The following is a 72,089-nucleotide window of genomic DNA, read 5'->3' as shown; positions in this document are numbered from 1 at the left end:
AATAACAGTCTAGAGCTTGACTCATTTTTATTCTAAGGGAGACTCTGGTTTTTAATTTCATCTTATTTTACTTCCAGCTGTTCTTGTTTTTGTTGGTGCATTTGTTTTTAAATCTTAAATGCTCTAATTAATGTTTTTATTATCTTACTAGCGTTGTCTTAATGTTTTTATCGTTGTCTTTATCAGAATTTGTAGTTCATGTGCTGGAGTGTTATATTTTCTAGTGCAGCTGTATTGTAAATGAGGCCTCTGTACTGTATTCCACTGCTACTTCTGCCTGTACTGCACTTATGACATTTATTCTATATCAGTCCTTCTTAGAAGAGGTGTCTCTCCTTTGTAGTTCCTCCTCAGGCTTCTCCTAGTGCTTTAGAAAACTCAGTGAAATGCAGTCTACCCATTCGAGCTTCACTTCATCCAGAAACCTCAGGGTGCAGTGCCTTTAACAGCAGTAATTTACTATACTCGCTGCTAAAATGGGTCAAAAATTCCAATTGTTGTCTGAGTGAAGTTGAAGTGAAATTGATTATGAAGCCGCAGTGAAAACAAGGCCATAGCGTCCAGATATCCTGCCGTATTACTGGACAAGGGAGGAGCTGTGACCTGATTAGAAACAGTGCATTGACATTGTTGACAGTGAACCAACTTCCAGAGCTACTCAAGGTTGAAAACTACTTCACATGGCCTTCTTTTAAAAACTTCCATGCATCTCATCACGGAGAAGTAGGGCAGAAAAATCACTAAGCAACAGCCACGAAGCAGGAAAAAGAAAAAAGAAAAAAACCCACAGCCAGCTGCAATATTTGCTCACGTAATGTCAAGTTCTAATACCTCTCAGTGTTCCTCACAGGTGTTGATAAAAAGCCAAACAAACCGCTCAGTTTATTTTCTCGTTTGCTTATTGTGATCGGTGTTGAGTGAGACCTAAAGGTGAGGTAGTTGGCATTACACCTGGATCCGCTTTAAACCCTCCAGTGTGTTTCCGCCTCAGTCCTCGTGTTGTTATTTAGTTTCGCCGTTATTACTTTTCCTCCCAACAGATGGATCCAAAATGCAACAGGGAGAGCCATGGGAGAAGGGAGGAGAGAAGACATAGAGAGGAGTGTACAAAGGATTAAAGAAGGAAAAGCTGAGGAGACAGAGGAGGAGAGTAGAGGACAGCAGGGCCGCCTGGAGGACACAGAGGCAGGAAGGCGAGAAAAGGGCTCAGCTTTGTTTATAACAGCCTCCAACTATTGTTAGCGGGGCGCTTTGGCTGCCTCAGGTACGATTTAGCATGCACTGGTGAGCCACAGAGCAACCTCAGGGGGTGTGTGTGCTTATGCGCAAATGACTCCGGGTTGAAAAGGGTTAAAAGACCTTACGAGTATTGTGTAATGTTCGTGTTCACATCCAACCACGACGTCCCCAGGAGGTCCGTTCTCAGCATGTGTTCATGCATACTGTATATCTGTGAGCATGTTAGTCTATTTTTGAGAACGGAGTGGCTGTTTGTGAGCACTGAAAACATGCAAAATGAAAGTGTTTACTAGGAAATTTGGTATGAAATCATATCAAAACGAATCAAGTTTTTGTCAGAAATATATAAAAGTAATATTTCTGTTAGGCCGTAGAATGCACAGGTAAAAATATTTTAGTGTTTTAGAGGAGAGACAAAATAAGGCTCTGTAAAAATCACCACAGACAGCAATAATTTTGGACTTTTTAACTCAACAATGTGACTAGTAGAGCAGAAGTGGCATGTTTTTCTAATTTAAAGACCTAATATGCCAAGTGATTTTACCATTTAATATCTAAACTGGATATGCATTAGAGAGTCCTGTAATTGAATTCCTGTTAGTCCGAAAAAAATACATTTTAGATTTTCACATCTTCATTTTCCCACGACAACAATCACTTTTACCATCAGTGTGTATGGGGTTTGCTATTAAAGATATTTACAGTACAGACTATTCTGAATACCTAGTAATATTATGCCCGCTATAGGTTTATTCCATCTCAAATCCCCAAGTTTCAGCAGTTTTATACCTCCAACATGGGGACCGAAAATAAAAACATGAATAAAAATATGTCCATATTTTATAAAGTGATTCTGAAACTACAGAAAACTGCTCTGTTTGTATAAGTTTATCTAGCAGTATTTATGTTTTTGTGCAACAACTTGTCCTATCCACACATTCAGTTATTAAAGTTCAAGAAAAATAGCTTTTTTTTCCAATTTTGTCAGCAAGTATTTCATAATTAAAAATGTTCTATGTGTTGTTTTGTATTAATGTGACGTGCTACTACATGTGGCTAAGAAAATATCCGTATTTGATTTCTGTATTATCAAGCTTTTGCATATTTTACATAGTTCAGCTCACCATTAATCAGAGATTATTTGATCTACTTGTCCAATAATGCAGATTCCACATCAGTGCATGATAAAATATAGTTGTCCAAACAAACTGAAAGTGGCTCAATGGGGCTTATTTTTATGATTTAGCTCTGAAAGTATTTGATGCATCAAACTAAAGACTAAAAAGTTTAGAAGGAGGAATTTTTAATGTAAGGTTAGTATCAATTTATATACAGATAAATTTATCATTCAACAAGACAATGTGTAAAAACAAGTGTATTTATCGATCTTTATATTAGAGCCTTGTTAAAGCAAAACAAATCATCAACCCATCATGGACATACTGTCTGATCACCTTACAGAACTGATGTTGCATTTGTTGAAATGTAAACAGATTTTTTTTGCATAGACTGTATATATGCAAATCATTTTAGATTTTCTACATTTCTGCACACTGCATATTTTCTATGCTGCATATGTTGCACATCACATGCTCGCTCTAAGTCTTCAGTACTTTTTAGTGCTTCTGTTTTTACGTTCACTGTCAGATTTGAGATCTTGGCTGTGATTGGAACCTTGGTGACAGTAATTTCCTGCCAAGGGTCAATAAATTATCTATCTTTCTCAGATAGATATAATTTGCTCTTCTTTCAACTCTACTACCTGCCTCTTTAACGGTAAAAAACTCCACTTTGTTCACCGTTTAGTTGCTAACTTTGATGTCAGATAATGAGCTGAAAAATGCTAAAATGTGTCACAGAGCTGAGGAGAACTTCAGAGTCATGTCATAGTTTACTGTAGGATTGTGTCTTTGAGTGACTTCTTCCACATTAGTCAGTTGATCCACCATTAGTATAAACACTGATTGTGGCAGCATTTTTTTGTACTTGGTGAATATCAGTTTTTTCGCTAATAATATGAGTGTTGGGGTTGTTGTTTTAATATATTACATTAGCTGTTTGTGTCGCAGGTTTTCAGTGAAACTGCCCTTCAATCAGCACATCTGGTTCCACGCATCAGCCAGCCATGCTTTGTAGCTGCCACAAACAGATTTTAATTATGAACGCAGGTGCCAGAAAACACGAGCAACAGGGAAAGCTAAGGGACGGCTTTCGCTATTGCAGGCGATTTAACATAAATAAAAGATTAAATTTAGCTGACTGTCCCCGTGCTTTTGTTATTGACCAAAAACCAGCGTCTTATGTCTGTGCAATGCAACCTACTTTAAGCCAAACAGCGAAAAGAAGCATCTGATGTTGCTTCTGAGAACTGAGAGATATGTACTGTCACGGAGCCCCTTCACTGACAATCAGAGCGAAGAGAGATAAATGAGAGAGTGTGTGTGGCACTGTGCTACACAAACTCTACCTCGCTCAGTATTATTAAAATGATAGCAGGGAGTATGGAAAATAGGAAAATAAAAACAAAAAGGATGAAAAAAAATTAGACAGCGAGGAGAGAAGACGAGAGTTTAAAAATTTGCATGCTGAAGTGTGAGGGTACTTCAAAAAGTTCTTGACTTCACCCAGAAACAAGAGGCATAACTCTCACTTTGGGGCATAACTGCAGACTATACAGTTGTGCTCATAAGTTTACATACCCTGGCAGAATTTGTAAAATGTACTCCATTCTTTAATGAAAACATGAATGATCAGAGCAAATACAATTGCATAAATAGCTTTGTCTGAACAACAGCCCTGAATGAAAGAAAATTTTTTCCATTAACAAACATATTTGCTAAAAAATAAAGGGCAATATTTCACAAATTTGGCCAGGGTATGTAAACTTATGAGCACAACTGTATAGCCTTATATCACTGTCCACATAAACTTAAATGTTTGTCATAATTTACTTCAAATGTTGATAGCAGATAAAGAGCTGAAGAGAATGGAAATTTCAGGGGCATTTTTGGCTCGTTCTTAGACTGGTCCGGTTAAATTCCTCTAAAGATTTGTGACTCAGGATGAGATTTGGGTTCATAGCTTTGATTCCAAAGATACGAATGAAAGCAAATAATGGCAACACACCGGTTTTCCGCCTCATAAAAGCCTTAAACAAGTGGCATCTGTCGGCAAGGTGATGGTTTTTGTGTTTTTGGACAGTGAGGGATGAAGTTATGCATGATTTTTTTCCACAGAGGGATAGTGAAGCTTTGAACATTGGTGGACCAAATGCATTAAAGTTAAATCAAGCTATATTTAAAAAATAATGCAAGAACAATCTTTCTACTGGGACATTTTCTGATGAGGCTGAGAACTTTCTGAAGAATCCTTGTATTATGTTCTAATTGTGTAATATTATAGGACTAGATGATGACAAACTGGATGAAACTGAATCCATTTGCTATGCAAGACAAAATATCAGTTCTCTGTGAGCAGCAGTGACTGATACATTTCAGACTGTATTTCATTAAAATGAATGAAAACACATTTGGTCTTTTCACAGTCTTGCATCCTGTTGTACTCTGCCTGTTTCTTTTCGAACTTGAAGGACCGCAAGATACAAAGATCACTTCTAAAAATATCAGAAAGCAGCCTGTTAACTGCTCACAGGCCAAAAAAGAAACCAACGAAAAACAAAGTCATACTTTGAAATCACCAAAGCGTCTCTTCGTGTCACATGTGTGAGCTGCGTGGCTCACAGTTCGTGTCACTTCATGTTTCTGCTTTCCAAAAGGCGCTCTGGTAATTATAAGGGTACATCACTTCTGGTCTATTCCACTGCAAGAGCTAATGAACATCACCACTGAATAACATTATGTCTGTTCACTGTCATTCTCCTTTTTTTCCCCTCTCTCTCTATTCTGACAGAGAATCTCCTATTTTTTGCCCTATTTTCTGTCTCTTTCATATGCTAGGTTGTTCAGAAGCAGCATAAACAAAGCTTTGATCACCAGAAAGAAAAAATAAAAGTCAGGAGATGCTGCGTTATATATTCTGTGGCACCAGTATGGATTTGGTTACCAGTCTTTCAACTCGTTTCCGGCTGTCTGCCGTTATTTGCCTGCCTGATTGTTTGCCAGTCTTTCTGCGCCTCTGTTTATTGTCTGACTGATTTCTTGCCTTACCTGCCTGTCGCCTGATCCTGTGTGCAGCGGCAGACATCACAGGAGCCGGAGTTGACAGCAAGCAAATCAATGGGTCACCTCCCGTGACAATTAAAGATTCGGCATTGTCACGTTTGGCTTCTGAACTGTCCTACAGCAATGAGAGAGAGGCAACAGGCAGGGAGGAAAGGAAGCAAGTAGAGAAAAAGACAAATAAATGCACAGATTCAGTAAAAAGGTCATAATACATGTTTCAGCATTGTAATCACTGAACTCGCCATGTTGTGTATGCTTTATATTTTAGAAAAAATACTGGATGGAGGACTGCAAAATATAGGAATAGACTGATTATCCTCCTGGCAGATTATTGCAGCTGATATTTGCCATTTTTTTCTGATTACCTGCATCAGTACTCTTTTTTTTGACTAATTTCTGATAAACTAATAGTGCTACTTCAGGTCTGATGCAGCCTCCTCTGTCTGTCTGCTTCACTCTGTCGTCTCAGAAATGCTCTCAAGCAGCAAAAACTGAACAAAAAGCACAAGTCACTGCCACAAACCAGGAAATTAGCTTCCCTTACAGTGGCTTGGGCTATGCTAACAGTTAGCAACTACATTTGAAGACAGCCACAGACTAACCTGAGAAAAAGTCTCTAAAACAATAACTAAAAAGACTTTAAGATTTAGACCATAATTGGAAATAAAAATGACAGAACAGTGAAAGATTAAGAAAATAGAGAAGAACAGCAGACGTAACTTCAGGAGACAAACTGATCCGTTTCAGTCAATCCCACATAAACAGAGGAGAGCGTTCTAATTTAATCACTCCTATTTATATTTTACATATTCAGTTATAGTCACCACTATGAAGAGGCCTAATTATCAGTGACAGGTTTTCTGCTACCACATGCTGTTAAAACATTACATTTAATGTATATCAGCTCCAAATATCAGTTATCGGCCTTTCTTGGGCACCAATAATCGGCATTAATATCGGCCCCAAAAAACCCACATCCTTCGGTCCCTAGCAAAGCAATTTATAAAAAATTCCCAGTCATGATGTTAAAAGCAACATTTTCAAATTAATCACTGGCAGCCTGTAACAAACAATGTAATTACTGAGGACAGACGAAATTAAAAGGCACAAGCCGATTATGTTTTTTTGTTTTACGCAGACGCTTTTATTGTCACGGGACCAAGCCCTGGTCTGTCTGTCTCTCCACCTCTTTCTGTCCTCACTTATACCACAGCTTTTTTTTAATCTCTCAAAAGTCAAATGTACACAGTAGCCAGCATGAAAGAAGACAAGGTTCTATGTGACATATTAGTGTAAACTCACCTACACATGCTCGCAAACACACAGAGCAGAGAAGGATGTGGGTGCTGCTTTTCTGTTTGTTTCCTGACTGACGGCCAGTTTGGCACCGTGAGGATTGATGACTAATCAGCAAGACACAATCAAACACGCACACAAACTCACTCGCTCGCTCACAGAGTAACACACATGGCTCAGACTGTAATTGTCGGTGATTGCATTTGGATACCTGCCCATCCCTTCCACTGATTAGCATTGTGGCACAAATATCTGTTGAGTCCCTCGTTTCCCAAACCAGCAAAATATCAGAACACTAAAGTGTTGCGTTATTTTATCTACCGACCTTTGATCCGACTTCTCTTTTCAATCAACATCTCTGCAAAAGCTCCAGTTTTAATTCTTTGAAAGAGAAAAAAATCTGCTTGAATCTGCTTTGCAGTTTGTCTCCAACTTTTTGTTGTTATTGTTTTCCACTGTAAGCGACAGCTGCCACAGATCCTCTGTAGTGCAATCAAAGTTCTTCATAGCCCCAAGATCACCATAAACAACTGATAAATAAATACCAAAAGAAAAAATACAATTGAAAGGTGTGGCTTGGAAGAAAAACAGCTTCAGCTCCAAGTTTCCGTAGAGCACACTTACATCTGAGTGGCACATTTTAACCATTTGGAATAAAGTATTCTGCTAATTATACAATAATGTAATAACGTCATTATCGTCCCTACAAGGGTGATAGAGAGAGACAAGAAAAAGAAGGGAAATTCTCCTCTATTAAGATACACACTGCTCCTGATCCTATGGGAGAGCAAACAAGTGGAAGAGGCAAAGAGAGGAGAAGGAGGAGGAGACGAATAAATGAAGAGAGAAGAAAATGAAATGAGAGGACAGGAGAAGATGGGCTGGTTGTGTTGATCAAAGTGCGAATATTCACAGCACTCTCCTCTCCGAGATTAAATACTAATTACTCTCAACAGCTGCTCAGTGAGCTCGCTAAGACTCATTATCACAGTGTACTACATGTGTACCACTTTAGAAATACAGAGCTTCATTGCTAAACAAGACGTCCACCAAGAAGAAATAAAAGCAACACCTTCTTGGGTACAATAATTCCTGCAGGAAAATTAAAAACTTTATTACAAATATTTTGTGCAGACCTTGAGGGAAAAGACGGGACTGTTTTATTAACTAAACAATAAAGCTTTATTGGTCACATCTCAAGCGATTATTAGCAGTTATTGGATGTGATACAGTCCCATCTCCAGGGATCAGATTGTTCTGAAACTAATGTGACTGACAAAATGTTTTGATGTTCTTTGTGTGAAAGCCTCAAAAACATAAATGTATGAGCTTACAGAAATAATTATTTGTAACATTAACATATGTCTTCTTATTTTATATCTCAATAGAGCTACATCTGTAATTTTGTGGGAGAGATGTTGTAGCCTGTTGATCTATTCTTAATAGTTCACTCTGCTTTAATTTGTGAATAAAATACAAAAACTCATATTTAACTTTTATTTGCATACACTGTAGCTGTAAAGTTTGCAGAGTCAGTTCTTTTTTGGAAGCACTACATGAGTTGTGGCCAAAACGAAACCAGACATTGGTTGCTGATCATACGATGCAGCATCCACACAGCAATGAACTAAAAACAAGTGTATAAAAAAGGGAAAACACTTCAGCTGGCCTATTATCTTTCGATTTACGGATGTGTGTCCTGCTCTAGTGAAGTGCTCTGTCGCAGAATAAGCCATGAGCAAATGACATCAGGCTCTTAGCTAACTGGAAGAAGTCCAGAAGAAACTCTTGCCATGGTGAAAGATGTCCTGTATACATTTCTATAGGTGGCACAAGAGGCCCAGAATAGAGCGGGGTGACTTGGAGGATGACTCAAAACCAGGACGTCCCTCAACATCAAGAACTGATGCCCACATCTAGAAGGTCTAGGAACTGGTGCGGAGTGGTCTTGATAATAATAAAACTGAGTTGAGGGACTGAATAGGGAGTCTGTCACCTTACTGGATGATTTGGTCATGCTGAAGATTTGAACGAAATTGGTGCCCAAACTGGTCTCCAAGGGCTAAAAGACCCACCTTATAGTCTATGGTTTCTCTGGTTTCTCTGAGAGTTGTTGTCTGTTGATCTTCATATCTAATTCTCAACTAGAAAAAAACACATTTTGCTTCAAAGAAACTATGTGCTGTATTTGACCATGTCAGACTCCTCCATGGTAGTATTAAAGATACTTCAAGAAAATGTTATCGCCACAATGTACCTGAAATGAATGATGATGGAGCTACTGCACCATTTACACACAGTGAATTAAATACCCTGTACAATCCTGTTACAAATTAGTCCAACATTTTTTACCATAGAATCTATAACAATTATGATGTTCAGCTTTTAGTGACACTGTCAAATGTAAATTTAAGTATTGCATTTTAATTGATGCATCCTACATTTTGACAATATCCGCTTTGCTGCAAAAACACTGCTAATTTACACACTGTGTGATTATTTTGTCTTTTATTTTATCTTATTATATCTATGACAGTGTCAACAAAAACATATATACAGTAGGTATCATAAAAGCAGATTTTTTTTGATGGAACAGTTGTACAAGAATACAGTGAACTGATAATACAGCAGAACTAAAGAGTTGCTAAAGCACAAATGAGAATTGTGGAACAAACTGGAACAAAAAGACTGTAAAACTAAGATTTAAAAGGTGTCATTGTAGAAGGCAATTTCAATAAACTCAAGAAAGAGGAACCAATCTTTGTCTAGTCAGGTGCTACACCCGGAAAAGTTAGTTTTTTGGCTCCTGAGGCTGAAGGTTGCCGCAGTAGTTGCCGCTTTTGTGAGCACTTGTTTGTAATTTATTATGTAGCATGTTGGAGCTTAATTGTGATGAATGACAAAGAAAATAAATCAACCAAATCTTTAAGTTTTGTCTCAAGCGGATTCAGGGAAAGTGGCAATCAGTTGTTCTTGTCAGATGTTGTAAAAATCATCCTGGTGGAACATCTCAGTGGCTTTAAGTCTTGATTTAGCCACTGCAGTCATATTAACTTCCAGATGTTAGATTGTGTTGTTGCATTAGTCAGTCGCTCTTAACTTTGCATGACTGAGCAGTTGGGGAGCAGCTGTGCATGATGTGGATGTTTTGGGAAGTCGGTGCTCTTAAAATGCCACTTGATAAGCAGTTTTTGTTGGCTCGCACTGGGAAATATGACGTATGAATTCCAAAAATCTCAGCCTGTATTTGTTTATGGTTCGCTGGTGGTGATTGTCAACAAACTCACAGCCACACAGCGCTTCAGTTTGCTCATTTTGTGCTGTGCGGCAGCATAAATCTTGCTTATTGGCTTTTTGAGAACACAAACCGACTCAACAACTACAGCAGCTCCTCACCAGAACTCGTCACGGCGCTCTGATGTAGCAGAATCACCATAATAACATATAAATAACAGTAAAAGAGTGTGGCAGATGGTGGGTGAGCATGTCGCACAACTGGGTCAGCATATTAGAGAATGGGCCAGACTGCAGGCTTTTTACACGGCTGGAATAGATGACTGCAGCTGAACTTGCACAATAAAAACTACAGGAGTCTAAAACAAAAGCAAGAGGGGTAAAAAAAAAAAAAAGAGAGAGAGAGAGAGACGAAAAGAGCTGAGAAAGTTGGGCACAAATATTCTCCTTATTCAGCAGAGGACGAGTGTTCATCGAAAACATGTTCCCCCTCGCATGCAGTTATTTTATTCGACTGAATTAGCTGCAGTTTATCGTGCTGTTGTGACCATGACTGTGACAAGTATCCTGAGTGCATAATGGGTAGGGGAGCAAATTGTGTGTGTGTGTCTTTGGGAGTCAGGGAGCGTAGCTTTTTGTTTGTTGTCTGTGTGAGTGGCAGTCGAGCAGCATGAGAGTTGACGGTTAATCAGTGCGTCACTTCCTAATGGTCTAAAATGTACACACACATGCGCGCACACACACACGCACAGCAGCACAGCAAGGAGCATAATTGCCTGTGATTGCATTTGGATACCCATCCACACTCATGCTGATTAGCGACGTGACGTTAACGGAGAAAGAACTGCAGAGCTAACAAGAGAGGGAGCGAGCCGGAGAGAGGCAGCGATGAAGACTTATTAGCTCGCACAGTTGTCTGCATATTGCTATTAATGAGAAATTTTAAGCAATTAAAGTGAGTCGGAATCCACTATGCGACCAGTATATTTGCTCAGGGTAAATTAACACAGTCAGTTTTACTGCTTAAAGCTGTGACTCTGCTACACTTTTTAACTACCCTGTTTCTATTTAAATATAGACAAACATCCATAAACAGTTCATACATTTATGTATATGCAGATGGAAATATTATGAGTCTGAAGTCAGGCAGATAGTGCTTTTTTTGATAAGGATTTAAAGAAAAAAGACTCTCATGCCAAAGCCAAAACAATAAAAAGTAACTTGTTAAAACACCAGAAGCAAAAGTGTGACCAATAATATTAACAATTTAAAGTAATCTGAATCACATACATACACATTAATACATATAAAAATTCTGAGTCTAAAGTCTGGCATAGAGAGCCTATGAAAATATTATGCAATTTGACCCCTTTATTCCTTTTTAACTTTGAATTGTAGTTACTATAGTTTGTCCTTTCTGTAAAATAGAATTTTCTAAAAAGAGTCTTTCATGCCAAAGTGAAAACAGTCATAAAAAAGTAACTTGTCACAGCAACAGAAGCACAAGTGCTACTGATAATATTGACAATTAAAGTGAGTTTGAATCCCCCAAGAAACCAATGGATTTGCTCAGGGTAAATTAACGCAGTCACAGTCATCAGTTTTACAGCTTAAAGTTTTGCATCTGTTACATTTTTTCACAAGCATATTTCTATCTAGATAGATGTACATACATGCAGAGTGCATACCTCTATACACACAAATATTATGAGTTTAAATCCAGGCATACAGTATCTATAAAAAGCATTTTGGAAGCTTTCTTCTTTTATTGCTTTTCAACATTGAAACATGGCCAACATATATATATGGCCAACATATATATATATATATATATATATATATATATATATATATTCTATACTTTTTTGAGAAACCCATTTATGTCTAGATACAATATATATATATGTATATATTCTTAATCTAAAGTTGAACATACTGTGCCCATAAAAAGTATTATGCAAGTTTCCGCCTTTTTTTTGCATTTCAACATTGATATTTGGTCATTAGAATTTAGCAAGATTTTACAGAAAAACTCTTTCTTGACAAAGTGCAACAGTCTTCATTGTTCTGTTGTAGATGGCAAAAGTTTCGTTTGTTCTTCTTTTAGCCTTTTTTAATGGTTGTCTCCGTCTTTTAATCTGTTTGCTACAGCTCTGTATAGCCTGTTTTTTTTTTTACTTGTAACCCAAGTAGAGGGCTTTTTCATATGTCCTTTTGTGAACTAAATGATGTGCAATCTTGAAAACAAAATGACTAAATCAACTAAACAGCACAGTACCAACAGAAATAAGGCAAAAACAGCAATGGCTGACTAGATTTCATTCATGTTTCTGACTACCATTTGTCAGGAGTTAAATCTCCAAAACCTGTTTGTCCTCAGCTGCAGCACAAAGTTGCCTCCTAAAGCAACGTCAACACAAGAACTGTTCACCTGGAGCTCACTAAAAGAGTTTCCATTGACGAGCAGCAGCAATGTGAAGTATGTCAGTCAGCGTTGGCAGCTTTGTGATTTGTTTTTAAGGGCATATTTTACCATTTCGACCCTCCATTGATGGTTACATCAACGATAGATTCAAGCTTCTACATTCAGCCAAATTAAAGCACCGAAAAGGTCCTCGGGGGGTTATACTTGAGAGGCATATTCGAATGTGTCATCGTGGGTGATTTACAGCTAATTATTATTAATAAGCAGATCCTGCATATAGCTTCTCTGTGAAAACAGTTTTCACAGCAGTCCCTCTCAGTCGATCGCATGAAAAGACTCAAGATGTCTCGCTCTTTCTGTGTATGCAGATGTGAAGAGTGCGGGAGATTGAATGGGTGAGAGCGAGGCAGGGCAGAGAGGAAATGGGAGAAAATGGAAGCGGGAGACAGAAAGATGAGAGTGGGGAGGAGAGAAGGAAGGGGAACAGCGAAGACGAGGAGAAAAAGGAGTGTGGGAAGAGAGCGGAGGGGGAATGACAGCCTTAATGTGTCGGCATGAGTGACAGCCATGTACGAGTATTGACAGTGTGATTAGGGAGCAGAGAAGATGGAACTTAAATGGCTTGTTAACCAGGCCCTAAATACTGGCAGCACGATGGAAAGGAACGGGGGAAAAGGAACTGGAGAAGGAGAGGGAGGTGCCGAAATACTGACAGAAAGAGAGTTGAGAGTGTGGAATAGAGAAAGTGAGAGGATGGAAAGAAAATAAGTAAAAGGGTAGAAAATTTGCTTGATCTTTTATTGGCTGCTACAGCGAGTCGTGCGGAGAGCAGCCGAGCATCAAAATCAGGGAAAGCAGGCAACATTTCAGAGAGACATCCAGGTAATGAGAGCACAGCTACTCTACCAGATCAAGACTGATCGTGACTACATTCAATATAATCCAAGTGATGTCCAGTTCTACTATCACAGATTTCAAGTTGGCGATCCAGATGGCAAACTTGTACCAATGCATCGCCAAGTTTAGGTGTCTCTTGTGAACTCGCACTGTTTCATTGCCATGACTGTGACGCCAACAGTGAGCAAACACATTAAACAAGTGACAAGGTTATTCATGCAGCTTTCTTCTCCCCTTTCACCATGCGCCGTTTTCAAAATCTCCTTCACTACAAAACACAACGACCTCTGAACAGCAACCTACACGCTAAATGTAAAGTTTTTCTGAAGATTTAGATATTGCAATAAAGCTGCATTTTTTTTTTTTTGTAAATCATCCATTTTAATGCCAGATATTGCTCAGGAAAAAAACAAATGACATAATATAACAAACACAGTGTCTAAAAAGGAGAAAGCAATAGAGTTTAAGTACATACATTTTTGATACATTACTAAAATAAAGTAAGTAAGCTAAAATAAGGCTAGAATAAACATGTAGAAAGCAATGCTGGCAATTATACTGTCATGATAAGTAACATGTTATGTGATAGTGAAATAATGAATTGAAATATTGCACATTACATCAACAATGTAGTACATTAAAGTGAACTATTGCACATGTAATCAAAATGTTGCAAATGGAAATAAAATGTTACCCGTGATGATGAAATATTACACATTAAACTATAATATTACGCCTGAGAATTAAAAATACAAAATATTGCATGTTACATGTTGCACATGAAATTAAATGCTAAACATGAAACAAAAACTAACTGTTGCAAAGAAAATTGAAACAATATCGATATTATTGCTGAGATCTGAGTGTCTGACGTTTTATTAGTAGCCAAACAAGGCATAGGAAATGCTTAGCAATAAAAACAATAATACAGTCCTGCATAGTCAGACCATTTTCTAGTCCTGTGTAGAATGATCTGACTGCACCCCATCCTCATTCTATATAGGGGAGGTGGATAAAGCTCTAGCATGTTTGTATAGTCGTGTAAAATGGTTTATATACTTTCTTTAACATTGTAAAGACCATGTACATCATGTCAGTCTTGAGTTTTCAATGACTCCTGTAACTCTGAATTTTCTGTGAAGCATTAATTGAACCACATGTACATTTGTCACAAAAACAATCATGCATTTTGATTCTTTCGTGAATTTGTCATAGGTCTTTTATATTAAAATCAACCAGGTTAAAAGTGTGCATACAGTAGTGCTAATATTTGGTAAAATGTCCTTAGGAGTCATTGGAAACTAAAGACTGGCAAGATATAGATGGTCGTTACAATGTAAACGTTATTTCCCCCTTTAACAGAATGAGGATGTCAGACCATTCTACACAGAAATACAGAATGGTGTGGCTATGCAGGATTGTATTAATACTATTATTGTCAACCATTACCTGTGCTTTATTTGACTATTAATGACATTCAAAATACAGTGCATTAACATTGCAAGGCAGCAGTGACCACTCCCTGCCTCGACTCCAGCTTTGTATCCTAATAATCACAAGAGAAAAGATTCTATTTTAGATGAGACACAGAGTGTACACTGTGTGAGATGCATTGTAATGACGATGAATAGCATGTATCGCTTCTTCTTCAGTGTTGGTATTCTCTATGCTTAGTTCTGCTTTAGTTGTTCACGTTCTGAATGAATTTCTTGATATGAATTTATTTGTCTAATCAAAATTGGACGTCTGAGATTTAAGATTCCAAATCTGTAATGAAATCTTTTAATACGCAGAAACCACCGATGTCGTATTCTGCTTCTCATGACATGTTTGCTTATTATTTTGGCTTCTGGGTTTGATTTGCCGACAACATTTGTCAGTGATTTTCAGCAGCCAAGTTTGCATTCGCAGATGTTGAATTCCTCACCAGCAGTAGGCAGTAGGCTTACCACACAATGATTTCAAGCCAGTATTATGCAAAATGTTAACTGCACTAAAATGACAAATAACAAGAAAAAACAACCAACTTAACCCTCCAGTGTGCCAAGCATTAAGACATGCCTACTTTGGCCAAGACTATTTTTCATTCATTTTCACAAATTCTCACTAATTGTTGCCCAACAGTGAGCAAAAACACTTAAGGAATTTGGCAAAGCTGGCACCAGCAAGGCTGATTCTAATTATAGTTTTCTTATTATTTTCTTATTGTTCACAGCATTTTTGGGCACATTTTTGGAAGATGCGTGCTTTTTTTTTTTGCAGCATCTCAAACTTGTTTCTGACAATATGGAATTTTTCTCAGCACTCTCGAGCAGTTTCTGGCGGTGCTGTATCTGTGATTGGACAGTGCTGGACCGATGCTAATCGAAAGTGGCTGCGTGCCCGTTTTGGCACCGTGTCACATATCGACAGAGCAGCGGACACTTTCTCAACTCCAAATTCTTGCTGCAGGACATTTTCTGGCGGAGCGAATTAACTGTGTGAGCCAGACATGCACGCACGTGGACACACGAGCAACACACTCGCATACACAAGCACGGTTGCGCGTGGCTCTTATAAATACAAAAATGTGTGATCAGGAAGGACAAATGAGACATAGACTTGGTGGGGGTGGGTGGTTTAGGTGTGAACATGTAAATGACAGGCGTATGGGCAAGAATAACCAGCCAACATCTCCCTCTGTTTTCTCTCCCTCATTTCTATGAATAAAAGATAGACAAGGCTGCTTTATACGCTCGCAGATTGATTTATTCAAATTACATATGAGAGACGATGTGCCTAATTTAGACCTTTTAGTTCCTTCAGTCAGCCTGAGTCACAGAGTCGCTTTAACCATCAACCTCCATCATAACCCCTCATTCCTGCATACTTACTGCTGGCTCTGTTTTATTCTCCTTGATATGGTTGTTTATTCATTTAGTTGCTTAAATATTCATATATATGTGACTCTATGGGCACTTTTGCTGTTGCACTTACAATAATCCATTCCCCGGGTTTTAGTTCGACATGACTCTGTAGTTTCTGCTTTAAATGTCAAAGCAAGCTGAGCTGAGACAATCTCCAGTGGCCAATGTGGCAATTAAGGGAAAGTTTTAACTACACCAAAGCATCCCTCGAAGGTTTCGCAGACTTAATTTTTCGTGGAAGTAAGCTTAAGTAGCAGTAGCAGTTTAAATCTGAGTGAGAAATGCAAACCAGCAATCAATGAGGGGGATTGCAGCACTTCAAGTTCTACATTTTTGCTGTAGACCAACTCAAATGAAATGCCTTTCAATTGAAACGTGCATCATTTTCAGTCCTGCAACTTGCGTTTGTTCCACATTTAATCTCCCTTTAATTAATGAAGTGCAGACGGGTGTACAAGCTGTACACATGCTTCTTCAGTTTGAAAAGCCAATCAACCCAACTGGATTCACATTTCGCCCCTGAACAAACACACACACACCTAAAAACTTGCACTCAACCTACTACAGAGAAAGTGGACATTTCAGCACAAATGGCGCCATCTTTAAACCCTCTTTGGCAATGCTTTTTGCTTATTGCCTTCTATATACTAAACCTAGAAGGGTCATGTTCATGGTTTATTTATAAAAATGTAAACTCTAACTATGCAAACTCAAACTTTTGTGACTGCAGTGGTTAAAATCAACAAATAAATACCACATTCACAACTTTACTTTTACCTGCACTGTATTGGACATTGCTGCGTGAATGTCAACAATTCAAAATAGTTACATTTGTTATTTCTAAGGACTGGATGTAAAGGTGTGTTGCATACAAATATAAAAATAGCATGTAACATACTACTGTATGCACAAAAACATTGGGGTGAACATTGCTCTGACTTATAGTCACTGGAAATTCACCGCACATTTTAACCCTAATGGAATAAGTTAAACCTTAGCTGCAAAACCGAATAAAAACTTTAACTTGTACAGATGTGATTATTTTCCCTACGGCAATATTGGTACAACTTCACACACTGTTGCTGTGAGAAGCCTCATCCTTAACCTTGTTATTATTCTAACTTTAACTTGTAAAATTATAGTTAAGGGGCCAAATATGTGTTCCGACATGGAAATCAAGTTTAAAAACAGACTTGCTACATAGCACAGACACACACACACACACACACACACCCTTCACTCTCCTGCCAGAAATCACATCTTTCACACAGACTATTCTGTTGTGTGTTGGCTCTTCCAAACCACTTTATTTTATTTATTTATTTATTTATTTGCGTTTTGCTTCAGTGAAAGCTAATGAAGTGGTTTAAACATGATTTTTCACACTGAGATGCCTCTTCTTGGATGCACAGGCCAGACAAAATATGAAGATTATTCCAGATGACAAATATCTTGCACCATATTCGTTGTACTGTCAAAGGACACACATACACGCGCACACGTCTTGTCTTTTTGTGGGACTTTGATCAGTTTGGTGTTGCGAGTCTTGCAGGAGGAAATTGGGCTTGTGAACAGAGAGGGTTTACCTGTGAAGAGTTTCTTCTTGCAGTGATCCCTACATATCTTTTATGTGGATTTACACTGAGAATGAAATCACATTCTGCAGGGTCAGGTGTAAAATTTTGTCATGTTTTCACTCACTCCGAGCCACCGAACAGTATATTTAAATCCACAGCATAGTGTCAGATCTATAATGCAGGCTAGAGGTCCTAAATCAGTTCACCTACTAATGTAAAACCACTCTGATATTCTGCGATGACAGGTATAGGAACATTTGTTGCATTAAGAAATTCAATTTGCACTACTTTTTCTACTTTTTCTGTCTTCTAAGCACACAAAACGGATTATTCACATGCTATAATAGTTGGTGAAAATTGCAGATTTCCTCCAGTATTGGCTGCAGTGACCATATATTTTCAAGTTTCATTCTATTGATTTATCAGAAACTGAGCCGCTGTACGCTGATACAAATACCCAGTAAGTATGCATACATTTTTTATCAGTGCATACCAGCCAAAGATCCACGCAAAAACAACAACACAAAGGCTCACTGTAGTATTGAGGCTTTATCTGCGTCTGTCTATGGTGCTTGACCAAATACTCGAGTCAACAGATGGCAGATGCTACCGCTGTGGTGAACACATCCAACTTTGGGACAGATCTTCATCATTTTGAGACTTTTATTGCGTTTTCTGTGAAATTAAGCATCTGGTCGGACAGGATTTCAGTGTTCAGAGCGGCATGATGAGCTCCGAAAAATGGGGCCTCAGCATTTACAAACTCCTGCGACTGACTGTGGAAAAAGCTAAATAAATAAAGTCATGATCCACTCATGGAGCTTTATGGTACATTTCTAGTGTTTGAAAAACAGAAGCAAATGTTAACTAGAATCCAAAAGTCTGTAGTGAATATAATTGGAGCTACAAAGCTTGTAGCGTTTTGAAAATGCAGTGCAGATCTTTTGTCTCCCTCTTCTGGCAGCGAGAGTCACTTCACAAACACTGTTTACGTGTGCTAGCAACTGATGCTTCACTGTTGTTTTTTAGGCTGTAATCCTTACTCTGAATAACGAGTTTCTTTGTTTTCTGGAGCATCAGGAACTCTTCTTGGACACGTCAGTATTGTTTTTGCAGCTGATATACTCTTTATTCTTGTAGCATATTATGCCTCAGTCACTATGGTTTCTGGTTGACGTAAAATGCATTGCTACCATTGCTGCTACCATAAGGAGAAAAACTGAAAAGTTTGTGTTCAAAAAAAGTAACTTTGTGCAAAAGAATTCAATGTAAAATGCATCTTAAAAGAGCTTTTCCTATTTCAGTGACAGAAGAATTGCACAAATATTGACCAAACTGTCAAAAATAAATACTGTTTAAGGAGGTTATCCTTTACATTGGGATTTCATTGGCACCCCAGATTCTTCCTCGTCTGACCCACAGAAAACTTACCCAGGAAATAGTCTGATTCTTAGACCCTGTGAGCATTTACAACCCCGCCTTCATTCAAGATCTGGACCAGATACACCAAGAGTGGAAATGTGGCCACAGATAACTAATGTAAAACTAAAAATATATTGTGTTTTATGTGTGTGAACTTGTTTGGCAACGGCTTGAATATTTCAGATGGTGATGTGTATACACTACTGTTCAAAAGCTTGGGGTCACTTAGAAATGCCCTTCTTTTTTTGAAAGAAAAGCATTTTTTAAATGAAGATAACGTTAATCAGAAATCCAATCTAGACATTGTCAATGTGGTAAATGACTATTCTAGCTGGAGACTGTTGCAGCTCAGAGCAGCTTTTCTATGTCAGTTCATTCTGACATTCAGCTCTGAATCAACACAGCAGATCCAGTTGATGGTGATCCATGCTGTGGAAGTCTCACACCTCCTCATTTAATGGAGCTGCTTTGCACTTTTTACACAGTTTATTCACCAACACTTTATTTAATAAAAGTCCCATATAGTTTTTATGAGGAATGTGATGTTTTGATTTCTTTGTGAATAACTGCAGTCTAATATAACAGCTGGTGTTGTAACATCTGTCCTGATATTGATCATGAAGTATCGATCAGAATACTTATGGTTAGCAGTCATCCCTGAAGTTTGACATTAAAATCTTTATTTTGTTGTGAACTTTGGTAAGAAGCAGAAACTTTAGCATTGCCATGGATACATGAGTGTTAAATTCTGTCCATGTTTCATTATGGGATGCAGTCCAGCAGATGAGTTTGGCTTTAACCTTTTAATATGAAGCTAAAATGTGTTTTTATCATAGTTACTTAACAGACCTCTGTCATGGTGTTGAGTGAACAAACAGTAGAGCCTGAGACTCATATTGATGACATAGAATTACCCTGGATTACATGCATGTAGCATTTCCTCTGAATTACTCACACTTGGACAGCCAATCTGAAACCAGCACATTAGAGTTGGATTACTATCAAACTACTATAAATAACTGAATGTAAATACATTTCATGGGTATTGCAGTCAATATGCATGGCATAAATAAGCTAATATGGTTGGGTTTCATGAAAATCTCTTTAAACTCTCAAGAAACTTTTGCTCCTCTCATGTTTTTGTCATTATGAGCTCATTTTTCACTGCAATAAAAAAAATACCTTGCACTTCAATAGAAACAGTACAATCATGGCTACAAATAGAGATCAATGAGATGAAGTTAAAAGTGTCTTCTGTACAGAACAATAAAGTTAAAAAGCATTGTGGCTCCACATGGCGTAGATATTTTACTACTTACATTTCTATTTTTCTTCCATACTTGTCTGCTATCCGCTCTATGTAAACAGTGCCTGTCGTTCAGCCCAGTTCAGCCTAAAACTAAAAAAAAAAGGAATTTTTGCATAAGACTGTTACTGTTATTTTCATTTTTTTTACAGAACCTTGTTGAAGTAAATTATTTATTTTTGGCAAATAGTAAAATGAGACATCCATCCATCCTCTATACACCGCGTTATCCTCATAGGGTAGCCTAATGAGACAGGTAGAATTCTTTTTTAAGATATTAAGAAATATCAACATTTTAAGCTTAGATTTGGTTCATTTCCCCTGTGCAACTGCAAGACATCAATCACATTCATGATCAGACAGAAATCTAAGATCATTTTTATAATTTTTTGTTATTCCGTTTTCTGACTCGATAAATTATATTATTTTGACATTTTCTTCAACCTAAAATTCCTTTCGAATTCAGCACCGGGTTTTGGGGTTTAGAGGGTTAAAACCTTAATGACATTCAGTCTAAAAACAATGAAATCAGTAATTCCAGTAAATATTCTAGTAATTGTTGTAAACTCCCATAAAAGAAAAAGAAGGGAATAGTCGCAATGAAAGCTACAATACAGAAGACAAAAAGAGGCAGTGTATTCTGGTATGGCTCAGTAAAGTATTGCACGAATTTTGAAAAATATCTAAAAATGTGCCTCTTGCAATGTATGATAGATAAGATCAGCTCTCATATGACATTTCTAAGTAAAATCCAAAATGCAGAAGAAGTTTAGGAGCCCTTTTTTTCGAACTGGAAGGAAAAAGGAGAAGGAGATGAAAAGAGAGATGAGGAAAAGTGAGAGATTCAGGTAAAGCACAGAAAGAAAGACACTGGAGGAGGGAAATGAAAAAGACAAACAGTCAGAGGGAAAAAACAGAAAGTTATATAAAAGTGCTTTAAGGAGCTTATCGCTCATATGATAATCATCATTCAATTTGATTGGTTGGCAGATAGAAGGTCAAGAAGGCAGCTACTCATAATTGTGCCTCCCAGCTCGGCCCGACTGAGTCGTTTCAGGTACTGAGTATCTTGTACATCTTTATGCGTTTGTGTGGTCCTGTACTTCTGTTTTTGTGGGGACCAATTTGAATTTTAGACCTTGAGAATAAGGACGCCACGGGAACCAAAGTACATTTCAGGTGTCTGCGAGTTGCAGAATTGTGCCGTGGTTTAAGGGTTGAGGTGAGAATTGGATTCAGGTGAAGGTCACGTAAAGGTTCGGGTTAGTTAAGGTCTCCACAAGTGTAGAGATAAGACACGTTTGTGTGTCTGAGAAAGACTGATACAAAAAGACCGGCGAAGATGGAGAGACGAGATGAGCCATACCGAGTTGACATTATCATTGATCAAATAAAGAATGTCTATGCATGAGGGGGAAAAAGGTCTTCTCTCATTATTTATGCATTTCCATTCAAAATTAGCAATTTTTGGGGTCTATCTTTGTGTTAACATCATGTAAGTATGTATTTCATTAACATCAAACTTCTGCTAATTTACAATTAAAAAGTGACCCAACACAAACAGCAGAAAAACAAAAATGTAGGCGCTATCTGCTGTTAGACGTTCTGCAAACCCAATTCAGTGTTGCTGGTTTGGTGTCACTGCGCATCAACATTTCAATTCCAGTTTGTGTCGCTTCAGATTTACCTCAGTAGATTTTATAAGCCCTGATTTAGTTCCTTATCCTGCGTCTTTCTGCACATATTTCTTCCTTTAATGTTCATATCATATTAACATGCAGGGAAAAAATGTACATGCTCTGTGGAACTGAAAAGAATACAATGAAACAACAGTTTGACTTCCATACTTGATCGGTCGAGGCCCGAGTTAACAACGACCGCCATCGGTGCTGTCGACCTACAGGGTTCCTGTGGAAAATGGACGACTGTTGGTCGAAGAAGGAGGGGAGGAAGGTGTGTTCGTAGGAAGAGAGAGAAGGGGAACACCAAGAGTGTAGGACTGAGAGTAGGGACTTTGAATGTTGGAACTATGACAGGAAAAGGTAGAGAGCTGGTTGACATGATGCAGAGGAGGAAGGTGGACATACTGTGTGTCCAGGAGACCAGATGGAAAGGTAATAAAGCTAGAAGTTTAGGAGCAGGGTTCAAGTTGTTCTACCATGGTGTAGATAGGAAGAGAAATGGAGTAGGAGTTATCTTGAAGGAGAAGTTTGTTAGGAATGTCCTGGAGGTAAAAAGAGTGTCAGATCGAGTGATGAGCCTGAAGCTAGAAATCGAAGGTGTGATGTTCAGTGTTGTTAGTGGGTATGCTCCACAGGTAGGATGTGAGCTGGAGGAGAAGGAGAAATTCTGGTTGGGCCTTGATGAAGTGATGCAGAGCATCCCTAGAAGTGAGAGAGTTGTCATTGGTGCAGACTTCAATGGACATGTTGGTGCAGGAAACAGAGATGAGGAGGAGGTCATGGACAGGTTTGGTATCCAGGAGAGGAAGGCAGAAGGACAGATGGTGGTTGACTTTGCAAAAAGGATGGAAATGGCTGTAGTGAATACTTTCTTCCAGAAGAGGCAGGAACATAGGGTGACCTATAAGAGTGGAAGTAGGAGCACACAGGTAGACTACATCTTGTGTAGACGGTGTAATCTGAAGGAGATCAGTGACTGCAAAGTAGTGGTAGGTGAGAGTGTAGCCAGACAGCATAGGATGGTGGTGTGTAGGATGACCCTGGTGGTGAAGAAGATGAAGAGGGCAGAGGCAGAGCAGAGGACCAAATGGTGGAAGCTGAAAAAGGAAGACTGTTGTATGACTTTCAGGAAAGAGTTGAGACAGGCTTTGGATGGTCAGGAGGTGCTTCCAGATGACTGGACAACTACAGCAAATGTGATCAGGGAGACAGGTCGGAGAGTACTTGGTGTGTCATCTGGTAGGAAAGGAGATAAGGAGACTTGGTGGTGGAATGAGGAGGTGCAGGAGTGGATCCAAAGAAAGAGGTTAGCTAAGAAGAAGTGGGACACTGAGAGGACTGAAGAGAGTAGACAGAAGTACGGGGAGATGCAGCGTAAGGTGAAAGTAGAGGTGGCAAAGGCCAAACAAGGGGCTTACAATGACTTGTATGCTAGGTTGGACAGTAAGGAGGGAGAGACTGACCTGTATAGGTTGGCAAGGCAGAGGGACAGAGATGGGAAGGACGTGCAGCAGGTTAGGGTGATAAAGGATAAGGGTGGAAGTGTGCTGACAGGTGCCAATAGTGTGATGGGAAGATGGAAAGAATACTTTGAAGAGTTGATGAATGAGGAAAATGAGAGAGAACGAAGAGTAGAAGAGGTGACTGTTGTGGACCAGGAAGTAGCAAAGATTAGTAAGGATGAAGTGAAGAGGGCATTGAAGAGGATGAAGAGTGGAAAGGCACTTGGTCCTGATGATATACCTGTGGAGGTATGGAAGTGTCTCGGAGAGGTAGCAGTAGAGTTTCTGACTGGGTTGTTCAACGGGATCTTAGATAGTGAGAAGATGCCCGAGGAATGGAGGAGAAGTGTGCTGGTGCCCATCTTTAAGAACAGGGAGATGTGCAGAGTTGTGGCAACTACAGAGGAATAAAGCTGATGAGTCACACGATGAAGCTATGGGAAAGAGAAGTTGAAGCTAGACTAAGGGCAGAGGTGAACATCTGTGAGCAGCAGTATGGTTTCATGCCAAGAAAGAGTACAACAGATGCAATATTTGCTTTGAGGATGTTGATAGAGAAGTACAGAGAAGGTCAGAAGGAGCTGCCTTGTGTCTTTGTAGATCTGGAGAAAGCTTATGACAGGGTGCCCAGAGAGGAACTGTGGTTTTGTATGAGGAAGTCTGGAGTGCCAGAGAAGTATGTTAGAGTGGTGCAGGACATGTATGAGGACTGTAAGACAGTGGTGAGGTGTGCTGTAGGTGTGACAGAGGAGTTCAAGGTGGAGGTGGGACTACATCAGGGATCAGCTCTGAGCCCCTTCTTGTTTGCTATGGTGATGGACAGGATGACAGACGAGGTTAGACAGGAGTCTCCGTGGACTATGATGTTCGCAGATGACATTGTGATCTGTAGTGAGAGCAGGGAACAGGTAGAGGAGAAGCTAGAGGCGTGGAGGTTTGCCCTGGAAAGGAGAGGAATGAAGGTTAGCCGCAGCAAGACGGAGTATCTGTGTGTGAATGAGATGGACCCAAGTGGAAGGGTGAGGTTACAGGGAGAAGAGATCAAGAAGGTGGAGGATTTTAAGTACTTAAGGTCAACAGTACAGAGCAATGGAGAGTGTGGAAAAGAGGTGAAGAAGCGTGTACAGGCAGGCTGGAACAGCTGGAGAAAAGTGTCAGGTGTGATAGAAGAGTTTCAGCTAAAATGAAAGGAAAGGTTTACAAAACTGTGGTGAGACCAGCCATGTTGTTTGGTCTGGATACAGGGTCCCTGAGGAAAAGACAGGAGGCAGAGCTGGAGGTAGCAGAACTGAAGATGCTGAGGTTCTCTTTGGGAATGACCAGGATGGATAGGATCAGGAATGAGTACATCAGAGGGACAGCACATGTTAGAGGCTTTAGAGATAAAGTCAGAGAGGCCATACTAAGATGGTTCGAACATGTCCAGAGGAGAGAGAGTGAATATATTGGTAGAAGGATGCTGAGTTTCCCACTGCCAGGCAGGAGGCCTAGAGGAAAACCAAAGAGGAGGTTTATGGATGTGGTTAAAGAGGGCATGAAGGTAGTTGGTGTGAGAGAAGAGGATGCAGAAGACAGGGTTAGATGGAGGCAATTGATTCGCTGTGGCGACCCCTGAAGGGAAAAGCCAAAAGGAAAAGAAGAAGAAGAAGAGTTTCCTCAGCTTGGTTGATTATTCGAACTAAGAGCAGCATAAAACCAGTGGGGGGTTTTTATGGCGATGATGCTTTTCTCCATCGTATTAGGGTTTTGACAAGGAAGATCTGGCGACACAACTGTCTCTGTCTCTTAAAAGAAAGATTTTGGTTTTTAAAAATGGGGGAAAAAACTGTTTATTCTGAAAGGAAAGTTGTTTAAATTTGCCTTATTTGCAAAAGTGGCTGGCAGCTGTTTATTATGTTGGCAGAATACAACCTCCTGAGCATAATTTTTGGGCTTTAATTTGACAAATATAGTTCATTTCTTCGCCTATTAATAAGAGGCAAAAGGGGAAAAGCACTCATTTAAAGGTCAGTAAAGAATAAAATCAAAGCAGATCTTGGGATGTTGTTTAAAAAAATCAACTTTGAATTTAGGAGAATGAAACAGCACACAAAATGGACGAGCTAAGATGGTATTTAGAAATGTAAATAGAAACAAACCATCTGACAGAATGTGGGAAGTAGACACCAGTTTATTCTCCCGCCAGTTTCATTCTTATGTGAAAGAGCCTTTGACCGTTACAGAAGCTTGATGCTGTTCTCAAGTCTCCAATAACTCCAGCAATTTATTTAAAGAACTTGGAGAAGAAAGTGGCACAAATGTGTTGCGTGTGCGTGTGCGTGTGCGTGTGCGTGCATGTGTGTGTTTGGCTGGGAGAGAGAGAGGCGCAGGTGGTGGGTTACAGGCATAGGAAGCCTTTGGAGGCTCTGTTCAAACCACCAGGGACTGAGAGAAGAACATTTTTACCTCTGTTCTTTCTATTTTTCTATCTTGTTGCTACTCTCTGGTTTCTCACACTTTTCCACTCTTCCCTTCCTGTTCTTGTTTTTTTTTTAATTCCTTCATCCCTCTCAGCCTCATTCAGTGTATATGTTGTGTACATCCATCTCCATCTAGTGGTGAATCCCATGAAAGGCAGTTTTCGGTCATTAATTGCAGTATAAAAGGATCATGATCATAGAAATGTACAATTTTTGTTTCTTTAGAGAGATTTAACACTTTTCAGCTTGATGTAATGTCTTAAACTAGAAAATTCATTTGTACCAATTTGGTGTATTTAAAAAAAGCTTAATTTTCTGCAAATAAAATATTTTTTTCAAATGAATGAACTGATTTTGTATATTTGAAGAAATAGCTTGATATTTTGGAATAAAAAAGAAACTTTTTTTTTTTACTTAGTGTAATAAATACAAAACGGTCATACCTGTGCAGACACAAATAATCAGAAAATTTGGTCGAAGTTCAGAATAACTGCCGGACCTGAAGGTTTAGATACTAACCAGTGTGACTAATAATAATTTTAGATTTTTGAACAGGATGTATCTTTTTTTTTTTTTTGCGATTTCATGTGATTTTTTCTGCTTCATAAATTGCACATAATGACTACTGTAATAATAAAAAAAGTATAAATTTCCTTGTTAACCATAAAAGCAAGCCAAAACTGTAAATAATTTTTGCATTAAATATTAGTATTTCTCTACATATGGCAGCTCTTTTATGTTTTTATGTTTCTATATGAATATACACTATTTTTTTACAACATTTCAATCTGCAAAATATATTGTTATTTTGCAGATTTTTACTGTTATTTGAAAGACAAAAATATGTGTGTGAAGGAATAAAATGTGGCAAAAATTTTGAAACTGAAAAAGCAGGCCAAACTGTATTTAATGTTCACACAAAGGTGTGTATTTTCATTAATAGTAATTTTCTTCTTTTGCAATGTGTGACTGTAAAAGTGCGCTGTATTGATATTAGTTAAAATCGCATTATTTGACAGCTATTTGCTGCTATAGTCACTGTTTTAATAGTTTGTGAACATTACAGTATTCCACCATTTTTGATGTATTTTTTCTGGCACTCTTACTTCCAAATTCACAATTATTTTACTTTTTTTTCCCATTTATTTGTTTTATTTAACACTGATTTGCACATTTAGCTTTGAGCAAAAAAAAAAAAAATCACAGGATATTTTTCAAGAAAATGAATTATTTATTAAATTGAGGATCTTGACCAGTATAGTGTAGCAAATGAATCAGGTACTGACTCTGTGTTCAAGGCCGCACATTTGTTACGAATCATATCTACTAAATGCTGAGGGGAAATTGTGTTTTAATGCATTGTGTGAACCAGCAATGTAAGAAAATTAGCATTCCTGTGAAGAAAGACAATGACTTAATGCAAAGAAAAAAAGAAAAAAAAAACCTTCTGAAAACATAGCATTAAACTGACATGACAGCTGTAGATACTACCACACTGATATATTGACATGTATAAAACTATTGGGTAAAATTAGGGAAGTCTGCCAGGAAGTGTGGCTGCTCTGTGTCAAGCTATCTTCATGTGGCAGTTCATCCCCATGCTGTGCATTAAGCATGGAGTTAAAGCTGAGAGGCAATTAGCTTAGTCTCATGTAAAGGCCATTGACTTGTATACAAAGATAGATGAACTCTCTATGCTGTCACTCATTGGCTTCAGGAGGCCTCTGGGTGACACCATAGCTCAGAATGGTGATGGCTCTGGCTGTCACCATCCTGGTAGATAGTCGAGAGTTATTCACAGTATAACTCCAAATGAACAAAGAGGTGAGGCAGCACCCACCTGTTACTGAAAGTGGTCACAGCTCTAATTACGCATACCTGTAAGACCAAGTACAATTTAACAGGGTGAGTTATATAAAAATTCTTCCCCCTTACAGTTGTTGTGAACAGAAAAAGTCCCTATAGAGACCAAAACCGTTTTTGTACCAGACTGCAATCGTGATTATTACTGCTGTAAAGTTTGGTATTTTAACATGAGTGTCTATGGGAATTGAGTCGTTTTTGGAACAGGTCTCAAGTGGACGTTTGAGGAACTGCAGCTTTTGGCGCCAGCTTAATTTCAGAGGTTAAAAACTGGAAGCAAGGCAGGGCAAAGGAGTAAAAGCTTGTTGTTTTTACCCTATGGTTTATGTATGGATTGAAAATACAGTATACAGTGTGTTAACTAGTGAGCTATAGATTTTGCAGATTTTGTTGCCTTTCGACAGAGCCAGGCTAGCCGTTTTTCATTTCCGGTCTTTGTGCTTAAGCTAAGCTAACTGGATACAGTTTAGAGATTCATGTCTCGATGCAGCTGTGAATGGTACTATTTTTTTTTTTGCAACTCTTGGCAAGGAAGTTCATTAACTTATTTAGCTAAATGTAACCACAATGCACAATATTTACAATGAAACAAGGCCTAAAATTGACGTCTCTGCCTGATTCTTTCTAAAATGCATGTGTACTACAACCCTCACATTTTAATCTCTGCAACCCTGTAACACATTGTATCTTGCCAGTTTTATCGAACCACAGTAAGATTTGTAAAAACAGCACTTTAGTATTTTAAAGAGAGTTGTCGTCATCACTCCTTTACTATTTTTATGCTATGCTAAGCTGGTCAGCTCCTGCCTCAGACATAAAGGAGAGCACTGTCAATGCCCTCATTCAATTTTTTACTGAAGTGAGAAAGCTTTTCTAAACTGCCGAATGTGTTATTTCTGACAGTCCAACAACAGATTCATTGAGGACAAAATACCCGAACAAACAAACAAACATGTCCACACAAATAGCCTAAAGCCCTGCAGTTTTTTTGTGTTGTTTCTCAAATAATCACAAATTAAAAGGCATTCAACCAAGGGGGGAATTGTACAGTTTAGGACGACAAGCAGGGATGTCTTTATTCAGAAAGTAATCAGATGATGGTTGGAGTGATTGATTTTTTTTATTTTTGCATCTTGTGATTGGATTGTTACAGCTTAAATGTGACACTTTGTTGAGTTGTTTGAGTTAAATAAAGATGCAATAAGACATTCAAAATAAACACAGAAAATTAAAAAGTTAAGACCCATGTAAGCTCTATAGCAATCTGGATTAGTGACATTTAAAAAACAACTCTCTGCTACTCTTTGTCACGTTCTTCTCTCCTTCTTCCCTCCCTAACTTCCCTTTCTTCCACCACCCCACCCTTGTTTCTTCTTCTTTCTCTCTCAGTTCCTCCACTTGTCCTTCTTCCTCTATGTCCCTCCCGTGCTTTTGTTTCCTCCCCACTCTGCCCTCTGCCCTCTGATTGTCTCATTTTTCTCCTTCCACCTCCTCTTTCTGCCAACGGCAAACCGGCTGTGATGCTGTTTTAGGTCCACTGGAGGGATCAGCGTGCGTGGATGTGTGTGTGTGTGTCTTGCTATCATTGTGGGGACATACCATTGACTCCCATTCATATCTAACCCCTAACCCTTACCCTAACTCTAACCTTAACCAAACCCTTACCCTAACCAAAACAATGGCTAACCCTAAAGAAACGTTTTTGCACTTTTACTTTTTTCAGTAACAACAACATGGCCAAGAAAACATTGTTTAAACTTGTGGGGACCGAAATGAGGTCCCCACAAGTGACATAGTTTTTGGTTTTCCTACAGTTGTGGGGAAATTTGGTCCCCACAATACAGCAAAAACATGGGCACACACACACACGTGTGTGTGTGCGTGTGTGTGTGTGTGTGTGTGTGTGTGTGTGTGCGTGCATGTGTGTGTGTGTGTAGAGAGAGGGAGGAAGCATGCATGAGTGTTGTAACACAACCACCTGCAGATATTTTCCTGAAGATATTTTCTTCGTTTCCATGTGGCTGCAAAAACAAGTGTCACCTGAAATGCCCCAGGAGTCTCCGAATGCCTTCAAATCATCCGAGTGTGTGTAAGCTTGTGTGTATCGGTGTCAGGTGCTTGCCCATAGGTGTTACCGAGGGACATAAATGTTTGCCTTGCAGTCGATGTAGTATGTGTGTATCTGTCAATCCAGTCAACCAAACAGCTAGCTCATGGCCTTCCTTAAAGGTCCCTTGTTGTGCACCTTTTTGGCAAATTAATGACAGTCTCACATGTTCCCAGAATGCGTCTTTCAATTTTTCAGTTCAAAACACTGCCAAGATGGTTGAGGTAGTGAGCTGCTGCTGTCCAGACTCAATCAGTAAGAAGACTCTCTCTGTGTCTGTGACTGATAGCATGAAGCAAAACTCTTCACTGACATGAGACCAGAACTTTGCATAATTTCTTGTTTTCTCTCTCAGCATTCATTGACATGGAAATATTACTTAATTCACAGCACAGCAAACATTTTTAACTTGTGTATGGCTGAGTTTGTCAAACAACATTGCAGTGCAGATCTGCAGGCTGGGAAATAGCGCTTGCTGATTGACATGTAGTCTTAACTGCATTACCGCAAATAATTCATATCCGTTTAGTTGTCTGACAACAGCAACAGAAAAATACGTAAATGACGATAGCTTTATTGGTAATTCAGCTGTATTAAATGTGGTATCTTGAGAGAAGAAACAGATGTAAATTAAAGCTCCAAGCAGCATTGGACGGGTCCTCGCATCCTTGCTGGTCGGCAAATCCATGCATGTCCACCAGGTGGTGCTGCGACTGAGAGTGTACGTCATCCTATGGATGTGATGAGGGCTGGACTCTGATCACACATGTAAAATTTCAGGCAGATTGTGTCATTTGGTGCATTCTTGTTTTGCATGGATAAAAGTCTTGTGCCATCACCAGGTCACATTTTCCATTTATCTAATTCTTAAGTGTATGACAATGCTTGCGTAACTAATTGCCTCCTCAACTCCCTCAATTGTATTTTGTTTAGTGCTGATTAATGTTAAATATTGCATGCTAAAAGAATACATTAATATCAGAGCTGTTGTTGTGTCTCTGGATGTTTCTCGTGTGAATACATTTAGAGGCCCCAAAACACAAAAATTAAAAAATAATTAAACACTGGAGGAAAGTCTGGAAAAAAACATTTTGTTTCCTCATCAGATCTCTTGTACAACCCCTTGCGAGGGTCTCAAAATCCCATCGGAACCAAAGCTTGAGACAATAGTGACAATACTTCGACCTTTGTGCCAACAGTTCAACAGTTGGGGAAAGGCCATTTCCTGCTGCAGCAAAACAATGCCCTTGTACAGAAAACAAAGTCAATAAAGAAATGGCTTCCCCAGCTGGGTGTGAGAAGTCTGCAAAGAGCCCTGACCCACCCAACACCTCTGAGGTGAAATAGCCAGGCCAGAGCAGCAGCTTGTTGTGGCAGCTTCACTCAGCATACTTTAAAAAGCCTCAGAGTCTTCCTCACTGCTTCCTACCGCAACTCCACCCATCTGCTGTCTTGTTCTTTCATACAAAATAACAACATCCAGGTTGGTCTGCTAAGTTTTCGTTGCTGTCAGGCGTATATGCGTAAATTTACACTTTGAAAATGCCATTTTTGCAGCTGCATGCTGATGTCAGAGATTGACTCTCTACTCTTTTGGATGGTGATGGGTAAGACATAAGGGAAAACACTGATTATTTAATTGACAGCCAAGCATTCAGACTCTCCCCACAATCTCTGGTCTTTTTCAGTCATAAAAAGGAGAATTTAGAAGTCCATATTAAACTTATTAACTGATATTAGAAGCTTTCTTCAATTTAAAGAGCATGTAGAACATGAAAAGCAATCATAGTGCAGTACTCAACCAAGGCTGCTTAGTCATATCATTTGATGGCAAAAATCACAGCACCATAGATGTGACCAATTAATATAGATGTAACCACAAACAAAATGACCCTGCGCTGAACACACACGTGTTTTATGCATGTGTATGTTATGTACAGATACCGAATCATGTGACTTAAATATGTAATGCAGCATGAATTGATGGGACTTGGAAACACCCCCACAATTTAATCAATTGTTCCTTGTATCATTTCTGACAGGTAAGTCTGCAACAGTCGATTTGTAGTAGGATCACAATCATGTGATCGTCAGCAGGCAGCTGGTGTAGCATTTACGTGTAGTCAAAGTTACAGTGACGCCATGCCACTATCTCGTAATGATAAAGAACTCTTAATACATGGATCCAGACTATGAGCTGCATCACTGCCAAAATCTAATGAGGTGGTCCTTGTGTGATTTCTGACCTTCCCTGAAAATTTCGAACAAATCCGTTAGTCTGTGTTTGAGTAATATTGCTAACAGACAGACAGACAGACAGACAGACAGACAAACTAATACTGATTGTCACATAACTCCACCGAGCCTCCATGTCTTTGGTGTAGTAATGAAATTATTGGATTAAGAAGCAATGCCAACCTAAACAAACATCAAACTTAATTAATGCCACTTTATGACAAAATCAACAAATACTTAGGATTAGTCACACTAAATTAATATTTGCTCCAAATATATTTTAATGAATTGCATTTCATATCAGTGATATTTATATTATTGTGTTGGGTCTCCCCCCTGTATGACTGAACTGTGATCTGCACAACTACTGGTTGATTGTAGTTTCAGTGGGCGGGCATTGGGTGTTGGTTTGCTGACTGACAAGCCAAGGGACATCCAGTGTGACGATGCTGCCTTCCAGGGCTTCTCGTAAACTTGCAATTCACAGAGTCTGTTGAAAAGCCTGAAAAATATATGGCGTTCATAAGATTAGTCAGACAGTATGCAAGCCTTTATGTGTCAGAGTCAGACAAAACAAAACAAATGAATAAATCCACTCAGAATTTAGTAAATTTATTAAGATTACTTCTGCACCGTCAACAATTTGTTTGACATTTACTGTATGTTGAGAATGGCGTTTCTTGCGGCACTTTATTTTTTGCTGAAGTAAAGGAACGCTTACAAGAAAAGAGACTATGAAGCTGCGACTTACGCTCAGATTGATTTAATGGCAACATTATTAATAGTATATTCAGCTGCTATAATAATAAAAATAAGAATAAGAATAAGAATAATAACAATAATAAACAAACTGCTTGGATTTCTGCTGATATAGTAGTGTAATTTAGAAAGATTTACAAAACTCCATTTTTTGGGGTGTAAATTTAATTTTTTTAAAAATTATTTTCACGTTCAACCCTTATTTCTGTATTAGCAGCTGTAAGTAGATTTTTTAAAATTATTTAATTATTATAGGCTAAGGTTGTGTGTTGTAGAAATTATATAATGACTAGCTGCAACAGCATAAAAAAAAATCTACGTTGATAGCAGTGTAGTCTTATTTTAGCGCTTTTCCATTGTATTCGGACACCTCAAGTGGAGCATTCGTGATATTTCCGATGGTCGGAAACGCAGCATCGGTCTGGTGGGAGAGGCTCGTTTGTTGACTCACTCGGAGCTTCGGCTGCGCTGTAGCAAGTAGTTAGCAACCTTGTCAGAGTTAAAGCTGTTGAGTTGACAATATGTCAATAATGTAGCTCCCGTCCGAGCTATAGCCGCATGTTCTGGAGTGAGAAGATGACCGTCTGCAAATTAATTCCGTATTTAGGGGCCACTTTGTGACCGAGCACGACGTGTTTTTTTTTTTTTTTTAAGCTAGCGTTAGCTTAAGTTACAAGATTGACAAGATAAACGACTGAAGTTCCTCCAGAGTGAGATGGGCAACGCTAGGCTGACCAGAGGTAGCTTATGTAGCGAGTTAGCCAGCTAGCCGGCTGAGTGCGAAACGGAAATATGACTATTTCCAGTTGGATTTCGACCGTGAATAATTTCTTATTTATACGGGCTGCTATTTGAGAACTAATCTCAAAGAAGTGAAGCAGCGGTGTCTGGGGAAGCTGTCAAACTCTCGCTCGTCCCGGCTGCAGCGCTGGCCTAGGGAGCTAGCACGAAGCTACCTAGGTGCACGTCTGGCTCTCCTACCAAAGTAAGTATTTACACTCAGTAATCATACGTTGACAGCTTTAGCCGATTTGATCTTTATACGTATTCAACACAAAACCTCCAACATCACTTGGTTAAGTTGCTGAAATGCGGTCGCATACTTTCTTTATATGACATGCAACGTTAACTTAAATTGGTGGGTGTGTAAGGCTGCTAGCCTTACGTTAATCTATTGAAGCTGTAGCTAACTGTAGCACACAAGATCACGGCCTTGATGAGTTTGTTCAGCAGCTAAGTTCTATATATATTTGACTAGATGTGTCTTGTGTGACTATCGATTTTGGAGTTTGCAACTTGACATAGTAATCACTGGGTGAGCACAGCAGAGAGGGTTCAGAAAATCCTGTTTTTTTGCTCTTAGTTTTGACGTTTTCATTCAGGGTCTGTCCAGTTGCTATGGCCCCATATCCAAATATACAATATGAGAGGATTTAAAGTATGCTTATGCATCTTTTTAATGCTGCTGATAGTCTGGAATATTGTAATCTGTGAGCCTCAAGAAAAACAATTACTGTCAATCCTTGTCTTAAATATCATTAGTTACTATATGTCACAAGGCACCATCTGAAAAATGTGTTTAAGAGCAGAACTTATAAATTATGTTGTCATAAGTGCTATATCCACTTTTTGTGCTTCTGTGGGAACTGTCATTACATCAAAATGCGTTAATTGTAGTATGTCTCAGCTCATCAACCACTATTCAAGTTGATGCTGAGCTGATTTATCAATTTAACACGTACTTCACTGGTAGAAAACTAGCTGACAGCCTGATAAACGTTCTTTGTACTGTGCAAAAATGTGGAACTTGGACTACTTTCGCTTCCTCAAATATCAGCATTTTCTCTGGCTCTCTTGCTCATTTTGCCTTTATTTGTTTAGTTTGTGACTTTTTTTGTGAAACAAAAATCGCTTTTTTTGTTTATTTACTCCTGCGGTTTCCTTGGGCTCAATGGGGATCTGTGAATTTGTGATAGCAGGAGTTTTCCCAGCACTGGGAGATTTTTGGCACTCATCAAAACTGTTTTAGATGCACACCAAAGACATTTTAGGCAGCACCACAAGAAAACCACCTGAAACCAAATGATAGCAGATGAGAACTAGAAAAGCACTCAGAGAGTGCAGACCTCTGCCAAGGATAGAGAGGAAAACAGGAAACCCATGCAGTAAAGGATCAGGAGCTGGAATCGAACCTGCATCTCTGACACAGTTCTGTTTACGAATCATCTTCTTAACCGGTTGAGCTATCTGGACACCTTGCTCCAATTTGTTGGACAACATACTAACCTATGATGTTTTTGTCCTATTTTGGACCACATACTAAAACATACTAAAAAAATTCAAAGTGATCCAGAATCCAGGATCCTTTCCGGATTACCACCAAAATTAAATCGGCTCTTCCTCTTACCATACTCTACATCCCCTCAAAATTTCATGTGAATCTGCCCAGGCGTTTTTGAGTTATCTTGCTAACAGACAGACACACAAATGCCGGGTGTCACATAACCTCCTTGGCGGAGGTAAATATATGTTACATTTTTTTTAACCTGTCAGGTATATACACTCAACAAATATATAAACGCAGCACTTTTGTTTTTGCTCCCATTTTTTATGGGAGCACACCTGTGAGGTGGGATGGATTATCTCAGCAAAGGAGAAGTGCTCACTGTCACAGATTTAGACAGATTTGTCAACAATATTTGAGAGAAATGGTGAAATGGTGATATTGTGTATGTAGAAAACGTTTTAGATCTTTGAGTTCATCTTATAAAAAATGGGAGCAAAAACAAAAGTATTGCATTTATATTTTTGTTGAGTGTATTTAATGGTCTGAAATAACAAGAAAATACATAGCGTTCTCCCCAATATGGTAACTCATGCTGACTGATCATGCTTACTGTCATGCATTGTCACCCACCCAAAGGCCCATTCTGAGCAAGACAAACCCTTTGGGTACTTATAAGTACTTTCTTACACATTGCTGCACCAGTGCTGAATAGTTAATCTATTTCATGTCACGGTTGCAATTTGAAACAATATCACAAAGGCTTCAATTTAAGGATAGACTCTTAACTGTGTCAGTGGTTTTTCAAAAACATGCCATTGTTCTTGTGCCATAGTGTCGCCTTTAATAGTATCTCATCTCGTAACGATCCATCACATGTTTTAAATATGTTACAGACTGCATATTGAATTGAACCTTGTCTTGATATAATTGTATTGCAAATGCAGTAGCAATGTCTGTCTTTTTTTTTTTTTTAAAACGCAATCGGACATTTCTCCAAAATCGTTCAGCCCGAGACTGCACCGTGAATAGATTTATGAAATAACACTGATTGAAAGAATTGATTGATTAATGTCAAAACTGAAGCATGGAACAAAACAAAAATAATAGCATTAGTAGTGATAAGCCCCTGAGCCTGCATTTGTTTTTGATATCCTGCTGTAAAAGTCAATGAGGAAAGTACCTGGACAAAAAAACTAGAATAAACGTTGACTCCCATTAGAGTCATCTAAATTTAAACTCATTTAGAGATACTCAAGACTTGTTCACAGCCTTTATACCAAAAACAGAAGCTGTCTTTGCTGTTTTGCTATATTTTTCTTTTCTTATGACTGGCCTTAGTGCTGACGTTTTGTCCTGTTCTGCTGTCGATTTGTACCTTTTGGTAACTTTTGCCAAATTTTGCAATTTGTACTTTGACATGCAAATCTATTCTCTTCTATTGATTAGTCTCAAAAAGTGCAACTACATCCACTGTGTACATCTGTGAAACATGAAAAAGGAGAGAATCATTTCAGTATGTCAGCACTGTTTTCTACTTGTCATATGTCTTGTCACCCAAACAGAATGATTGTTTGTGATTTCTGGGACAGCTGAGAGTATCATAAATATTGAGGTCAGATCTGCTCTGCTGCTGTTGACCACAAACATATTTTTCTGCATTATGTTCTCTCAAAAATAGTAGTTTTTGTTAGCGACATATCTGTGATAGGCCAATACTGGTGGATGATACTTGCCAAATAATAAACTGGTTGAGCTGTAATTGTAGGTCATGATTGTGTAAGAAATACACCATTAATTCAGCTCTCTGTTTGATATAATACTGTCACGGAGAAAAGGGGAGTACTGGTGGGCTGGATAGCACAGAGGATTTAAATATTCTGCTTTGCTTCTGCTCAGTACAGAATGTATATATCTCTCAGTAATGATAGACAGCCATGTCTTTTTAAACTTAAGTAATTATGAGACAAAATCCAACCCTGCACATACAATTAAACTTTTGACTCTGTTTGGTAACTCACTGAGTGTAACCTATTTTTGAATTTGATTTACGGATTTTATAACCTTCTTCCAGACAATAGTTTCTCTGTACTGCAGATTTATGCAATGCTTTTGAAAACAGTTTATGCAACTGTTCATACCACGTACACAGATCACAGTATTACAATTATCACACTTTGCTGTAAAAAAAAAAAAAACCTCAGAAGATTTGAATCTTTCTGCTGATGCTTTACATTTATCTGATTGAAGGGTGCCTGTTGTGGATGGCCTGCCTGCCAGTCATGGATACGATGACTGACACATGCCCTGCGGTGCATCAGAATGGGACCGCCCATCGGGAATCTCCAGACACACGACCGGCTGCTGCTGTTCTTAGGCTTCACTTCTACCACTTTAGCCAGGAAGCGGTTGATGGCAGCTTTCTCAGCTACCCACCTGGAGACTATGTGGCTGAGGAGTTGTGTATAGATGCAGCCAAGGCATGCAGTGAGTACTCAAGCTGTGCAGGCTTGCGCAAAGCAGCCTCATTCATGAATTTTGCTGTAACTTGGAGCATAGGTCCTAAAATAAGGTTATCAAGTGAGCACAGTGACACCTGTTAGTAGAAAAAGGATTTTCCACTTCAGTCATCTCCATCTCTGCTTTGCTTACAGCTTCTCCCATTTTCTTAACTCTTTTGAAGGATAGCCAAGAATATGATCACTTTGCTTTGCTTGCTTGGTGGGGTTTTTTTTATGAGTCAATTAAAGTATGATTCCACTTATACACAGTACGGCTATGCGGGGGAAGGAGACTCGCCTGCATGTTTTAGAATCTCATGTCGTGTGTTTGATGATAAACCAAACACAACTGACATTTGGCAAATCTTTATTGACCTTTTTTTCACCCGTGTTGGTACTAGAAACAGTTTTCTAACATGTCCTGAGACATAATTACAGTATCTGCATCTCAGAGCCCCCCCTAAATAGCACAAATCTTACAGGTGTATTGTAGTTTGTTTGTTCAGCTAATGTGTTAAATGGTATGTTACCAAATGAAGTGCAACTTACAGAATGTATTGTGGTTTCTTTGATCTGTCTAGGTATATCTCCTCTGTACTGCTGCCTTTTTGGTCTCTTTCGAGACCGAGACCACTTGTGGTTTTCACCCAACCACATCTTCCAGCTTGATGATACAGCCTCTGAAGATGTGTTTTTCAGAATACGGTAGCGTACATAACTTTGCATCTGCATATTTTTGTAAATAAATATCTCTTCATACACAGTAAAAAATTCAGTATACTCATAACTTTCTGCATTGCCTTTTCCCACAGGTACTACTTCCCTGGCTGGTACAGTGGGGGAGCATCCCGGGCGTATCGATATGGGGTTGCCAAGGGGGCAGAAAGCCCTGTCCTTGATGACTGTGTCATGTCATACCTCTTCTCTCAGGTAAGCACTCCCAAATGACCCCTTTAATTTTACATAAACTGGTCAGAAATTGTACGTGTATTAGGTCAGTTTCACAAAACAATTCCAGCTTGACGCCTTGCATTCCAGTGTCGTAGATTGGGCATCAGAAAACAAGCGGCTTATATCCTTGAAAAATCTGGTTAATAGATTGTTTGATAGATTATGAGTCACAGTTTTAAATAGGGACACTGATAAAGCTAGTTAAGTAACAAACTATGGCACTGGGAAATTTTATTCAGCAAGCAAGTGACAGAACAGAAACAGGAGAGTTGGCAGTTTCAGTGAGTGAGGTTATATCACTTGTGTGAAAAGGAAGTCGGATGGCAGTGTTGCTACTTGCGTACAAAAATATGCATCTCCGCCTCAACCTGGATGCACAGGCAAAATTAAATCCGCACTTTTTTGTGTGCTCACAAAGACATCTTCTGTGCTACCATGGTTCAAAATATTTATTTGATGTAGTAAAGTTCCTGTCCTTGTCTGACACAATCAAAAATTTCTTTCTGTTGTAAATGTACAGCCAGGAGTGAACCTCAGTAACTGACATGGCAAAGCAAAAAGCTTCTCCAGACCCTCAAGACTTTTGAAAATTGTTGAATTTTTTCTGCTAACTAGTTTGTGGAATTTGTCCAGTAGAGTTCTTGTCATCTAAAGGGGACCATCGTCAAAAAGTAGCTTGAAGGGATAAGGCTGGTGATGAGGCCTTATTCCTGCTACTGTCAATGAAAGAAAAATGTTTTATCTGGTTGCGTTTCCCAGCCTTCTGTGGCTCTCAGCCCCCAATCCATTGGTTCCTACTAAAGACATAAATCTGTGAAAATGAGCCACAAGGGAATAATAAAAATGAACTTAATAAAATCACTGGGCATTGTGGTTATTAGCCAACATTACTCAAGCAGTCAAGTTTTATAAGTGCGTGCTCTTGGGATCTATTTACAGCTATTCTGTTAGATCCACTAGTCATTTGAGTGGTTGGTGAATATTAATAGCACCAGGACAGTTTAGGTGAAATTTTACTAACAGTAAACTACAGTGAAAACATTCATGGTGTCATGGAAAAATGTGTACCAGCAGTGAAACAGTTAAGTGGGCACATGGAAGCCACACTGACTCACATCACTGCAAGTTTATTAATGCCTCAGAGGTGATGGCGGTTTGGAGATAAAGCCAAAGATTTAAGCAGCAGGAAGTGCCCTCCAGTTTTTTGTTTTTGAATGGAATAGTTTTTATTTTTGTCTCTTCTGGCTGCTTGAGTATTTGTCCGTGTGTTTTTGATGAGAACTAAGCAGGACTGTATAAAATTTTGCGCTTTATTTCTGCACAAGACGTCTACATAGGACAGAAACAGAAAAGGTGAACAGAGACGTGCATGAATCATCAGAGCGCTGCATGCCACCAATCAAATACAATATGACCACACTGCAATGTAAATGTGTTAAGTGTAGGTGAATCCAGGTAACTCAAGCCAGTAATATGACTGGAGTTGAACTCGTTGTGAACTGAAGGATTATGTGGAATTATGCCTGTGGAAATCTGCCATGGTGGCTTGGGAAAAGCTTAAAAGAGAGAAGGGAAGCGCCGCTGTGGGGGTCATTTGAGCGCATTGTGTGTTCGCAGCTCTTAAACCATTACACATGCTTGCATTGACTCTGAGCAGATGTTGTTTTTCGTGAAGGATATGTTGAATTCCTTGTGGTCTAATCAGGAGCTGAGCTTCTGTGTCGAAAAAGAAAGGCTTCCATTACTTGCAAAGGGAGGTGTGTCTGTGTATTAGGAGTTGGAGATTAACAGCAAAATCTAATTGAAAACCTTAATTTTTCAAATTGTAATAATTGATACATATTGTAGTAAGTTTTTTGAATACTTGCTTTTTGGCAGATAAGGTCACCACCAATGTAGGAAACCAATATCTGTATTCTCAGTTGAAGCTACAGCTCAGTTTGGTTAAGAATTAAATGAGAGACACCTTTATGTGCAGCCTTTGATTGTGGTTGTTTGGTGTTGTGTTTTTACATGCTTTAAAACTGAAATAGTCCAGCTTAGATATGAATAGAGTCTGACTTTTGATGAGGACTGTAATGCTCTTGCAGTATGTGGACATTGGTGTACTTCACACAGGAGTGCCAGAAATGCTGCATTATTATTTGAAAGTATAGAGAAACGAATGCACTGACTGATCCCTGAACTTCTGTGCAGTGGAGGAATGACTTTGTGAATGGTCTGGTGAAGATCCCCAACTCCCATGAGACTCAGGAAGAGTGCCTTGGCATGGCTGTACTCGACATGACAAGAACAGCCAAGGAGAGACAGATGTCACCTCTGGACATCTACCACACGATAAGGTACATTTGCGAAGCAAAACCTGCTTTTGATCTGATTCTTTGAAAAGTATATGCACTGAACACCAGCTTTACTTAAATTGATGTAGTGATGTAATTAGTACTGTTCCAGCACTGTCTGTTAGTAATGCTGCATTGTCTGTTAACTAACTAGAGTTGTCTTAACTTTTTTCACAGACACATTATTGTGCAATTTTGTCTGAACAAAAACAGAACTTTTCCAAAATAGAATGATCTGAAGTTAACAATCAAGCTTGAAATCAAGAAATATGTTATCAGTGAAGAAGTAAACAAACCATTTATTAATAACTTACCAAAACTGACAGTTTTCATTATTTGATCTTTAAAGATATGTTTTTTTTAAATGTAATACCAGCTGAACTCAAAATTCTAAGACTCGATGGTAAGCCTTATTTTATCTTTAATTCTTTCAGAATTTTGCGCAAGAGAGCAACTGTTAAGCTTCAACTTCATAATCTGGTCATAGCTTGTTCTTGGTCATGTGTAAATGATATGCTTTACTTCTGTACACAATATGAGACATTTAATGGATTTAAGACACCCAGCTACATGCTAATACAGAAATCTACTGAATCTCTTCTAGCTACAAGTCCTTTTTGCCAAAGGAAATGAGAGCTCAGATCCAAGACTGCAATTTCTTGACACGTAAGCGAATCCGCTTTCGCTTCAAACGCTTCATCCAGCAGTTCAGTCAGTGTCGGACCACAGCGCGTGATCTTAAGCTTAAGTACCTCATCAGCATGGAGTCACTGGAGAAGGCCTTTTACACAGAGACCTTCCAGGTCAGAGAACCGTCTGGCGGACAATGCATAATCCTAGTGGCGGCAGACTCTGGCATACAGTGGTATCGAGAGAAGCTGAAAGATTCTGATCAGGTTGGTACCATGAGTGCTGTCATGAAGTTTCTATGATAGAAAATCTGTATGTATTGCATTTTTAACGGATTTTTATTTACAACAATATAAAATGTGCCGCACTAGGATCTTTTGCTGGAATACAAAACAGGGGCAACTTTAATTATTCGGAGTAATCGCAAAGTGAAAAATGATTCTCGGTAGCAGTGGTTTGTTCCTTAGAGGCAGAAACTATATCAGCCTGTATTTGTAAGTAGACAGAAAATACTTGTTTTTAAGGTGAATTGATGTTTGTTGTAATAAAAATATCAACTCGCCTTTTTTTGTTATGCCGTTTGTCCAGGAACTGCAGACCTTGTGTGACTTCCCTGATGTAACTGACATCAGCGTCAAACAGGTCAGCAAGGAGGGAGCTGCAGAGAGCCGAGTGGTCACCATCAACAAGCAGGATGGCAAGAACTGGGTAATTCTGTCTGTCGTAGTTTGTCATCAGCACTGAAGCATTTACTTTTATATCGTGCTTTTTCATATAGAAATATAATGTCATGTCAGATGTGCATTTGTTTGGTTTCTTCAATCCTGTCTGAGAATACTGTACATTTCTCATGGTTTTTCAAACATTTCAGGAGCTGGAATTCCCCAGCTTGTCTGAAGCCCTCTCCTTTGTGTCCCTTATTGATGGCTACTATCGACTGACAACAGATGCACATCACTACCTATGTAAAGAAGTAGCTCCTCCTCGGCTTGTTGAGGCCATATCTTCTCACTGCCATGGCCCAATTTCGTAAGTAGAGGATAACTTTATTTTACCTAAAAAAAAAATCATGTTTAAATAAAGTAAGACGTGTATTTATTTCAACTATGTTTTAAAATTCAAAGCCGTAAACCGTCATTGAGAAATCTAATTTTTGATTATGAAAAGTCTTAAACATTCAAACGATCCCTAGAATCTGGACGTACAGCATTAATGCTAATTTAAAAATGGAACCTGTTGTCTCCTGTTCTTAAATAAATATAATGGAGGCTATGTTCTTGTTTTTCCATTTTATTGGGCCTTAAATCTTGCTTGACTCTGCACAAACTCTAATTTGCTCTTGCAGTTTTATTGTGGTTGTAACCAAGCCAGGAAGTAAGGATCTTCAGGGCAGACTGAGAGCCTTTTTCATCTTTGCTTGATATTTGCCATTATCTGAACAGTAACAGTTTGTTAGCGCTGCGCTCCAGCGGTCAGTATATGACTGGCAGACTTCTGAAACCAGCTGTTTCCTACAGTTTTAATGAAGTTTTATCAAACCGACAAAAGAGTCGAGGAGAGAAAGAGACAAAGAAGCATCCATTTGGTTACTCATATAGAAAGAAGGGGAGCTGAATGTGTGTCTGTGTGTTACAGACTCAAAACTAGCAGATACCTTTCATGATTATCAGCCTTATGCTTTGTCACAATTCTGGCATTGCTGTTGTATGACTAACGTGACATTGACAGTTTCAGAGCAAATAGTAAAAATTCTCTATATGTCTCCGCAAGAATGAGAAGTATGTTTGGATATAATTATTGTGCATTTCGAGCCTGGATTATGCTTTTATTGCAAGTTCATTTGCTTCAGATTAATTGAAAGAAAGTTCTGTTGCAAAGAGGATATTATATTTTATTTGGTGACGTCCTACAAAGCCTTTTATTTGATGTAGAAAGTGTACAGATACCCCGATTTAAAGGACATGCAGTTTAATTTGTGGTGCCTCCACTGCATCATGTGAATGATAAGCCAGTAGATTCTCCTCAGATTTGTGGTAGCATCACCTCATTTTTGCAGCTTTCAAAAAGCTGATATTTCAACAGTCATAGCCCCTTTCTGCAGTGATCAAATGGGAGTACAAAGTGGTACGGACACAAACTTTGCTCTGTACAGTTCTTTTTCTCCTACTTCTGCCATTTTGCTTGTTTAGTGCTGAACTAAACCAATCCCCTATGACATAATTTTTATTTTTTAAGATTGAGAACGGAATTTACAAGCATTTCTTGGCTGGTGTGTGTGTGTGTCCTGTCCCAGCAGGTTGTACTGCATTTTTCTGACTGCCCTGCTTGATGTGTTTTTTGTTGCAGAATGGAGTTTGCTGTCGCCCGGCTTCAGAAGTGTGGAAACAAGCGGGGGCTGTACATTTTGAGATGTAGTCCCAAAGACTTCAACAAATATTTTCTGACTTTCCCTGTTGAGGTTGGTGTCATTTAGCTGCGGTTGGTCATTTCAACATTTTTATTAATAACTTAGGGATCAAAACTGTCAGTAAAACTAAAGCAGAGTAAAGTTTGCTATTCTGTAAGTTGGCCAACACTTTGATTTGGTCAGTTTTTCGTCATCCTCATTGCTGTAACAAATAAGACAACTTGGACTAAGTAAAATTGACTCATCATTTAGATCAGCGAATATCTCATCTTCTAATGGATAAGAATCTTTTTTTTTAAAGATGCCAACGCAGATGGCTCTGGCAGAAAGTTTGTCCTCGCTGAACTTTAGTGACACAGATGAGACAGAATACTTTATAGCGCTGACCATTTGTACAGTTCTGCTTCAAAGTAGTTCACACTTCTACGCTGTGTTTTGTGTCCGATCAGTCTTGAAAAACGGAATCTTTGGTTTATAGTTCACTTAGTCGCCTTACACACAGGAACACATGCAATGCTACACAGCAGCTTGTGTTTTTCAGGCGTTGCTCTGTCATTCTGAAAATGGCTGAAGGATCTAAATGAACATTTTGTGCCAGCTTTCAGTATTTTGACGTTTTCAGCACTCAGTAACATTACCACAGTTGGGTCGTATAGGTTCAGCTCTTGTAATGCAGTTTATTTACAAACTCAACTTTTTTTTATTCTTGTTTTTTTTTATTGAATTTTAATAATTATAATCAGACTTATTGTGTTGTGTTGCTATCAGTTCCATGTCTGACATCCCGATTGCACATATTTCAACTTTCTGAGCTCCTTTTTTTGTCTTGCTAGGTGTATGATTCTGTAGAATACAAACATTGCCAGATAACCAGGTCTGCCAGTGGAGAGTTTAACCTCAGTGGAACCAAAAGGAACTTCAGCAGCCTGCAGGAACTGCTCAGCTGCTACCAAAAGGAAACCGTGCGCTCGGACAGCATAATTTTCCAGTTCAGCAAATGTTGTCCTCCGAAATCGAAAGGTAAGGTGAACAGAATTAGGCTTTGAAGCGAAACAAGCTTGGTCATGTTGAGATGCACTTCAGTATGAATATCAGTGAATATCATCACAAAACATCACAACAGTTTTGAACAGGTTCTGGCTCTGTCTTCATTTCAAATGCTTGTTGAGTCTGTTTTGTAACAAGGAAGTACATGTACTGAACACCTTTAAGTGTGTTTAAGTTCAGTGCAATTGTCTAGAACTGCTAAGGCATGTTAATAACTAAGTAAGAATTAGTAAACAGCCAAAAACAAAAAGAGGATTTGAGCACAACAGACAGAGCTGTTTGTCCATGTATGTATACATGTTACAGACTATCATGATTATTGGCATTAAATTCAAATATGATGCACTTAATTTCTGTCCTGTAGCTGCAAAGAAACATTCATTTGCTGATTAGCAATGGATAGTAAAAGTTCTTTGTGTGGGGGATACTCTGGTTGTTTTGTATGTGCATTCTGTGTTGAGGCCACTCTTTTGTCAAGAGCGTGCTTTAGGTTTGTTGAGATGATAAAGAATTCAGTAGAAATCATAATATGGCTACAGGAAACACTTGGGTGCTTTACTGCCAGAGAGAAATAAATGTGTTGCATGAGCATATAAAGCGTTTATTCTCTGGTACTCTAGTCTAGACAAGGATACATAAAGTGCAACTCAATCAAAGATAATATTCTATGTTGTGTTTTAGCCTTAGGCTTGGCTTAGATTTTTGTCGACTCATTACTTGGACTTGTCTGTATTTGTTTTTATTGTTGTACCTTATTACTGTCTGCACATGTTTTCCATAGTCAAAGACCTAATAATGATATTAGAACTGGGTATTATTTACCGTTTTATGGTTTTGCATTTTTCTCTCATTGAAATTCAGGATTTCTAAACAAATTCTCACATTTTCCAACATTTTGTTTTAGTTGTATTGATTTTCTTTGTTTAATGCACGACTGTCGAGCCACAATTCATTGCCTTAAATGTTTTGACCTTATATCTTTGTTTTTTATGTGATTTTGCATTGAGGAGCGCTAACACTGAATAGACAGCTTTATCCTTGAAATGTTGTTTGATCTGTCTTTGCTGAGATCCTAGAAAAAAAATAGTTGTAAATGCATTCAATTAGTTAAAAAAAAAAAGTGCAAATAACATTGGTATATAGAGGCATGATTTGAGATTGTTGCTAAGAAACTTTTTTCTCCACAGAAGGCAGTGTTTGCCCTTCAGAGGTTAAAGCCATTGCACTCCAATTTAAGGCTTGTTGTTGTCTTGTTTAGTGAGTACAAAGGTTACACATCGGCTAATCGTTAATAGTAAAGACGAGCGGAGACAATGCTTGGAATGCAAACAACCGTCAAGATGACTCAAAGGTGTCTCAGTCCTTTCCTGCTGTAGCAGTTGTACCAAAACAAGCTTTTACAGAAAATCATTAAGAAAGTGTTTCTCTGTAATCTCTGACTCATATCAATAATTGTCACTCTTAACTCTTACGCGGGCTCTTCAGTTTTGTCCTCGGTAACTGAAAATCTGTTTCTTAAAAGTAAAAATGTCTTCTTCTCTTTCCACCAACAGAAAAGTCCTGCCTTCTCGTGTGCAGGAGCAACAAAGGCTCAGAAGTGCCTCTGTCTCCGTCACTACATCGACACAACATCAGTCAAATGGTGTTTCACAAGATCAGGAAAGAAGATCTGGAATTTGTAAGCTTAGTCTGCATTTTCAGGGCAGTGATATGTGTCTAGTTCCTCATTTATTCAAACAGTCTGTACATGAATAATCATCAGAGTCTGCATTGTTATGTTGCAGTACCATATTACCCAAACATTATAGGGTACTATCTTTTACGGTAATGCAAATGTTGTCTTCCCGTCAGATGGAGAGTCTTGGTCAAGGGACATTTACCAAGATCTTCAAAGGGGTCCGAAAGGAGCTGGGAGACTATGGACATGTGCACCAAACTGAAGTAGTCATGAAAGTCCTGGACCAGGCCCACAGGAATTACTCTGAGGTCTGTGCTAAAAATGATTTTTTTGCAGTTACTGTGGCAGTTAAAGGAAAATTCTTTTGCAGCCTTGTATAAAGAATGTCTTTTGATATTGAAAATTAACTGATATAATTTCAACCCCTGCAGCAAGCAAGTGTTAAAAAAGAACCCTTCTTTTGAGGTTAATTCACTGTTGCTTCTTATTTTATTTCTTTAAAAAAGGAAAACCAAACTGTCCACCCACCCCCGGGGCTGAAGTCACACTTTTTAAATGTCATTCTATTCTTTATTTAGGAATTTAAGCTACTTTGCACATAGAGCTCTACTGGAGATTTTCAATGATATACCAGTCAGGGTATTGTCAGGCCTGCCTTGAAAGCTTCAGCTCGTAGTTAATGGTGAACTTTTGGGTTCACTTTGGGCCATTGTCAGTGGACTAACACTTCAACGTCATGTATAGCTGTGAAAAGGGTGTAAACAATGAATTAGCCAGTCAGCTGAGATGTTAGAGAGAGACAATATATATGTGCTGGATAAATGGCTGTAATAATGTCCCGTTTTGTATATTACGTAAAGAATTGAATTGCATTTTAAGGTAGCCTAGCCCTGCTAGACCCTTGTTCTGAAGGCACAAGGGTCTAGGGACGCTCAACAGGGAGGGAGGCGGGCTAAAAGGTTGTCTATCAAATCCCTCTGCAGCAATTGGGTAGGTATACAACCAATCAGCGCAACGAATAGGCTGCTAGAGTGCCGGAAATCAGAGGATACGGTAGTTCGGTGAAGCCTTATTTATACAGTCAATGGGTGAAGCTCAAATATATTACAGACATGTTAACAGAAAGATTATTCAGAGTCGGTGCTAATGGAGCTCAACGACTGTTGTCGTTTTTGTTGTCGACCCTGGCAGAGAATTAAATTCGTTGCCGTGGGTTGTCTAGCACGGCTAGGCTAGTTGTTTCCGCTTGTTTCTGTCAGAATCGTCGCGCCTCTGTTGTCATTTAGTTACGCCCGCCTTCTGACTCTACACTTCATGATGATTCGTCCGGCCAGTTTTAGGAGCATCCAGCCTCGAGCCTTATGGAGGGTAACTAGACCCACCCTGGCAGAGAATTAAATTCGTTGCCGTGGGTTGTCTAGCGCGGCTAGGCTAATTTTAAGGTTCATTCAAATAAAAATGTTTGGAACATAATTGGTGATATTAGCAAAGTGATACTTGAGGTCATCTGATCGGGTCCTGGGTTTATGTCAGACAAAACCAATTGAGAGCCGCTAGTGGAGTGGTATTCAATCTCTTTTTTTTTGTTTTGTTTTTTTACTTGAGCATATATTTGATTTGTTCTTCTGTCTTTTCTCGCATCCTAAAGTCTTTCTTTGAAGCTGCCAGCATGATGAGCCAGTTGTCCAATATACACCTGATCCTAAACTATGGCGTTTGTGTCTGCGGAGAAGAGAGTAAGTCTGCTTCAGAGAGGCATCCACTCCCTCTCAGACTGTCAAACCTTAAACATCCTGCATTTCCTCATGTGCCCTTACAGTCTTTATGGTCTAATTCTGTCAACAGTTTACCATCCTTCACTATCCTATAATCTCAACCAGTCGCTATAAACCCAAGCTTTAAAGCAGCAATCAAACCATGAGCACGGTGTGTTACTCTTAGGAGGATTACAATACCCTGTCCCAGAAACTGTTGTACCTGCACCACTCTGTTCACCTGAGAAGACTCCTGCTGCTGCACAGTGTACCGTGGGCATCTCCTAGACTGCCCTGCACATGTTTTTACTGCTATCTGTTCTGTATATCAGAATTCCCATTAATCAATTGGAAATGTTTGTTTTTTAAAATAAAATTCTGCTATTTTCTGTGCTACACCTCTTGAGTTACGCTGAATATAAAACAACTAAGTGACATTTCCTGTTTCTGTACAACTAAGTTTAAGAGAACATTTCACAGCTCCCTAAAACATCCACAGTAAACCTTTCCATGTTTATTTACCAGTGAGAACTCCATTACGAAGGTGTCAGAGGTGCCACTCTTGGTCAACAATAAATCTAACCTATCAAACATCCCAAAACAATTTTCTGTCTTTGCTTTGCTTCAGTACTAAAAAAAGAGAATATTATGCCTATATTCACTGATTCAAAATCTTTAACTTGATCAGAAAATGCAAAAACGTATTAAACAAATATTCATACATTATGTAAAAAGTATTGACAAAAGAACTACGCCCCAACAGTTTGTCGAGATTTGTCAAGCCTCCTTAACACCTGCTATGTCATTGCAAGGGGATTTTTAAATACATATAACATTAAATGGGATGCCATTAAACTTGCATATATTGAAAAAAATGTGTTGTTTTGACCTTAAAATGTGCCTTTTTTGTTTGTCTCCAGACATCATGGTGCAGGAATATGTGAAGTTCGGTTCACTGGATACCTACTTGAAAAAGAACAAGAACTCAATAAACATTCTGTGGAAGCTTGAAGTGGCGAAGCAGCTGGCCTGGGCCATGAACTTCCTGGTACCAACCTTTGTTCTGTCAGATCTGAGGCCTTAATTAGTCATTCCCAAAGTGCTGATGAATGTCTGTTTCTGTGTTGCTGACAGCTGTGCTCTTCATGGCTTGTGTAACAGTTCAGCAATTTGATTGGGTCGATAAATTGTGATGAAAATTACTGTCAAAAGAAGGCGTGAGAAGAGTGATTGCTTCACAGCATTGGTGTTTGATAAGTCATCTCTCTTCTGCACCTACAGGAAGAAAAGAATCTTGTTCATGGGAATGTGTGCGCTAAAAACGTTCTTCTGATCAGAGAGGAGGACAGAAGGGCTGGGAACCCCCCTTTCATCAAACTTAGTGATCCTGGTATCAGCATCACTGTTCTGCCCAAAGAAAGTGAGTTTGTGTCCATGCTCTGCTAAGTAATATTAACCTTCTTTAGTCAGCAGGGGGCGGTAGCTACTTAAAATGATGAGGATTGCAGTGGGTTGGATTCCTTCTGCTTTTTGTGTTTGGTTACAAAAACAGAAGCAGAGTGACTAATAAGAAACTGGTATGTGTTGCTGTGTTTGATAAGAATAAAAGTTACTGTTAGCTGCATAATATGCAGTGTAGGAATGCATTCAATTAGTGCATTACATCCAACTGAAGGGAAATTTCAACTGTAAATTAACTGAAAATGAAGAATTTGCTCACAGTGATGTGTCAGATGTTGTGTTTGTTTTTGTTTTTTTGTGATTAGTCCTGATTGAGAGGATCCCTTGGGTGCCTCCTGAATGTATTGAGGACTCTGGCAAAATGAGCTTGGCTGCAGACAAGTGGAGTTTTGGCACTACACTATGGGAAATCTGCAGTGGTGGAGAGAAGCCTCTAGCTGCACTGGACAACTCTAAGGTAGGGCAGCATGGTATGATAGAAAATCTGAATTGTGTCAAGATGAATATTTAATATTGGATGCGATCAGTTAAGTCTGTTTAATGGTATGAATAGGAATGACAATAGTGTGTTTTAAATGCTGTATTAAGAGTGGGAATGAGTTGATCTCTTACAGTTCCCATCAGTTACAAATTACAGTAGATGCACATCAGTCTAAGATTTTGTAATTCCAGTGAATTTACTTGTGTCATCATTTCTTGACTCAGTAGAAGTTGGCCAACTGCTCAGTTAGGCTTACATGCAACATGCATCATGTTTTTTGTTAATACAGTCAGTACAGAGGAACAGAATGTGTTCTGCTTAGCAACTTGCTGGAGGCAACTCTTTTTGGCATCAATAGCAGACATTGTTGATGATGCAGTGTGATCTTGCATTTACACACCTGTACTGACTGTAAATTTTGTTACAGAAAACCCTGTTCTACCAGGATCGCCACCAACTTTCTGCACCAAAGTGGACCGAACTGGCTAATCTGATTACCAGCTGCATGGACTATGAGCCCACATTCAGGCCCACATTTCGGGCAGTTATCCGTGACCTCCACAGCCTCTGCACACCAGGTTGGTGTATATTTCTCACCAGCCAGACTGCCCCAAATTGTGACACAACAGGATCAGGAATCTGGGTCACACCAGGGTGGAATGTTAAATGTCGTCCGACACACACACATTTATCACAATGTTTTCAGTAACAGGTCATTGAGGACAGAGTTTTGGTTCCTATTTTACAGTTCAAGACCATTCAGCATAATTAAGTTGCTGAATTAGTGGTGTCATGATTTTCTGTTAATGACGTTATTGTAGTATTTGATTTGTAAAACAAACCAAAAAAAAATTGAGATCATGTAAGTAGTACACATATGATTCTATCACATCTGGCACCAGTAAGTCGCTGGTTGATGCTACAACATAGGAACTAGCATACAGCACAGTTATGGACTTTGAGTGTAAATATATTGTCCCAAAAAATAGATGAATTTAAAAACAAATTTGACTGATGGCACTTTTTTTCACAAATTTTCTATAGATATCACAATACTATAGTTATAGTGAATTCTTTCGGCCAAAGTATAATGAAAATCTGATATCATGACAGCCATGTGCCAAAGTCATCTCAAGACACTTGAGGTCAAGACATGGCAATACTTTAAGAGAGAAACCAAACAAGATAACACAACCTTGAGAAACACTTGGTTACAACAGGTAGGAGAAATTCCCTTTTAACAGAAGGAAACTTTGGACAGAACCGGGTTCGGGATAGGTGGCCATCTGCTTCGACTGGTTGGGATGAAAGAAGAATGAGAGAGAACAGATGAGCACAGAGGAAGAACCAACAACAAACTCTGGCAAATTTGTTGGAGGCAGTTACTGCAAATGAAAAACATTTAGCACCAGAGAACACAAATACCTGCAAAGACAAACAATGAGAGAGGAAACTAAATCAGTAACATGCAGTAATGGCATGAACATGCATGAAGAATGAAAGAGGAGTCATTATCAGCTGACTTCGGGAGTGTCTTGGGAAGTAGAGCAGGATACGTTGTGATTAGCGCAGAAATTGTTACAAGACATGGTTAGCTTAGCTTATGAGCAGAGAATGCTGGAAAGACTGGGATCCAGTTTTACTTGTCTGAAAATGTTGAAACTAATTTACAAGTGGCTTTTTTTTTTCTTTCAGTCGGTGATGTTCTGAGTGAATGTGGCTTTAACGAATTGTCCCAAAATGTGCCTTTATCTCCAGACTATGAGCTGATCGTGGACAGTGACATCCTGCCAAACAGGACAGTGGGCTCTGGCTGGGCAACTGGGGGTTTTGAAAATCAGGAGCCAGCTCAGTTTGAGGAGAGACACTTGATATTCTTACAACAGCTGGGCAAGGTATGAGGAATTGTGTCAAATTATGGTACCATCATTGCTAGATGTTATTTTAGATGCTAAGAGTGACTGCTTTAAATATGTATTGTATTTGAGATAATAGAACCTGAAGCACAGTCAAGAAGCAAATAATTCCTTCAGTTAGATGAGATTAATTGTATCCTTCATATTTGGCATATTGTGTGTTTATATCTAGATTTTACAGACAAAATATTATAAGCTAATGATATGATGAACGTTAGCCTTAAATGCTCGCATTAGATTCTGTCTCATAGTGTGCGTGTCTTGTCATGAAAAATGGTGACTCACTTTACTTGGTGTTCTCTTTAAGGGAAACTTTGGCAGTGTGGAGATGTGTCGATACGACCCACTTCAGGACAACACGGGGGAAGTGGTGGCTGTGAAGAAACTCCAGCACAGCACTGCAGAGCACATACGAGACTTTGAGCGGGAGATCGAGATCCTGAAATCTCTGCAGCATGAGAACATAGTCAAGTACAAGGGTGTTTGTTACAGTGCAGGTACTTCTGGTGCATCTTAGTAGCTTTGTTTTAGTAACTGTTTCTTCCAGAACCAAAAAGCACTACTGGATTTGAAGTTTTCAGTAGCATATATATGCTTTTCTTTAATTTTTCCCGAAAGACAATTTGCATCAAATCAGTTTTTGGCATCAGAGTGCTAATAGAACCAGTTTACTGTAAATCAGAATCAGAAATACTTTGTTGATCCCCGAGAGTAAATTACCTAATTAAACATGTTTTGCTGTTGCCTCGATGTATTTCAGTTGTAAGCTAATGAATTTTGCTGGTCAATGCAATGATTCAGTTTTTAAATGATTATCCACCAAGTTCTAAACTTATATATCCAAAACCTGAATTAATATCTCTACAGTTGGCAGTGAGGTAATCTACATGTTTGTGTATTCATTAGAAATCACCCAAGATTTCTAAATATGGGTGCTGTCTTTCAAAAATGTTATCACTGCTATGTACAGATGGACTTTTAGTTTCTTTTTTGCTTGTCAGGTCGACGAAATCTCCGTCTGATCATGGAATATCTTCCGTTTGGAAGTCTGCGAGATTACCTCATGAAAAACAAGGAGAGGATCGACCACAAGAAGCTTGTGCATTACACTTCTCAGATCTGCAAGGTACTACTGCCTGACCTGTTTTGTCACGTGCTTTCTGGCGCTGTTCAGGACTTGCACTACTAATGTTTGTTTGTTCTGTGTTTTCACAGGGCATGGAGTACCTGTCAAGTAAGCGGTATATCCACAGAGACCTGGCAACACGAAATATCCTTGTGGAAAGTGAACTGAGAGTGAAGATTGGGGATTTTGGCCTCACTAAGGTTCTACCTCAGGACAAAGAATACTACATGGTCAAAGAGCCAGGAGAGAGCCCCATATTCTGGTTAGGCCACATTGTTGTGTACTGATTTTTGAGTGAAGAAGTGTGATTTCAAGAATTCTTTCACAATTTCACAAATCTACCCTAAAGCAATAGTCTCATGTGTATAAACGCTTACAGTGGTTTTGCATGCTGTTATAACTTCTTCTATTTTTAACGCTGGTCCTCGTTTTGTTTTCAAAATCTATCTGAAGCTGTGGCTTAATCCGTCTGAATTAAGGTCTGTTCCTACTGCACATGTCATTTGTCCAGTATAACTCCAGGCAATTATAAACGCTCTCTGCTACTTAGTGGAGCAACTACTGCATCCTGCTTTACATTCTCCAGTAAATTACATTTGGAAGCATTGGAACCACAGACTGTCGATTTCATTCTTTGGACACATGCAGTTGGAACAAGCCATTAGTCGTCTGAGGTGCATATGATTCAAATGGATTTATTTCTAGTTTAAAATTTGTAAACCTCATACTTTATGTCGCGATACCACATAATTTTACTCATTTGGAAAGCTGAAGCTGCATATTAGCTTCCAGTAAACTGGTGAATGCATTTCAGTCTTAAATACTTGTAGGCATTCTTCAGTAACAGTGTGCTTTAATGTTGATGTGGAATTCAAACTGTGATACTTGTCCTCAGCTTGAGGTTATCTTGTACATTCTTAACTACTTGACAAAGGGAGAGTTGGGACAGATAGTCAAACCATGTGCTTATTTGTAGGTATGCCCCTGAGTCTTTGACTGAGAGCAAGTTCTCTGTGGCGTCAGATGTCTGGAGCTTTGGAGTGGTGCTATATGAGCTCTTCACCCACAGCGACAAGAACTGCAGCCCTCCTGCCGTAAGTAGAAAAATGCACATGAATGACTAACTTCTCACAGAAAATATCAAAATAGCACTTAACATTAAAAGTGGAGTGTATATTTAGAAGCAAAAATCTTAAATAATTCATGTAGCTGTTTGTACATGTCTAAGTAAGTCAGGATTTTCTTAACAAAATGTATGTTTGCATTCAGCTTTAGTCACCAAAACATACTGTATGAATCTTTAAGGTTTTACACCTATGATGGCTTCAACCTAATAAAGCATTTACAATTTCTCTCTAAAGTTCATGACTTGTAGTCTTTGCATCCGTGATCACTAGCAGGCAGCCTTCCTTCCTGTGTTTGCCTGTCCATTTCTGTATGTGCATTATCACCTGCTCATGTACCTGTTTAAATTTGGATAAATTTTAATTACGTCAGTGGATTTCATTGTTCTCTTATCTGTCTTGACTGCACTATCGCCTTCTGCCTCACTGACTTCACCTGCTTCCTCTCCGTGTGCTGTTCAGGTTTTCATGTCCATGATGGGGAATGACAAGCAGGGACAGCTGATTGTCTATCACCTCATTGAGCTCCTCAAATCAGGCAGCAGGCTGCCTCAACCCCTGGGGTGTCCTACAGAGGTACGAACATCTGCAGCTGTTATTTTTTATTTTTTATTTTTTTTTTTTTTGGGGGGGGGGGGGGGATTTCTGGAGGCAAGTTTTCACGCATGTATTTCTTTGACAGTTGTGAACACAGAATTGACATATTTGAAAACCGATACGACACACTTCTTAGCAAACAGTTGCTCATTTCCATATCCCCATGCGAAGTACCGTTATCTGCATTTCTCATACATTGAATTTTTTTGTCTAGTTTTTCATGTTTTATGATGGGTTCATTCATTCAGTGACTCACTCAGTGCATCCTAACCCAGCTCTCTCTCACACACAAAAACACTTTGACAACTGACCGGTCTGTATACAATAGGGTATAGACCGATTATCATCTGGTCAATTATCATGGCTAATATACTGATATTTTCCCACTTATCAGTAAGTTATTAACCGATTATTAATAAATTAAATGTGCAACTTCAGGTCTGATGCAGCCTCCGCTTTCTGTCTGTTCCCACTGCGTTTTCAGAAATGTCTCTCATAGCAAAAACTGAACAAGAAATGCAAGCAGTTGCCAAAAAACAGGAAAGTAGCCTCATTCACAGTGGGTAAGGCTGTGCTACCAGCTAGCAGCTAAGTCAGAAGGCAGCCACAAATCACCCCAAAGCGGAGTCTACAGAAGAATAATTAAAAATGCTTTAATGTATGGACCTTAGTGGGAAATAAAAGTAAAAATAAAACTGAGTAATATTAAGAAATCGGAGAAGAGCAGTGGACACATAACCACATATCCCACATAAACGGAGGAGGGCATCCTAATTGAATCACTCCTATTTCTATGTTACATATTCAGTCACACTTTTTAATGAAGAAGGTTAGTTATGAATGACCGGTTATCTCCTATCGCAAGCTGTTAAAACCTTCCATTTAACGTATGTTGGTTATGAGCCTGTCTTGATTACCAGTCATCACCATTGGCATCGGCGCTAGAAACAACAACAACATAAAACATATAGATCCCTAGTATACAGCCATTATTCTGTAAATCAAAATATGCCCAGGAGGAAGGATTGTTGTTGACTTTCCTCCACAGAGAAGAAGCTGAAATCCTCTACAGTATTAATCTGTTGTTCACGAATGGTCAGTATTGTGAACAGCTCTACATAAATTTGTCCAAACTGCTGCAATCAAGCTGGCCATCTATCCACAGCATGTCAACGCATTTTAAATCGGTTGTTAGCAAACATGTAAGGAGGCAGACTAGTAGGATTGTCAGAAGTTACCAGGCATACTGCGACAGATCCAAGTGGGCCGCCATGTCAGTGGATTGGTGGACCATTAAAGTTTGTTTTTCCCCACCCTGCCTCTCTTTACCTTCCCTCCCATATGGCTCCAGGACTCTTAACAGTAACCAACCAGCAGTAAGATTAGCTGTCCCATTAATTTGTTGTGTGTCCGGGCTTCACTAATTGTCGCTGTAGCAGCTGGAGAGAGTTAGGAAGCATACGGTGTTCAATCCCCCCAGTTATCTCAAATACAGTCTAGTTCTGTGGGGAACCCTGCCGTCATGTTTCTGGTTCCATAGTAGACATAAGTCCAGCACTTCTGTTTTCTCTTCGTCCTGTTTCGACTGCAAAACGTGCGGCCCTTTGTTGCTAAATGCTCCTTTATGTACATCAAGTGATCTCTTATTGTGTTCGCCTGTGGTCGGGTGTTGATTAGATGTGCAGTGGGTTTTGAAGCTTTTTCACTGAAATCAGCTGATACTAAAAACAATGCTGAGAGTGACGCAGAGAGTACCGTATATTTAAGGAGCAGACAGCCAAGCTTAGTTGCAGATCTAGGCGAGTGCTTCATCACTATTAGTGACCCTTTTCATCATGTAATTTCTTCTCTGTTATGTATGATTGCAATGCTTGTCATTTTCTGACATTTTAAAGACAAAATCTGAATTTAATTTAGAAAGAAGAGAACTGGCAGATCTGTAATGGAGATAATCAGTAGTTGAAGTCCATTTGTTTGATCTTTTGTCTTGAAGAGACCTAACTTTTGTGGCCATTTTGCCTGTAATTCTCCACTGAATTTTCAGGTCATTGAAATGTTGTTGGTCCATCTCAAAGATTTCATCAGCAAATAATCCCTTCTACTGCTAGAGAGGCTTATTTTTTGTCACCCTCCACAATCAGAGACGTGTTGGCGTAAAATCAAGCATGTAAACTAGGATGTGGGATTTCTTTTAGCCCTTTGCTCATTGTGTGTCTCTCTGTCTTTCTCAGATACATGAGATCATGGAGGAGTGCTGGGACAACGACCCCGGCTTGCGTCCTTCTTTCAAGGAGCTGGCCCTCCGCATTGACCTGTTCAGGGACAGCAAGGAGTTTTAGAATCACCCAAAGTGCCCCGCCCCCCTTTTCAGCCAAGTTGCGCTTAATATTTCTGCCCTGTTTGTGGCAAAGGGACAAAGGCCAAAGCGAGGTCCTTCTGCTGGGTGTTATCATGTGGTAATGCGGTTTGTGACTGGAGGAGTGTTGGTCTGGAACGAGGATCTGTTGGAAAAAAAAAAAGAGAAAAAACTACTGCCAAGGTGCCTTCAGTTAAGGCACTCAACCTCCATTTTCTGTAGCGGAGCGGCTTAGTGGCCGGCAGCCGGATGCAAATGGCGGATTGGATGGTTGAGCTTTTGAAGGTGATGTTGCTGAAAAAAACGAGAATGCGTTCAGTTTAAGTTTTAGAAGAAGAGTCGTAGAGTTTGTAGAGACTGAGTGTGTTCGGAATCGCATACTTGGATGCTACGTGCTGCGTAAGTATATACTGTACACTACATGCTATTTCCTCTGCAGTGCACTACGCAGTATGTGAATGAGACTGCAGTGTGCCACATACTGGACTTGTCAAACTGCAGTGGAAACAATTACCTGGCAGCTGACAGCAGTATTAATGAGCCTTATATTTTTACAGCTCCGTGAAATAGTTTGCTAGGTGGATTATTCCATCTCAAATCATCAGGATCCTTTTGCCCAAACATCTCTGATTTCCTTGAAGCTTTTTTCATACAAACTGTGGATATTAAAAAAGACATCTGTGAGATTTCAGATTACCATATCAATTACTTTGCAAAATTTTGATTTTTTTCAAACTGCCCATGGGATAACTTGCAGCACAATTCTCATATGTGGAAATTTGAGGTTATATTTGGAAGGCGACATCACGGAAACTGATAAAGATAAAAACCCTGAGATGTTCACTGTTATTTCTCATCATTCCTTTGATTCAAAACCACCAATATTGGACAAGATCATCAAATAGTCTGATTATGGATGGGTTGAAGTATAAAAAAAAGCATTAAAGCTGTCAGGACAAGTCCCATTTTTCAAGCAATAATTAAAAAATAATAATAATGCAGAAGTCAACCCGTGATGTTTTCTGAAGCACATGTCGTTGCATGTGCATGTCACAGTGAGCAATAACAGGGAAAGTTTCAGAATTTTATCTTTAAGTATTCCTGAGACGATACTCTTCAAGCAGAAGCTTTAAATTTCCACATGTAAAAGAACATGCTGAAAGTGGGTTATCAAGGAATTTTGAAAAATGTTTTATCTGGGAAAGTATTTCATAATTTAAGCTAAAACTTCACTAACATCATTATAAATTTCCATATTTTATGCCAAAAAATTCAGGCAAATCAGAAATAATTGAGCAGAAACTGTACTAAAAATGTGATCATTTGAGATTGAATGACCCACTTATGAAATTGTTTCCAGTGTTGGTTGCCACCTAGCCAGCTTAATAGCTCATGTCAGCATTTCAGACTGCAAAGGTCTGCTAATTATTTCCTGCAGTCACCTTTTGTATGAACAGGTGTCGCAGCAAATCATGCCATAGCAAATGTATTTGGCCGGTGCTCGTTTCCGCTGCAGAGCTTGAATCTTTTGAAGTATTTGCCATTTTTTGCCAAAATTTCTTGAACTGGGCAATGACTGCAGAATGCATACTTAAACATTTGGCCAGTGTGTTATGTCATCTGTGCATCTTTGGTGTACTGAAAATGTTCAAGTTTGTCACATACCACTTGCTGCTCTTGGTCAAAATCAGTGAGCCAGTAGTAGGAAGTATGCCATTTCGAACAGACACTGTGTGTGTGTGTGTGTGTGTGTGTGTGTGTGTGTGTGTGTGTGTGTGTGTGTGTGTGTGTGTGTGTGTGTGTGTGTGTGTGTGTGTGTGTGTGTGTGTGTGTGTGTGTGTGTGTGTGTGTGTGTGTGTGTGTGTGTGTGAGAGATTGTGTGTGTGTGTGTGATTGTGTGTTGTGTCCATACAGACAGCTAGCAGGGCTAGCTCTTGCCATCCCCTTGCCCCATCACCTGAAGAGAAATAGACTAATACGGTGTTTTCTATCTAAGTGTGTATATACCTACAGTATATTTGTGTACATATGTCCAGAAAAATTTTATAATTTTATAAAATGGGAATATAGTAAATGTTATATTTGAACTGCCAGCAAGATGTCTTTGTAAATGAAGTGCATACAAAGGTGATTTAAAAATCCATTACTGTTTTATGTTCTCAATGTGAGAGGTGGTGTGAAAATTAAACCACAGTTTCATTCAACGGCGTTTCTGCTGAGCAAATTCTTGAATTCCAGCTCGTCGTTATTTCCACTGTGACACCAAACTCTGCCAAGAAGCTCAAAAACAAAACTCTGTGTCTTCACCTATTCCAGCAATGTCGTGCAGTAAATTGAATCTGATGTCCTTTAAAGGTGCAGGAAGGGATTTGTCAAGGCGATTAGTCCAAGTGTTCGACTGAGCGCGTCGTTATCTTTACAGATGTGTGAAGCTTAAGCTGTGCTTCACGTAGCAGCGCAGTGAAATGGAAAACATTTTTGATCCTCTGCAGACACTGATTCTGTCGTTTGCACCTCTAGATCTTATTATGCAACCGCAGTAACAGGAGACGGGGGACTGAAGGGGCACTTGAAGGGGTCTCCACCACATGTCTGAAGTCCACTTTTACAGTGGAGCTTTAAAGACCCAAAGGGGCACTTTAGTTTACAGACAGCAGTCGATACACCAATAAATATAATAGGTTGTTTAACAAATGTCTAATATACATCTGGGATTAGAAGTGCATCCACTTAAATGCATTTAATAAGTCTCTTAGACCTATTCAGTGTTACATTATACTCCATTAGTAAATTTCACTGCAAAGTATGCCACTGTTATACTCCTGGATGATATTCATAGAAGCCAGCTAGAAAAAGAAGTGAACACAGATACAAAATTCAGTAAATTATTAATTGGAGTCGTCTTTTTTCCCCTTTGAGTATTAATTTGTAAAATGTTGAGTAATTTGTACCTAAAAGCGTAAACTTGACTTACTGTAACTATTTTTTACTTTCACTTGGAGGTACACATGTCCAGAAAGAAACACACCGAATGAAAATAAAGTAAGTATATTTTAAGGAGGATCTCACTTTAAATATAGTGTATACACACGTAATTTAAAGCGCCATTATCGTTTTGTGTTTTCAGTGCACCTCAACTGCTTGTAGCTGCTGAATCACAGCCTTTAAATGAAGGATTTATACAAATGTTGGCCCACAGAGAGCAAACCGGACACCGTTATCCCTCTGAACCTCAGTCAGTTTCTGGGTGTTTATTTGCTCCTGTCGCATTTTTGTTCGCTGTTTTTTTTTTTTCCCCCCACTGCAGCATGAAGTCCTACGCCTCAGTGGAAGTTACACAACGGTGACTGAGAGTAGAGAGAAATATAAAATGTCTTAAGTGCAGTGTAACAAAGTAATATCGCCAGAAAAAAAGGTTGAATTTCTTTGTAATTTTTTTTTCTGTTTTACAAAAAAATGGAAAAATCTTTTCACATCCACTCATTTACACTTAGGAAAGGAAGTGAAATTATTGCAGTAAGTGAATTATTTTTGTGATATTTTTGAGTATATGTGATATATGTGTTTGTTTGATGTTTTGGACAAAAAAGTGCATTTTTAAGTTTGTGCTTAAAATGTAATTTTTATCTCACTTTAGCAATTTCTATTTTTAATTGGAAGTGCCTATATATATTTAGAAAAATTGTTTTCTTAAATGAAAATATTGTGAATATTATATTTGAACTGCCAGCAAGATGTCATTCTAAAGAAAGTGCATAGAAAGGTGATTTTAAAATCCAATATTATTTTATGTTTTCGTGTATTTTTACAAGCTGTTAACCTGGACAGCCTGGAAAAAAATATAACTAGGCTTTGGAGAAAAGGTCAGACTGATCTTTTTACACTGGAATTTGACCTATATATTTGTTTTTTCAAGATGATTATGTCATTCTCCTTAATAGGAATTTTTTAGTTCATATTCAAATTCACTGACAATAAAATTAAAAGTGCTGCAATAAATCAACAGGATAAAGTGCTCTGCGACACTTTATTTTGAAATCCGCCGTTTGTGAGCGCTGCGCGTATTAGCTTTAGCGTCGTCAAAGCTCAGGACGGATCACCGGCGGGTATCGGGTCCGGTAACGACAGTAATGACTTAAAGCTGTTTTAGTTACTGTTAGTTTGCTATTGCATTTGCTTGATAAATGTAAAGAGAAAATGAGATGAAACGGCCAGTGTCCGTCCTAAAGGTCGTGTCTTCCGCTGTGTCACCGAATTCACCTTCCGAGCTGCCGGAGGGATTTAACGGACTTCACGGCCGCATAAAGGTGCTATATCTGTAGCCGATATGCGGAGGACACCCGAAGAAGAACCGTAACGAGAATATTTTTTTTTAAGTAAGCTTAAATTTTCACCTTTTATTCCTATTTCAGAACTATTTTATAGCTAGCGATTTTTCTTTTGTCGTCTTAATTTGAAGGGACGTTTAAAAGCCTTATGCGCACCGAATAAAAATATCAGTAGTTCGACTTAAACCTTAACTCATCTTAAGATGTTCACTTTTATTCACTTCATACGGTTGTCTGAGTTGTGAGGCTGCGCTTTGTTTTACTAAACTGGTTAATTTTAATGTGTGAAGAGGTAAATATTTTTTAAAAATACGCTGAAAAGTGGGATTCTCAGTCACCCAAGTCTTAGTGTTCTGCATTTCTTCTTATTTTTGGTTCTTGAGGACTTTAAAACCAAAAAGAAAAGTTCAGTTGCACATTCTCAGACTAATAACGTGCTCATTCCTGCACACTGTAAATATTTCTGTTACTTTACTTACTTAAAATTACTTTGATGTGCTGCACTTGCTGTTTATTTGACTAGTAACTTGTAACTTTCTCTTTAAATCTATATATCCTTCTCTCAGTGTTATCCTTTTGCCAGCATTTACTGTAATACCCCTAACCTAGTTGGCAATAAACCTACTTCAGCCCACAAAAGGTAAATACCAGGCTGGTGGACGGCTTTGATCGGTCTCTATGGAACTGGAAAGTTTAGAGTTCATTTTTTCACCCTTTAATTCAACAGGATTTTCCAGAACTGGTGTGTACACTGTTTGACAGCTCTCACAGCTGCAAGACTCTGTTCATCCTGAGTGTTCATTTCCATAAGCCCTGCCTCCACTGGAAGTTTCTAAGTTTGTAGCATAACAACCTTTCAGCAAAGACAGGAGAGCAGAGCCTGCCGAGGAGCCGAGGAGGATGGAGTCCAGGAGACCTCCTGATGGGGGGTATGGCTGGGTGGTGGTCGCGTCGGCCTTTTTCACCATGGGCCTGACTGCCGCCGTCCTCAAAAACTTTGGCCTCTTCTTCCTGGACATCCAGAATCATTTCGGGGTCCCGCTGAGCACCACCTCCTGGGTCACTTCCACAACGATTGCCATGTTTCACCTCGGAGGTGAAGATGCCAGCTTCAGGTTTTAGCTGTTAATTTGTTTTCTTGCCTCTGTTTGTTTTCCTAAGGCTGTTTTTATTCTCTCTGCAGGTCCGGTGGCCAGTGCGCTGACCTTACAGTCTTCTCAGAGGGTTGTTATTATGGTCGGAGGGCTGCTGACTACTTCGGGCATGGTGCTGGCGTCTCTGGACCTCAGTCTGCCCTGGCTCTACCTCAGCATGGGGGTCCTGCAAGGTAACAAACTCAGAACACATACACAAGCCTGGGAAGGATTGCTGCAATTTTGACATTGATTCATTCAGTATCCCTCCATTTGAGAGACCTATTCATCATTGGCATTTTGACTCTTTACAAGGTTTTACAATAATTATTTGAGGCAAAAAAATAAAAAATAAGAAAGACCAATCAACAAGCCAACTCACCACAATAACATCTTTCTAAACAGGCAAAAGGAACCAGTTTGATTGGTTTGTAATTTCTTGTTGATCGTCAGCACACTGAAGTAAGGAGTGTCAATTGTCAGCAGTAATTAGGTCATTTGACATAAATGCAACTGTACACAACCACTGGCACACAGAAACCATACAGGCGTGGTTCTTGTATAGCTGATTTAATATTTCTTAAACCAAGAACGATCCATATTTGCCATTTCTGATGGAAAAATCGGATTTTGTGAAGTGAGTGAGGTATACTGAACCAGAGAGATTTGCTGCAATGTGTTACACAATGCAACATATGTATATGGCAATGTACTGTGTTGTATTGTGAAAGAACGGGACTCCCATCTGTTACTTTAATGACTAAAAACAACTGAGTCATAACATTTAGCACAGAGTAAAATGCCAAAATGAAAAGGTATTAAGGTCTGTTGGAACTATTTGAAAAACACTGATTTGAAGTACACATATTTTATTATTTGATTTGTTTTATGATATCAAATCCTGACATAATATTGCCTGAATGATCAGCTGAGAAAGGAACGTGCAGATTAATCAACAGCCCTAATTCATGTTTTGCTTGTTTTTACACCCATATGGGACAATAAATTCTTGCTAGGTGGGTTGAAGGTGACCACTTTTTTGGCTGATGGAAACCAGAGGATAATGTCAATATTTTTCTTCTTTTTTTAAAAAAAAATACAGGTCTTGGCATTTCCTTCTCATGGATCCCCGCCAACAGCATGGTGAGCCACTACTTCGTACGATGGCGTCCCATCGCCTACGCCATCGCCAGCTCAGGGGAATGTGTCTTCGCCGTCATGTTCAGTCCCTTCTTCCAGTGGCTCATCGAAGCGTACACGTGGCAGGGTGCCTTACTCATCATCGGCGGCCTTCAGCTCAACCTGTGTGTCTGTGGTGCGCTCATGAGGCCCCTGGAGACGCGCCAGAGCCCAGCGCAGGAAACCAAAGACTATTTGGAAGTAGACGATCCCGCGCTCCCACCAAAGAGGAAGACGATCTTCCAGTGTGCCCTCCTGACAATACCTGAACTTTTGCTCTACATTCTGTTCGCCATCTTCGCAGCTGCAGGATTTTTCATCCCGCCTCTCTTCCTGGTGCCCTTCGCCAACAGTTTGGGGATGGACAAGTACTGGCCGGCCTCCATCCTGTCTGTTCTGGCGTTAGCTGACCTGGTAGGGAGGCTGGTCTGCGGCTGGATTGCCAACGTGAGGCTGCTGAGGAACCTGCAGCTGCTCACCATGGTGACCACTCTGCTTGGGGTGGTTCTGCTGCTGCTGCCCATCAGCCACAACTACTGGGTCATCCTGGTGTTCGCCTCCCTCTACGGCTTCCTGTTCGGCTGCGTGGTGGCCATTCACGTCACCTCCATCGTGGACATCGTGGGCCTGGAGGGGTTCGACAGCGGGCTGGGGTTGTTCATGATGTTCAGGAGCATCGGGGGTTTCATTGGTCCTCCTGCCGCAGGTGAGTAGTTTGTGTTTGGATTGACCAGTAGGAAGAACAATATGCCAGATGAGTTGAACAAGTCTGGAAATGCAAAGAGGTTAGCGTTTACATGCTGCTGTGTTTGACTAGAAGTTTGGCATAGTAGTTAGTATACTAAAAAAAGGAGCAAGCAGATACAAGACAGGGTGTAATTTCACTCTCATAGGAGAATAAAACTTTATTCAGTACATTAGTTCGGGAAAACCGTGATTGATATTACAGCAGTAAAGACAGAGAAAAGGAAAGGCTTCTCAGTGCATTCATATTCTATATTTAACTAAACCTGAACTTATACCTAAATTAACTAGTGGGTAAGGCTTTACTTTTACTTGTAATCCATAATGCCAAACTAATTTCTTTGTAGAAATAGTAATTGGTAGTAGTTTGATAAATGCATGCAAAGAAGTCAGTCATTTTTATTTTGAAATGTGAAATTATTCATTGTATGACAAAATTTCTACCCTCCTTTTGGCACAGATGAGATTTTGTGTTCTGACTTTAAGGAAGTTTACTGGAATCGGATTACTGGAACACTGTTAAGTGCTGACTTGTTGGAACTTGCACAAGGGTTTCTATGAATCTTCTTAGTACAATTATTTCACAATTATGGACACGCACAATCAAATCAGTGTGGTGTTACATTACAGTATACAGTATTGCAGACACATTTTTTCCTTCAGGTGATTGTATCTTACTAAAGAAAGAGTCATTGTTGGTATTGAATGTCCATTTTAGATTCTATTCCGCGGTTGCTCTGACCAATCGTTTTGCAGAATTATCATTTTCCATTAGCCAAGATAAAACAAATCAATGAAACGCACAGAAATGTCACGATTCAGTCCCTATTTCCTCTTCTTCTGCTGTGACTTAAAGCCACCAACTGTTTAACTCGAGTCGTTTAACATCTAATTCTTTATTAATGTCATAGATTTAGTTGCAAAACTGAACATTTTTGGTTTTAAGCCCATTTTAAAAAGAGATCCCTGTAACTTAGAAGTAGGCAGTTTCTTGATTTGCAGCGAAAACAATGGCAGTCACAGGCACAAAAAAACAATTATCTGAAGCTAGCAGAAGCATAAAATGAGCAGAAAGAGACAACTAAATGCGGCAAACAGACAGACATACAGACTTTATTAACCCTGTGGGAAATTCAACATTATTGCAGATAATTGTATGACCGTACATCAGACGCTACAAATTACAACATCACAACAGCTCTGGTTGTAGCTCTAAACAGAGAAGACCTGCAAGCGACGAAATTTTGTATCAGAGCCAAAAACCACAATTATGCAGCATGTGGGGAACAAACTGAACCTGGCAACACATGAAAGGGCCCCGAAAGTAATCTCAGTTTTAATTGTCTGTATGTTTTTCTCATCCAGAAGGAACATCCTGTCACTGTAGTCAGACTTACCGTCACACTTCTGACATGAGATACCCACTTCCAGGCTTCGTGTCTGCCGCTGCATAGATTAACCTCACTCCAAATCAGCTTCAGTGCTCCTCCTGTATAAACAAACTGTTGTAAAGGCTAAACAGATTTTCTCAGCACACAAGATACAATCAGAACATCAGGATTGTTCCACATCACATGGAGCACAAATGAGAGAATTTGTGAGACTTTAGTTACACACAAACAGCTCTCCAAATCTACAAGACTTCTTTCATGGATCTTGAGTTTCACCTTAGTCATGTTGCTGTAGAATTTCTCACCAGTTGTGTTCTGTAGAAGGTCCAGTTAATGAGGCAGTTTGTAGTAGTTTGTCATCTGAGTTTAGCACCCGTGGCATCAATCAGCAACAGGATCCACATGAGTTTCTCCAAAACAAAGAGAGCTACATGCCATTTTGCTTGTTGTACAACAGTTGTAACTTCAGTAAATACTTTTAAATAACCCCTAGCATGAAGAAATATCAATCTGTCTACTGCAGGAAGGTCCACCTTGTATTTTTCTCTACAACAAACAGTTGAGCCGTCACACACAGTCAGCGTTTGAGTTACAGTCCCAATGATCAGTTAAAGCTGTCACAAGTTTTGTTTTACTGTCAGTCAAAGTATGTTTAGTAAAGCGCAAAATATTTTGGTCGTGTCAAGTGATTTATTGCAGAGATTTTTCCGCTTCCATCCAGTAGTGGCATTTCTGTGTGTGGAAGTTTTCCCATAACTAGGCCTATATATGGAACATCATTATTAACAAAAGGAACTACCAAAATAAGGCATGTAGAAACAATGAAAACACATTGGGGCGGCTGTGGCTCAGGTGGTAGAGCGGGTCTTCCAATGGGTCTAAGAGTTGGCGGTTTGATTCCTGCTCTCGCCCAGTCATGTGCTGTTGTGTCCTTGGGCAAGACACTTTAAGCTCAATGTTTGTTTTTTTATTATCCCTTAATGTTATCTCTATAATAAGATTTTAAAAGGGAAAAATGCTCTTAATTTACACCAGAATTCAGGAAATAGGATCAATAATTTTCAAAATTTTCTGGGGGAGGACCCCCAGACCCTCTGTCAGCATCCCGCACAAACCAAATCTCACTCTAAAGTCTGGTCACAAGTTGGCAGCCCTGGCTGTATACGTGTGGCCTATAGGTGAGCTTTCCCCCCTCAAATACACACAGAAACTCTTTTCTTAGGCTGCTTTAACGGGTCCATCACACCAGCTGACTCACTCAGTACTAACTGAAATAACTCCAGAGCTATTGGATGTATTGCTGTGAAATTTGGCAGAAAAGTTTCTATTGTCCTCAGGATTAATTCTGATAACCTATCAGCAGATACTGTGACCAAGAACCCACAGAATCTAACATTTCCATTAGCCTCTGATGTACATTCAATGCTAATTAGCAAATATTACCATGCTAATATGCTAAACTGAACTGATCAACACTGGAGATGATATACCTGCTAAGCATCATGTTAGCATAGTCGGTGTGCTTCGTTAGCTACAGTAGACCCTCACAGCGCTGCTAGTGTGGCTGTTCTTGCTCCAGATCTAAATTAAAGATTTTTCTTTAATTTTTCTGTGCAGATTTTCTCATCTTTACAGACATCTGACCAGTTTATGAAGAAGTGACAGGATTATCTGGTTCATGTGACATGATTAATTTCTGACTTGGTCTGTTAATTAGCTCTGTCTGTGATGTGATCAATGCTTTGTACTTATTTAACAAAGGGGCAACTTGAAACAGTATGATTTTGCCGAGAATTGATTTCAAACTTTGAAGAGGGAGCACACATTTTGCAGTATCCACAAATGCAGGTTAAGTTGAAGCTAAATTGAAGCGGCTCAAATGTCTCGCTGCAGGTCCATATGCTCCTGCAGCATCGCTCCTGTTCATTTATTCATCATCTCTGGCACACTGTGTAACTTTGTGGTTTTTGTTCTGCTGTGTTTCTCGTGCAGGCTGGCTGGTGGACCAGACTAAAGACTACAGCACTGCCTTCTACCTCTCCGGCCTCTGCCTCATTACATCAGCGGTATTTGTCATGGTGGTCGACAGCCTGCTGCAGAAGAGAAAAGCTGTGGAGGCTGAAGTTCATCAGGCGATTAACAAACCGGAGGACTGGGAACCAGGAAAAGTCAAGTGAGACACTGTTACATAAGGCCGTTGAGGGCAAATGGAATCTGTACAGTTACTTCAATTTGCACTTAGACATTTTATTTGGTCACAGCTTTTGAAATCATAATTAGACAGTAAAACACACCATGAATGTGTTGTCTGGTGGGTTGAAAGCTGGTGACACTGTGCAGGATGCACAGTTTCTTTTTGCCTTGGAGGACCGCACATCAGATCAATTAAACTCCTCAAACCTGACGAGCTTTTAAGTATAAAATTGCAGCTATGTGAAGACACATCTGCAGCAGCACTGATAGTCACACTGGTCCCCAGAGTTTAAAGAATAAAGCTGACAGTATTCTACAACAACAAATCATATGTAAAGATCTAAAGCAGTAAAATTAGCTCCTTCTCAAGTTGTAAATCTTGAAACAGGTCACAAATTAACAGCTGCATTCTTAAAAATGTTCAGTATTTTCCTGAAAAAACTAGTGCATTGTCGTTTTTTTTTGCAAGCTTTACACAAGAAGACATAAAGCGTATGTTTGTTGGGCTATTTTAAACTGCAGAATGGATGTAGTTGAGTATTTACTACAGCAGGATGATGTACGTGCAGATTTCCCAGCTGTGGGATCATTAAAGGCTCATCTTATTTTGCAATATTTAGGAATAAACTCACACTATAGTGCAATAGAGTGACTCACTGTGTTTTAAAGCCTCACAGAAATAAGCCATATCAGACCTTAGGATTGTTGGCTTTGGTATTTTTTATGGGATACATATATATTGAATTTTACTTCTTTTTTGCAACAGTATCACTGCAATATACCAACAGGTTAATTGGTCATTTTTAAAAAGCTGTCAGCTGAACATTGAGTCTGTTACTTTAAAGCTTTAAACCTCCTGCAGCATGTAGGTCAGGCTGTTCAGGTTTCTCTGATTACTGGAGCGTTGACTTTCTGTGAACTCTCAAGCCATGGCGTAGGTCTAATAAATATTTATCTTGGGCACTGAAACCAGTTGTTCCTTTGCAACAGACTTTTTAAAGATCAAGTCTTGGAAAGGAAACAAGGTTTGTTCTTCTTGAAACACTTTAAATTAGTTAGTTTTTTTAAATGAGCCTACAAAGGCAACTTGACATTTATGTAACTTTTTGTAGTTTATTTTACCTGACAACAGACATTCAAAGCTGGTCATAGCTTCAGGTTACACAATTTTCTGTCTGAATTTAAAGTTGTCTCATTATATAAAATGTTTTTCATGTCAACACTTCTAGCAGATAAAAATATACAGTTTTATGAAATAAATCTCTGCACTGATAGTTTTAAATGTTCAGGTTACAGATTTTTATTTAAATATAAAGTTCAGTCTGTGTTTTAAAATTATGTCTGTCATATGAACAGTTCATATAGCATTGAACAATGCATTGTTTTAAGAAATAAATCCCCGCACTGTTGGTGTTTAATGTTTTACTTGGTTTGTAACTTATATTGTTGCTCAGCTCTGCCTTCAGCTTTCCCAAAGCTCAAGCTAAATCCCAAACAGCTTGTTTAAACTCTCAGGGGAGCTGCCACAGCTACACAACATGAAACTGAACCCAGGATGAGGACGTTAGCAGTGTGTTTTGAGAATCTGTGGTATGTGCTGTACAAATGGCGAGCATGTTAAAAGTACTGTTATGTAACTAAATTCTCAAACTGGCTTCAGCTGCTTTCACTCGGCTTAAAACTTTGTGCGTGAGAGGAAACAATTAGTCAATCAAAAGGAAATTAATCTGCAGCGAAACGATTATTCATTTGCCCTGATTGGAACTGAAAAGCAGTGAACACGCTGGTTCTTGCTTCTCGTGTGTGAAACTTTTGTCGGTTTTCTTGAATGTCCTTTGGTTTTGAATTGTTGCTCAGATTTTCAATATGTCACAAATTGCCTTGGAAATGAGCTTTTTTTTAAATATTTCACTGACCAAATTTGTACTTGATAATAAAATGAGTGATTTCAGTCCTACTTTGTCATTTGTTGGTTTGTTTGTTTATTTGATGTATGAAATGTTACCAGAATGGTATGAAATGCCCTTTACAGCGACTTAAGGCCATTCTGTTGAGTCACATAAAATAAAATTTAAAAAAATCTGCAAATCAAGAGCAGCAGTTAAGGAATGTATTGTATGAATGATGGCTTTAAAAACTCAGATGCTTCATGGTTTTCCTGATAATAAAACAGCAATAACGTTCAGAACTATTAAATTGGCTAACAAGAAAAACACTGACTGCAGTACTCCACCAAGGCTGCTCAGTTCAATAAAATACCATAGTTTAGACATACTAAATTATGAAATTTTAGTGACATCTTGGATGACATACTAAACTATGATGTTTTTGCCATATTTTGGACAACATACTAAACTATGACATTTTTTTTCACATTTTGGACGACATACTAAACTATGACATTTTTTTGCATTTTGAACGACATGCTGAACGATGACATTTTTTGTGACATTTTAGACAACATACTAAACTATGATGTTTTTTTCCACATTTTGGACGACATACTAAACTATGACTTTTTTGTCATATTTTGAACGACATGCTAAACTGAGATATATTTGTCATATTTTGGACGACATACTAAATGATGACTATTTTCACATTTTGGATGACATGCTAAACTACAACATTTTTTTCTTATTTTGGACGATTTACTATGACATTTTTGCCATATTTTGGACGACACTCTAAACTATGACAGTTTTGTCACATTTTGGACGACAAACTAAAATGTGACTTTCGTGCCATATTTTGGACGAAAAAATAAAATGACTTTTTTGGCATGTTTTTGACAACACTAAGCTTTGAAGTTTTTTGAGATTTTGGACATCATACTAAACTATGACATTTTTTGTCACGTTTTGGACGACATACTAAAATATGACTTTTTTTCCCCATATTTTGGATGACATACTAAACTATGACGTTTTTTTCACATTTTGGACGACATACTAAACTGACTTTTTTCACGTTTTGGATGACATACTAAACTATGACATTTTTGTCACATTTTGGACGACATACTAAACTATGACATTTTTGTCACGTTTTGGACGTCATACTAAACTATGACGTTTTTGTCACATTTTGGACGTCATACTAAACTATGACGTTTTTGTCACATTTTGGACGACATACTAAACTATGACGTTTTTGTCACATTTTGGACGACATACTAAACTATGACGTTTTTGTCACATTTTGGACGACATTCTAAACTATGATCTTTTTGCCATATTTTGGACAACATACTAAACTATGACATTTTTGTCACATTTTGGACGACATTCTAAACTATGACGTTTTTTACGCGTTCTAGACGACATTCTAAACTGTGATGTTTTTGCCATATTTTGGACAACATACTAAACTACAACGT

The 72,089-nt window shown here is 39.0% G+C and overlaps 2 protein-coding genes across 3 annotated transcripts; both read left to right on the top strand.

Moving 5' to 3' along the window:
• Nucleotides 1-33,504: 33,504 nt before the first annotated feature.
• On the top strand, nt 33,505-59,946 carry jak2b (Janus kinase 2b). The gene is made up of 24 exons (XM_022191478.2): nt 33,505-34,075; nt 37,625-37,861; nt 38,457-38,580; nt 38,688-38,805; nt 41,023-41,168; nt 41,770-42,061; nt 42,384-42,503; nt 42,667-42,824; nt 44,142-44,253; nt 45,036-45,222; nt 46,803-46,927; nt 47,101-47,235; nt 48,576-48,663; nt 49,602-49,729; nt 49,963-50,101; nt 50,448-50,599; nt 51,051-51,201; nt 52,382-52,518; nt 52,847-53,036; nt 53,541-53,665; nt 53,755-53,927; nt 54,642-54,759; nt 55,252-55,365; nt 57,618-59,946. The coding sequence occupies exons 2-24, from the start codon at nt 37,639-37,641 to the stop codon at nt 57,723-57,725; spliced, it is 3,363 nt and encodes a 1,120-aa protein (XP_022047170.2). The 5' UTR covers nt 33,505-34,075; nt 37,625-37,638; the 3' UTR covers nt 57,726-59,946.
• Nucleotides 59,947-60,079: 133 nt separating this feature from the next.
• On the top strand, nt 60,080-70,664 carry zgc:114041 (uncharacterized protein LOC574425 homolog). Of its 2 annotated transcripts, XM_051950288.1 has the most exons (5): nt 60,080-62,118; nt 62,931-63,166; nt 63,254-63,397; nt 64,306-65,088; nt 68,510-70,664. In XM_051950288.1, the coding sequence occupies exons 2-5, from the start codon at nt 62,971-62,973 to the stop codon at nt 68,692-68,694; spliced, it is 1,308 nt and encodes a 435-aa protein (XP_051806248.1). In that variant the 5' UTR covers nt 60,080-62,118; nt 62,931-62,970; the 3' UTR covers nt 68,695-70,664. The 2 variants fall into 2 exon arrangements, with proteins under 2 accessions (XP_051806248.1, XP_051806247.1); XM_051950287.1 differs by having other exon boundaries at nt 60,080-63,166.
• Nucleotides 70,665-72,089: the final 1,425 nt, after the last annotated feature.

The sequence above is a fragment of the Acanthochromis polyacanthus genome, chromosome 7 (assembly GCF_021347895.1).
Source record: "Acanthochromis polyacanthus isolate Apoly-LR-REF ecotype Palm Island chromosome 7, KAUST_Apoly_ChrSc, whole genome shotgun sequence".
NCBI lineage: Eukaryota > Metazoa > Chordata > Actinopteri > Pomacentridae > Acanthochromis > Acanthochromis polyacanthus.
Note: the sequence above shows the minus strand (reverse complement) of the source record. Positions and strands in the feature narration are given on the sequence as shown.

Bases quoted from the DNA above. Each gene is read 5' to 3' on its own strand.
- jak2b (XM_022191478.2), top strand. From the start codon at position 37,639: ATGGCCTGCCTGCCAGTCATGGATACGATGACTGACACATGCCCTGCG. The intron at 37,862-38,456 runs GTGAGTACTCAA...TGATCTGTCTAG, and splicing joins AGATGCAGCCAAGGCATGCA to GTATATCTCCTCTGTACTGC. The intron at 42,504-42,666 runs GTAATTCTGTCT...CAAACATTTCAG, and splicing joins AGCAGGATGGCAAGAACTGG to GAGCTGGAATTCCCCAGCTT.
- zgc:114041 (XM_051950288.1), top strand. From the start codon at position 62,971: ATGGAGTCCAGGAGACCTCCTGATGGGGGGTATGGCTGGGTGGTGGTC. The intron at 63,167-63,253 runs GTGAAGATGCCA...TTCTCTCTGCAG, and splicing joins TGCCATGTTTCACCTCGGAG to GTCCGGTGGCCAGTGCGCTG. The intron at 63,398-64,305 runs GTAACAAACTCA...AAAAAAATACAG, and splicing joins CAGCATGGGGGTCCTGCAAG to GTCTTGGCATTTCCTTCTCA.